Raw genomic sequence first — 60948 nt, forward strand, 5'->3', positions numbered from 1 at the left:
CCGGCCAGTCTCCAAGGTGACACCGGTGGCTGCAGCCGGCCCAACCTGCAATTACACTGCTTCCCTGGGCGATTGCTGCTGGGTTGCAAGAGTCCTTTTATTTAACCTCTTTTTAAACCAATGCCTTCCTTCACCTCTCTGCCCACACGGGTTGTGTGGGGGAGAGTGGGAGACACCTCATGCTGCCTCTTACTGAGATGCCCAGGGATGCCTGCAGGAGGGTGCAGCACCATCGCGCCAGCGTTGAGCATGGCTATGTTTTGATACCATGTTTCTCTGCTCCACAGCTGATAGGGTTGAAAAAACTTGCTGGTTCAATCCTTTACTCAAAACACAATAGGAGAAAATAAGTAAAAGCCCATCAATTGTGTTTCACAAAAAACCAAGTTGTCGGCTTATTTTTTTCCTGATGTTTAATTGCCATGCCCTGGTTTCGGCAGGGATAGAGTTAATTTCCTTCCTAGTAGCTGGTACAATGCTGTGTTTTGGATTTAGGATGAGAACAAAGTTGATAACACACCGATGTTTTAGTTGTTGCTAGGTAATGCTTACACTAGCCAAGGACTTTTCAGCTTCCCATGCTCTACCGACTGAGAAGGCTGCAGGTGCACAAGAAGCTGGGAGGGGGCGCAGCCAGGACAGCTGACCCAAGTTGGCCAAAGGGATATTCCATACCATGTGACGTCATGCTCAGTACATAAACTGGGGAAAGCTGGCCGGGGGGGCCGCTGCTCAGGGACTGGCTGGGCATTGGTCGGTGGGTGGTGAGCAATTGCACTGTGCATCACTTGCTTTGTGTATTATTATTATTATTATTATTATTATATTTTATTTCAATTATTAAACTGTTTTTATCTCAACCCATGAGTTTTCTCACTTTTACCCTTCCAATTCTCTCCCCCATCCCACCGGGGGGTGGGGAGAGTGAGTGAGCGGCTGTGTAGTGCTCAGTTGCCGACTGAGGTTAAACCACGACATGCCATTTTGAAGACATGCCATTTTGAAGACATGCCGATGGCAAGAACCTCTGGGGAGATGCTGAGATTGTGTTCATTTGCAGCAAGAAGAAAACTGAAAAGGTTAAACACCCATATGATGAAGAAAAATTGCTCTCTATCTAGACACAGCTATTAACAACTCTGCAGAAGGTCACAAACGTTATCAGTGACATAGTGTAACACTTGGAGAAGGAATCAGTGTATCCTTAGGGGTAAAAAATAGCCTGTGTTATGCTTCCTGGCCCTCTCCGGCAGCAGCAAGCTGAACACACAAGATCAGGGCTAATGGCAAGGGCAGCTCGCACAAGTCAGCGCAAGAACACGTGGGAAATGGGGAAAGAGCCTGGTTCTGCACATGGATAAAACACTGAGTAAGAATGAATAAGTGCATCATTTCCTGACAAGAGCAGAAAATGATTTTAGGCAATTACTAAAGTAATATATGCATCCTGGCAGGCTGCTTATCTTTCATTGACAGGTACTTCCTGGTACTAAACTGTAGCTTGTGCAAGACTTCATATATGCTTTATATCTCCCATATGGCAACTGATCGTACATTAATGCACAACCAGGAAACAATGCTTATTTAGTCATTCATTGATTCAAAAATATTGACTTTGTGACAATGTAACATCCCCCCGTCTGCTATCTTTGTTTTGTGAATTGATCTCCAGAGGCCTCCTGGGAATACAGAAGAGATAAGGGGCTCCAAATATGACCTGGGCTGCTAGCACAGGAGGAGCAGCCCCTGTTGTCTGCCAAGCACACACTGCAAAGGCAAAATGGAGACACTAAGACTGCAGAAATAACTTTCACTGAACAACTCAGTCCTTGAAATTCAGCATCCCACCTGAGTAAAGCAATTCTTTAGATGCAGAATTTGCATTGACGTTCAGAGGGGTGCATGTAGATTAAAACAGCAAGGACAGGCTATTGAAAGCAAAAGAATAAGTTAATTTAACATCTGGATACTCAGCTGCCTTCTGCTACCTTTCCTGCCCTCTGCCAATGAGCCCAGGCATACACCTACAGATGTTCAGTCTACCGTCAGCACACTCCTCTGAGAACTGGACTGTGCCATGTCCAAGCTGGTTAATGAGTTATGAATCTGAAAAATTATTAATGTGCTTTCAGGTGTCTCAGATTGCATCAGGCTGTGATTAAGTTTATTTGATTGTACCTGCTCTATTACTGTGCACAAAAAGCAGAGCTGAGTGAATTCAGAATTTATCAGAAAGGAGATAGAGATTTCACAAAAACTCTGGAATTTTTCCTCCTCGTTTTCTAACTAGCTCTGAATACATACCTGTTTGATTTTTAGTTTAGTTCAGTCTGAACTGTCTGTTCAGTTTGTGGTTCAGCACTTGACTGAATCTACTAAGAAAAAAATCTATGAGATCTAACATAATCTATACGCTCATGACAGAGAAGACTGAGATCTTCTTGATTTCTGTTTTCAAAAATTCAGATTTCTTGTTGAATTTAGGCAGGAGGGAAGGTATAAGAAATGCACAGTGTCTCAAAGAAAAGAGAGAAGCCATTGGGTATTTTGCCATAGTTAATTTACATGCACTAGTATTGTTTCTTAATGTGCTACCTGTGACCATCACTGCTGAGAAGTTCTTCAGCAGTGAGAAGTGCAGTTATGAACACGTCCACTCACACTTGGAGAGGAATCATCATGGTGTTTAATTTTCAATACAACTAAATTAGCAGGTTCAAAAAAAAAAAGCATGAAGTATCAGAACACTATACACCGAAGATGACTAATTTTATGGGATAAACCTTTGGGTTTTTTCGTGCCATTAAAATTGAGAAAGTTTCACATACACCAAAAACAGAAACCTCCATGGTAGATAATATTGTCAAGGGAAAAGTATTCCCATTTTAAACCAAGCTATAATCCAATTAAATTGAACTCCCAATCCTAATAAAATGTTTTTACAACCAAAAATGTTATTTCCCTGTGTGGTTCATAGTTATCCAGCTGAAATTAACTGTGCTCATGATTGTTCTGCAGAGCTGAGACCAACTGGCATAGGGCAGACCATGCCCATGCTACTAAACTCCTTCCAAAGAGGGTGGTCACATCCACACTGCCTGCTGGGAACGGTTCCCTGCCCGTCCTTACTCCTGGCGTTGGTAGGGAGGGTATCAGTCAGCCTGGATCAAGCAGTACCAAGGCACGATTTGGCACCTGAGCCGCACAGGCCCCGTGTTCGAGCTCCAGTGCCCAGGGTTGCTCCCTGACACTATTAAATCCTCTAACAGAGACATAGCCCAGTCTCTCCACGTGGGTCTAACCCCACAGCAGTGACCCTCAGCTCAACCCTCTGGGCTGAGGAGCCTTGCGAGCCCAGAGAGTGCACAGTGCTGGCAGCGCCTGCTCGACGGATTGTTCTTCCCGGCTACGCATCTTTGGCATGTCTTACCTTTACCTTTTCTTACCTTACCTTTACCCCTCTGTCGTGGTTTAACCTCAGTCGGCAACTAAGCACCACGCAGCCGCTCGCTCACTCCCCCTGCCCCCGGTGGGATGGGGGAGAGAATTGGAAAAGCACAAGTGAGAAAAACTCGTGGGTTGAGATAAAAACAGTTTAATAATTGAAATAAAATGATAATAATAATAATAATATGATAATAATAACAATAATAATACACAAAGCAAGTGATGCACAGTACAATTGCTCACCACCCGCCGACCCATGCCCAGCCAGTCCCCGAGCAGCGGCCCCCCCAGGACAGCTTTCCCCAGTTTATGTACTGAGCATGACGTCACATGGTATGGAATGTTTCTTTGGCCAGTTTGGCTGTGCCCCCTCCCAGCTTCTTGTGCACCTCCAGCGTTCTCAGTCGGTAGAGCATGGAAAACTAAAAAGTCCTTGGATAGTGTAAACACTACCTAGCAACAACTAAAACATCGGTGCATTATCAACTTTGTTCTCCTCCTCAATCCAAAACACAGCATTGTACCAGCTACTAGGAAGGAAATTAACTCTATCCCTGCCGAAACCAGGACAATATCCACCCCTTATTCTATACCATCTGCATCATGCTCGTCTCATATTTTCCAGTACATTTTCATTAATCACCACCCCCCCTTTTTTTTTATATATATATACACACACACACACACACACACAGAGGTATCATTCCCTTAGTCTGTGGGCCATCCCTCTAAAACGTTCGGTGAGTTCATTTAGTCCATGACTTCGGGCTCCATCTGTTGTAATAATCTTCCAGGGCAGGAAAGATGGAGATGGTATGTGGTGTTGGATTGTTTCATGTTGAAGTCAGTTCTGGTACCATCATCACTGTGCTTTGCTTGGTTTCACTGAAGTTATTCTTCATTAGTCTGGGTGATTCTTATTGTAATAACATTAGTATGGCATATAATATTATTAGTATTATAACTATAATTAGTACTTAACATCACATAATTCAGATCATTGGCTATTCTCACCCAAAATCAAATCCCCTTGAGGTACACATCGGACTTCCCCATCCTTCCGCATTATCCACCAAGTGCACCCAGGTCCTTGAGCAAAAGCAATCCCACGGATGGGTTTGCCTTTGCCCGAGGCAGGAATAACCCAAACTGTCTTCCCCAGCATATTTTTTATGTGCACTACAGGGACTTTATTCCCGTCTACAGTACGTAAAAGTTCTGACTGGGCAGGGCCTGCTCGATTGGCAGATCCCCTCGTGTTGACTAACTAGGTGGCCTTTGCTAAATGTGTATCCCAATGTTTGAATGTCCCGCCACCCATTGCTCTCAGCGTAGTCTTTAACAGTCCATTGTATCGTTCAATTTTCCCGGAGGCTGGTGCATGATAGGGGATGTGATATACCCACTCAAGGCCGTGCTCTTTGGCCCAGGGGTCTATGAGGTTGTTTCGGAAATGAGTCCCGTTGTCTGACTCAATTCTTTCTGGGGTGCCATGTCGCCATAGGACTTGCTTTTCAAGGCCCAGGATAGTGTTCCAGGCGGTGGCATGGGGCATGGGATATGTTTCCAGCCATCCGGTGGTTGCCTCCACCATTGTAAGCACGTGGCGCTTGCCTTGGCGGGTTTGTGGGAGTGTGATATAATCGATCTGCCAGGCCTCCCCATATTTATATTTCAGCCATCGTCCTCCATAGCAGAGAGGCTTTAACCGCTTGGCTTGCTTGATTGCAGCGCATGTTTCCCATTCATGGATAACCTGCGCAATAGTGTCCATGGTCAAGTCCACCCCTCGATCACGAGCCCATCTGTATGTTGCATCTCTTCCTTGGTGGCCTGAGGTGTCATGGGCCCACCGAGCTAGAAATAATTCACCCTTATGTTGCCAGTCCAGATCCACCTGAGCCACTTCAATCTTAGCAGCCTGATCCACCTGCTGGTTGTTTTGATGTTCTTCAGTAGCCCGACTCTCAGGTATGTGAGCATCTACATGACGGACTTTTACAACCAGGTTCTCCACCCGGGCAGCAATATCTTGCCACAATGCGGCAGCCCAGATGGGTTTGCCTCTGCGCTGCCAGTTGCTCCGCTTCCATTGCTGCAACCACCCCCACAGGGCATTTGCCACCATCCATGAGTCAGTCTAGAGAGAGAGCACTGGCCACTTTTCTCGGTCAGCAATGTCTAAAGCCAGCTGGATGGCCTTTACTTCTGCAAATTGGCTCGATTCACCTTCTCCTTCAGCAGTTTCTACAACTTGTCGCATAGGACTCCATACAGCAGCTTTCCACCTCCGATGCTTTCCCACAAGACGACAGGACCCATCAGTGAACAGGGCATATTGCTTCTCATTTTCTGGTAGTTCATTATACATTGGGGCCTCCTCAGCACGCGCCACCTCCTCCTCTGGCGATATTCCAAAATCTTTGCCCTCTGGCCAATCCATGATCACTTCCAGGATCCCTGGGCGACTGGGGTTTCCTATTTGAGCCCATTGTGTGATCAGTGCGACCCACTTACTCCATGTAGCATCAGTTGCATGATGTGTACAGGGGACCCTCCCTCTGAACATCCAGCCCAGCACCGGCAGTCGGGGTGCCAGGAGGAGCTGTGCTTCAGTGCCGATCACTTCCGAAGCAGCTCGAACCCCTTCATATGCTGCTAATATCTCTTTTTCAGTTGGAGTATAGCGGGCCTCGGATCCTCTGTATCCCCGACTCCAAAACCCTAGGGGTCGACCTCGAGTCTCCCCTGGTGCTTTCTGCCAGAGGCTCCAGGTAGGGCCGTTCTCCCCGGCTGCGGTGTAGAGCACATTTCTTACATCTTGTCCTGCCCAGACTGGCCCCAGGGCTACTGCATGAACTATCTCCCGTTTAATTTGTTCAAAAGCTTGTCGTTGCTCAGGGCCCCATTTGAAATCGTTCTTCTTCCGGGTCACTTGATAGAGAGGGCTTACGATCAGACTGTAATTTGGAATATGCATTCTCCAAAAACCCATGACGCCTAAGAAAGCTTGTGTTTCCTTTTTGCTAGTTGGTGGAGACATGGCTGTTATTTTGTTGATCACATCCATTGGGATCTGACGACGTCCATCTTGCCATTTTATTCCTAAAAACTGGATCTCCTGTGCAGGTCCCTTGACCTTACTTTGTTTTATGGCAAAACCGGCCTTCAGCAGGATTTGGACTATTTCCTTCCCTTTTTCAAAAACTTCTCCTGCTGTGTTGCCCCACACGATGATGTCATCAATGTATTGCAGGTGTTCTGGAGCCTCACCCTGTTCCAGTGCAGCCTGGATCAGTCTATGGCAAATGGTGGGGCTGTGTTTCCACCCCTGGGGCAGTCGGTTCCAGGTGTACTGAACGCCCCTCCAAGTGAAAGCAAACTGTGGCCTGCACTCCGCTGCCAAAGGGATTGAGAAAAACGCATTAGCAATATCAATTGTGGCATACCACTTGGCTGCCTTTGACTCCAGTTCGTATTGAAGTTCTAGCATGTCCGGCATGGCAGCACTCAGCGGTGGCGTGACTTCATTTAGGCCACGATAGTCTACTGTCAGTCTCCACTCTCCATTAGACTTCCGCACTGGCCATATGGGACTGTTAAAGGGTGAACGAGTCTTGCTGATCACTCCTTGGCTCTCCAGTCGACGAATCAGCTCATGAATGGGAATCAGGGAGTCTCGGTTGGTGCGATATTGCCGCCGGTGCACCGTGGTGGTAGCGATTGGCACCTGTTGGTCTTCGACCTTCAGCAACCCCACAACAGAGGGGTCCTCCGAGAGACCAGGCAAGGTGGACAGCTGTTTAATTTCTTCCGTCTCCAAGGCAGCTATACCAAAAGCCCACCGGTACCCTTTTGGGTCCTTGAAATACCCTCTCCTGAGGTAGTCTATGCCAAGGATGCACGGAGCATCTGGGCCAGTCACAATGGGGTGCTTCTGCCACCCATTCCCAGTTAGACTGACTTCGGCTTCCAATACAGTTAGCTGTTGGGATCCCCCCGTCACCCCAGAAATACAGATGGGTTCTGCCCCTATATAGCTTGATGGCATTAGGGTACACTGTGCACCGGTGTCTACTAGAGCCTTCTACTTCTGTGGGTCCGATGTGCCAGGCGACCGAATCCACACAGTCCAGTAAACCCGGTTGTCCCTTTCCTCCCCCTGGCTGGAGGCAGGGCCCCTCTAATCCTCATCACAGTACTCATTTCTCACTTCTTGTACGTACGAGTCAGAAGTTTCTTCATTAAGATCAGGAGTAAGATCAGCCCTTCTACTCTGTCTGGGGAACTGCCCGCTGGAAACTGGAGCAGCAATTTTCCTGGAAGAACCTCTTTCTGTGATTGTTTTCCCTTGCAATTCACGTACCCGTGCCCCTAGGGCTGCAGTAGGTTTCCCATCCCACTTCCTCATGTCCTCTCCGTGGTCACGCAGGTAAAACCATAGGGTGCCCCGTGGTGTGTACCCTTTATATCCTCTCTCTTGAGCAAAATAACGCTGACTCCTAATAGCCAAGAAACTGGTCCGTACAGGTGAGGAGTAGGACCTATCCTCTCTGAGTCGCTGGACCTCCCCGGACAGTTTCTCCACAGCCGAGACGAGGGAGGAAGAGAGACTTTCCTCATATTGCCAGAGTTGACTAGCCAATTCATCCACCGTTTGTTCCTCTCCATCTTTCCAGGTCATCACTGCCAATGAATTGGCGTATGACGATGGTGAGCTCTTTATAAACTTCCGCCACATGGGTCGTGTGCACTTGACTTCGTCTGGATCTTTGGATAGTTGTTCATTGTTCAGGTCATCATAAATCACCTCCAGCACAGCTAATTCTCTCAGGAACTGGATACCCTTCTCCATGGTGGTCCACTTGCTTGGGCGACATATGACATCTTCCTTAAAGGGATACCTTTCCTTCACGCTTGACAAGAGTCGCCTCCAAAGGCTGAGGACTCGTGTCCCTTTTCCAATTGCTTTGTCAATGCCCCCTTCCCTAGAAAGGGATCCCAGCTGCTTGGCTTCCCTACCCTCTAATTCTAGGCTACTGGCTCCATTATCCCAGCATCGGAGCAGCCAGGTGACAATATGCTCGCCTGGACGACGGCTGAAATCTTTTCGTATATCTCGCAGCTCACTCAGGGATAGAGATCGGGTGGTCACTGCCTCGTTTATGAGTTCTTCCTCTTCTTCCTCCCCGATCAGCGGCCGGCTCTCCTCCTCCCGTTCTCGTGATGGCCCTTCTCCAGGGTAGCCTGCCTCGTACACTTCTTCCTCCGGTTCCCTTTTAGAAGAAGCTTCTTCCTCCCTTACTAAACGAGCCGACTTCCGCTTCCAAGATTTCTTCTTGTGTACAGGGGTGACTGATACCGGCACAGGCTGGTTCTTTGGTTCAGCCACAGGGCGTGTCGCCAGGGTCTGAGTGGCCGCAGGGCCTGTCACTGGGGTTGGAGTGGCCGCAGAGCATGTCGCCGGGGTCTGAGTGGCCGCGGGGCCTTTTGCTATAGTTGGAGTGGCCGCAGGGCCTGTTGCCGGAGTCTGAGTAGCCGCAGAGCATGTCACCGGGGTCTGAGTGGCCGCAGGGCCTGTCGCTGGGGTCTGAGTAGCTGCAGAGCATGTTGCTGGGGTCGGAGTGGTCGCAGAGCATATCGCTGGGGTCTGAGTGGCCGCAGGGCACGTCATTTTACCGTCAGATCCAGAGACCTTCTCTTCCCTTTCAGGGTACTGAATGGTGTTGAACAGGGCTCGGTAGGCATGGGCCAGGCCCCAGCACGTTGCAATGATCTGCATCTCTCTGGAGTTGCCAGGGTGACAGCATACTTTGTCCAAATGTTCTACTAACTTTTCAGGATTCTGCACTTGCTCAGCGGTGAAGTTCCAAAACACTGGGGATGCCCATTGGCCTAGGTACTTGCCCATCTTATCCCACACACCCTGCCACTCATAACTATTCAGCCTTGGGGCAGATCTCTGGATGATATTCTTAAATTGCTTATCAACTTTAGACAAAACTGAAACAATATTCCCAAGAAGTACCAATACAAGTATGTTAACTACCCAAGGATGTTCAAGATACTGAAAAGTTACTGTAATGAAGGAGGAAACATCATAGAAGAAGGTAGTGACACTGCCATTCTGTATTTCCTCCGTAAAAAACCTCTCAGAAAAGTCACTGTAATTGCTAGTTGTCTCCACGAAATGGTATCCGTGGTACAGTAACGGCTTCATTGCGAAACTTACATACCACACTAACGTCAAGGTCAATGTTCTAAAAACAAACCTCACAAGCGAGACATTACTGTTCACTGCAGACCACAGCAAACTGCAAAAACCAACACCAATCTCTAACATGTACAGCAAAAAAAGGAGCACGATGCAGATTATACAAATCAATATCGAGAACAGAGAGAAACCAACATTGTGACCCACAACTATTAACAGATATAAGTTCCTTAATACACTCCGGTTAATCTGTTATTATCTCAATCCCTTCGAGCCCCACGTTGGGCGCCAAAAAGGACTGTCGTGGTTTAACCTCAGTCGGCAACTGAGCACCACGCAGCCGCTCGCTCACTCCCCCCACCCCCGGTGGGATGGGGGAGAGAATTGGAAGAGCACAAGTGACAAAAACTCGTGGGTTGAGATAAAAAACAGTTTAATAATTGAAATAAAATGATGATAATAATAATAATATGATAATAATACTACTACACAAAGCAAGTGATGCACAGTACAATTGCTCACCGCCCGCTGACCGATGCCCAGCCAGTCCCTGAGCAGCAGCCCCCCCCGGCCAGCTTTCCCCAGTTTATGTACTGAGCATGACGTCACATGGTATGGAATGTTTCTTTGGCCAGTTTGGCTGTGCCCCCTCCCAGCTTCTTGTGCACCTCCAGCCTTCTCAGTCGGTAGAGCATGGGAAGCTGAAAAGTCCTTGGCTAGTGTAAGCATTACCTAGCAACAACTAAAACATCGGTGCTTTATCAACTTTCTTCTCATCCTAAATCCAAAACACAGCACTATACCAGCTACTAGGAAGGAAATTAACTCTATCCCTGCCGAAACCAGGACACCCTTACTCTGGGGAAGCACAAACAGATTTTTTTTTAACACTGTGTCTGCTGTTAAAGGCATGTGTTTCTTGACAAGTTTTTTAAGGTGATTTGAGATCAGGAGCATTCCAGAACAGGGGGCAGTTATTTTGAAATCTTTTTTTCTTGCAAATCTACCACAAGTCTGTTTTCAATTGGAGAATGAAAAATGAAAATACTATATACTTAAGCTTTTAAAGAAGTTCAGCAACAAATATTTACCAAAAATCAGTTCTTTCCATCCTGCACCTTGAAATAATGAAAGTTTATAAGTTTTAAAGGTTTTACACAAAGTGGAAAAAACTTAATGTTTTTCAAATATTGACAAGCTTTTGTCAGCCACAGTCAAACAATGTAATGAAGGTCTGGCATGAATGAGAAACTTCTGTGCTCAACTCTCTCTCTCTCTTTCCTCCAGATAAGAAAACAGTTAAATGAACCCAGCATTTAGTAGGATCAACTATTTTTTGATGCTGAAAAGCTGTGCTTGATCTTTGCAGAGGGGAGAAGGTAAGGAAGAATAGGAAAGCAGTCTGCAGCTTGCTGCAACAAAAACCAGAACAATCTGTCCTCAGTGAAGAGGGCAAAGAAAAGGGAGCCAAAACCAGAGAGGAGAAGATTTAGGTTAGCTGCTCCTCAAAGAGGCCTCCCTAAAGACTATCATAAGAAAGCGCTGGAATAGACTTGGGGGGACAGCTGGGAAAGAATAGTGGTTGTCAATTCTCTTCTATTGGCACAGGCACATGCCGAAGAGGGGGATTCTTGATAATTTTTTGACGTTCCTCCCACTCTGCTGAAATGTGGATTTTTACAGGTATACGGGATTGTGCAGGCACAATTTGGCAGGAGGGAAAAAGGTGCTAAGGAAGCAATTTCCCTTCTCTCCATGGCCTCCTCACTTCAGAAGTGACTTTTGTCACCGAGAAGGATTAGCTGTTGTCAGGCTCCTCTGCACGTGTTGAGCCCTGAGATGGTGCCACCTTTGCATATGAGCTGCTGTTGCTTCAGCGAAGATCTTGTTTCTCCGGCTGTGAAGAGCAGATTCATACAGGGATGAGTCAGCAGACTAAAAACCCAGGGCCAGATATCAAAACAGATTAATGCAAAGTACTGGCATTTACCATCTCTCAATGCTGCAGTGCCCAAAACCTTGTGGCTTGTGAGCACCAGAACCTGAACATTCAACTCCTTCAAAAGTACCTCTGTTCAAAGAGGCCCCCCCCACGACCAAATTCTGACCTGGTCCCAGAAACAGTGAGAGCCCAACCATATGTACTTAGGGCCATTTTAACCACCAAGGACACCCCAGGTATCTGCATAGAGCTACACAGAACTTACCTGAGCTCTCCTGGGAGAACAGCTGAAGGGATGGCAGGACACCTTAATGGTACCAGATGCTGACATTTAGGCATCTGAATCACCCTCTAGCTGTCCCTCCTATAGATTTTACAGCATCATAAGAACATTTAAAGTTAAAAACCAGTTTGTTTGGGTCAGCCCAAAGGTCTGCTGGCCCAATCTCTTAATCCCCACAGTGGCCAGCAGCCACCGTTGGGGTATAAGCACAGGGGATGCCTGTAGAGTTCTTCCCCATCCGCCCTCCAGCAACCAGCCATTTCCATTTCCAGATGGAAGTCATAGAATCATTTAGGTTGGAAAAGACCCTTAAGATCATCGAGTCCAACCATTAACCTAACACTACCAAGTCCACCACTAAACCATGTCCCTAAGCACCACATCTACACATCTTTTGAATACTTCCAGGGATGGGGACTCAACCACTTCCCTGGGCAGCCTGTTCCAATGCTTGACAACCCTTTCAGTGAAGAAATTTTTCCTAATATCCAACCTAAATCTCCCCTGGCGCAACTTGAGGCCGCTTCCTCTCATCCTATCACTTGTTACTTGGGAGAAGAGACCGACACCCACCTCGCTACAACCTCCTTTCAGGTAGTTGTAGAGAGGGATAAGGTTTCCCCTCAGCCTCCTTTTCTCCAGGCTAAACAGCCCCATTTCCCTCAGCCGCTCCTCATAAGACTTGTTCTCTAGACCCTTCACCAGCTTCATTGCCCTTCTCTGGACACGCTCCAGCACCTCAATGTCTTTCTTGTAGTGAGGGGCCCAAAACTGAACACAGTATTCGAGGTGCGGCCTCACCAGGGCCGAGTACAAAGGGACAATCACTTCCCTAGTCCTGGCTGGCCACACTATTTCTGATACAGGCCAGGATGCCATTGGCCTTCTTGGCCACCTGGGCACACTGCTGGCTCATATTCAGCTGGCTGTCAACCAACAGCCCCAAGTCCTTTTCTGCGGGGCAGCTTTCCAGCCACTCTTCCCCAAGCCTGTAGCGCTGCATGGGGTTGTTGTGGCCGAAGTGCAGGACCCGGCACTTGGCCTCGTTGAATCTCATACAGTTGGCCTTGGCCCATCGATCCAGCCTGTCTGGGTCCCTCTGCAGAGCCTTCCTACCCTCGAGCAGATCAACACTCCCGCCCAACTTGGTGTCGTCTGCAAACTTCCTGAGGGTGCACTCGATCCCCTCGTCCAGATCATTGATAAAGATACTGAACAAAACTGGCCCCAGTACTGAGCCCTGAGGAACACCACTTGTGACCGGCCGCCAACTGGATTTAACTCCATTCACCACAACTCTTTGGGCCTGGCCATCCAGCCAGTTTTTCACCCAGCACAGAGTACACCTGTCCAAGCCATGAGCAGCCAGTTTCTCCAGGAGAATGCTGTGGGAAACAGTTGCACCTATAGAGCTATTCTCCACGAGTTTCTCTAGCCCATCTTTGAACCCTCTAACATATTTGGCCCTCATGGAAACCTCACAGCAACAAATACCACAGGCACTGAGTTGTCATATCTTGAGGGTCACATCTGGTGTTACAAGCAGCTGTTCAGATTTTGGGGCATCCTCATTGAGGAATGAGGACTGGAAGGCAAGAGGTGACACTGTTGACAAAGTCCAGCAAGAATGTCTCTGCCAACAGGCTTGCCAATCTAGTGACGAGGGCTTTAACCCAGGTTTGTTGGGACTGGTGACCAAAGCCTGAGGAGAAGGAGAGGCATGGGGTGCTCCTAACACTTTCCAGCTGAAAGCAGCATTGCTGGCAGCCAACTCAAGTGCCCGCATATGTGATGGATATACTTGACTCCTAGCCGTACTTTGGTTCAGGCTGACTAAGAAGCAACAGGCCTCACGTCCTTGGGGTGAACTTGCGAGCTGGAAAGCCCCTGGCTCATGTACAAGGGAGTGAAGGTGTCTTGAAAAATATTTCGAAAAGGTGGTTTTGAAACCCAGAAGTACAAGATAACCAAAGTACAGAACAAGATACCAGAGCTAAAATGAAGACATCTATCTTGTCTATACTATTGACTAGCAGCCAACTACTTCACCCTATAAATATTACAGTCAGGATGGGCCAAATTTGAGCTCTCCCTGAATGGCAGCTGGACTGCACACCAGGTGACTCTCCCCTTGAGCAGGGACACCTCTCAAGGTTAGAGATTCCTTATCTGAGACTAAGAGATCCTTCCTTACTCAAGGCGGAGAGATCCCTTACCCGTGACAGATCCTCGGTAAGTGACTGATAGCATGCTGAATTAATACTATGAAACTAATCCATGTAGCTACTCAATATTATTATAAACATTGTATGGATAATTCCATTAGACATAAATCGTTGACCAAGTCTGAGACTAAGATTGGATCCAGCCACACCTAGATTCCAAAAAGAAGTTTAGAAAGCAAGGGGGTCCACTCTGAACCTCGTGACTCAACAGGAGGGTCCTCTTTACTCTTTGCGTCTCCGGTCTCTTTATGAGTCATTCTAACTCAATTTTCCTTTGTATGTTTCTTCCATGCAGTAATTAACAAGGTGAACCTTGCCATCAAACTTACTGAACCTTGTCAAACCACTGTTAAAACTTTGTTAAATGCCATCGAACTTATTGAACCCTGTCAAATTATTATTGTACCTCAATAAAACATATTGCTGCTTCTCTCTTTTGAGTGAGGTGCATTCTGCTCATCCGCAACAGCATAGCACAGATGCACACGCACGAGAAGAACAGAAGGAATTAAAAGCCTAAGCACACTCCTCCTTTACTAGTTTCTTCCTGTTTGCCTGGTATAGGAGTCAGACTTACAGGTTTGTAATTCTAGGCTAGGTCATCAGACATGACTTTCTAAGGATGCTACTTTTTAGCCTTGGTGGAATTAAATCTGCTTAATGTAAGCACCTTCATAAGCCTCTAAATTTTAGGTCCCCAGGAAAGTGTGTCTCTTAAAATAAGTGCCTGCATTCCCTACCAGAGCAATGGACATGTGTAGGTGCCTTTGACACCCTCCAGGCAAGTCCAAGTGAGTTTGGTGTCTGGTTCCCTCGAAGCTCCCAAGGGAGTGAGGCTCTCACAGACATTCATAACACTCAGCAGAAATATGGGGGATCTGCCATCACAGCCTGGAGTCCTGATCTGAGCCCACAGCTCTCACAGGGCATGTACGTGGGATAAAGATGAAGACAGATTCCTTCTCCACTATCTCCTGGCTTTTGGATTGTTTTTTCCAGTATCATCCTCCAGCATCCAGTTTGGGCATGCTCTCCATGTACTGCAGGAAGCAGACCACTGAAATAGGAGATTCCAGCTACAGCTTGTGAACTTCTGTGACTTTGTAAATGATGACTAGGAAAAACTGCCAAATCCCACTTTCTCTGGGGTTTGGCAGCAAAACTAGTGCTTTTCGGATATCAGCGAAACCTGAATAACAGGCTTAGATGCTGCAGCCCTTGTAGCTCTGAGCCCATTTCCATTTTGGCAAAAATCACATCCTTATGACTCTCTCACTTTGAGGTGACTGGGGGAGCAAGTACGCTGGCAGGTGAGAAGGAGAAACATATCATGGACTTTCCCTTTCAAAGGGAATCCTGTGTTTGCTTTTCACTGTAAATTAAGACAAAAACACATTTGAAATTTCTGGTGAAAAAGCTTTCTGCAACACAGTTTCAGGTAAATCATAATGTTCAGTTCTGATAAACTCAAAGTGCTTTGGCTCTGGTATGGATCTTACTGCACATCGCCAGCCAGCCATCATTGAACCGATGAAACACAAAGATACTTCTCTTTCCCCTCTAGCTGCTGGATCGTGTCCAGCCAGGGTCAACCCACCACAAGCGTATAATAAAGAACAATTTTAAATAGAGGTGAAAACACGTGTTGGTTATGTCCAGCAGATTTGGCATCAGTTATTCGGATCTTCCAGCAAAGATCCTCCTATCCAGCTTGTGAGGAAATATGCCCCAGGTATGACATGCTCTTTCCTTCATACCAGCAAGCTTTGTTCTCTCTCTGTCTGCCCTCTAGTTTAACAACTGCTGGGAAAAAAAAAAAAATCTATGTTAACCTCCCCCAAAGTGCACACAAGCTTTTCTTCCATAACCCAGGTGCTCTTGTCCAGCTGCAGGTTAGGTGAGAGTACCACCAGGAGTAGGAGACCACAGCTCCCAGGCAATCATTCATGACCCCACCTTGCACAGTGCAGTAGACATCTATGTGGCTTGTGCGGGAAGAAACTGGGGGGCATTGTACGGTGGCACAGTTCTGAGGGCATGTGCTGGAGAGCATGTCTGACAGGGAAATGCAGAGGAGTAGGCACACCCAGTGCTGCAGAAATGGTAGCAGGATTCCCAATACTTTTCTAGCTCCACAGACCAAGTTACAATGTGTTACAGCCCCTCCTTTGTTTCGAGACCTTCTTCACTAGTCAAGTCGTAATTTCATTCCCTAGCAAAGTTCCTGCTGATTTTAGAAGTGTGGCATCTAACGTGTAGTTAGGCCTGATGCAATAGGGATGAAGCGTTCAGTATCCATACTTCTCCCTGAAGTTAGTCACCTGGGCCATGACTACTAGCTAATGTTCTCACTCTGTGTCTCACTGTGTATCTCCATTATGGACACTGATGTTGACAGGGATCCTACCACAGTACAAACTACTAGCAGGAACCAGAAAGCAGTCATTTACACAGCATCAAGCCTAGGATACTGGCACGTGTCAGCATTTAAATGTTTGTAAACTAGTTTTTCTGCCTGAAGACATGTCCTTTTTAAAAACAAGTTGGTCAAATTTTCTCAAATGGATTTATGCTAGTGAAAAATGTAGTTCAGCCATATGAACAAGCAACCAGACTACAAATACTGCTGTTTCTGATACACCGTGCCTGCATTTGAGGCCAGATAATGCTAACAAGAATTTGTTAACATTATCTACCCAGAAATTGCATAATCTGGCATGTTTGTTAACTACAGGAGGAAGTCACTATCTTCTGATGGATGAAACCTCACAAGTTTTTGCACAGTCGTATGACCCGTATGTCACCAAAGATGGCTGTTTTGATGATGCCAAGCAAAAAACCCCCACCCCAAAACCAACCCACGTAGCAACAACAAAAAGTAACTAAACATTTCTCAGAATAGAATATTACAAGAATAATATGAATCCTAATTATACTACTACTGTAAATATTATGTAAGCTCTAGTAACAGTGCATTAAGTCCACCACCAGTTGCCTCTGCCAAGGACAGAGGCCACAGTGCTACGCTTCAGTCCATGGTGTGTTACTCACCACAGCTTCCTTGAGCGTAAGAGGCTCTGCTGAGTGGCACCTTCGTTGTACGGAGTTCAGCTCTTCCTCTGATGTCACCTGGTGTTGCTCCCTGCCTGCACTGCCTGACCTGACACAGCCCTGTCCAGCCATCACCAACATAGCATGTAGCATCAAGAAAGAAGGTAGGAGCTGTAGTAGTCCTGAGACTACTTCATCTGCCTTCAGCAATGTTTTGACACAAACGTCAAGTAAACGCTCGTAACTGCACTATCACACCAGTGCCTGGTTGCCTATAAAGAACCAGACCTCCTCCTCTAGCCAAATTAAAACAGGGGACCCTGGACCTTTGGAAAATTTGGGGCTCCAAGCTTATCTTGGAGGATTTGTGATTACATGGCAGAAATCAGGGCTTTTTTCTTAGCTAGGGACAAAGTGGGTAAATTGGGAGGATAAGGACACAAAGACTTACCCCTTGCCAGTGGATCTCTCCGAGACGTTTGGTGCCTGAAATCTAGCTGTTCTCTGACTGTCATTGTCACAACTTGGATCCAAATCAGAATAAACAGTGAACTCTTTGCCTCCTTTTGCCCCAGAGCTATAAAAAAGCAAGTGTTACTCATTCCTCACTAGGGCTCATTTTTGAAAAAAAAAAAAGGTTAATTTTAGCCTCCAAAGAGTCCAAAGGAAAAAAGAAACAGAGGCTGTGTTAAAGGCAATATGTTAAAAATGTCTTCCCTTTGAAAAAAATTTGTGAATATCATGTTGGTTAAAATAGGAATAGTCCAATCCCTACCAAGGTACCAAGTACTCTGGTGGCCAGGACTGCACTGATGAATATAAAAAAGGATTTTCCAGCTACACTGACAAGTTTGTGAAGGGCAGGTACAGTCTTGGTGATTTCTATGTACAGTCCATTAAGCAGCTAGGATTATCTGCAAAGCCCATCAGCATCCCTCATGGTCCCAGATAGTGGCTTCTTAAATACTAGGCTTTAAATAATGAAGTAAGGCTGCAAAAGTCATTCAGTGGAAGTTCTCTCTCCCTTCCCCATGCACGTACAGTTCTTTACCACGTTATTCCTAGGCAAAGATAATGCTGCAAGATAAAACAGACTTTAGATAAACAGATTCATAGATTTAAGTCCTGCAGTTTCAAGTCCAGGGATTTCCCTGGTAGATCTTGTTCTTTGAATAAAATACAAAACAAAAAGAAACAAAAGGAAGCACAAAATGCAATGCATCTCTTATTTAGATGGTGTGACATTTTCTCTCAAGGTTTTGGATTTTTGGTTGGAACATCCCTGGTCATCAGTGTCAGAAATCTTCTGTAGGTGGTGTGGGTAAGGCATCAATCCCTTACCTTAATGTTCAACTCAGAAGTCAGAGTGTGCACTGGAGGAACTCTTAGGTGGTGTGAGGTTTCCTTTGCAAAGTTTACAAAGCACTTAAATTCATTGACTCTCTAGCCCTTCCCCAGGGACTTTCCCAGTACAGAAGTTTCCTGGAAAGAGACGATGTGCTGGGTTAGGGGTTCCTGACATCTGGCTGTTCTGAACCGTCACAACTTGGATCCAAACCAGAACAAACACTGAACTCTTTCTGCCCAGTGCTGAGCGCTCAGTCCAGTCCTTCATTATTGCAAGGTAAGGAGAGAAGGGGGAGGGGGAATCCTCTTGATGAATTCTGCTCTAGTCTTCCCCAAATCTTGATCCAGAGTCAGTGTAAAACCTGGGAGAGTACTCTGGGGACAGGCTCTTCAATTGCTGAGGAAGATGAAAGGATTGTTATACTGAGCTCAGGGATTTGATGAGTTTGGAGCTATGATGAAGAACAAGCTTCTCATTAAGTGCTTTGGCTGGTGTGGATAGATAGATAGGTAGATTTTGCCTACAGGCATAATCTGTTGTCTAGAATTTTTGAAGACTGCCCATGATTTCCTGGGAGGCAGGACTTTGCCTTGAATGCTGAGGCTATTTCAGGCACTGCGATGCTTATCTTAACTCTGGTCTCTTGAAAAGCAACCCATGGTTTCCTGTTGTCACAAACAAAGCGGCAAGTAGTCCAGAAGAGCGTGCTGTGGTGTGGGATAGGAAGCAGCAGCTTTTGAGTAGGCCAGTCATATATATAGCTGACAAGGAGGCTGCTGAAACAAGGTACATGCTCCTTCTATTTAAGGATGCTCTGAAAGTAAGTCAATCTTACAAGTATGGATTTCAGTGGTAACAAGCATCAAAGATTCATTTTTTTTTTTAATCCAGAAATATTAGTTGTGTGGTTACTTTTAAATACACTTTGTTCTTTTCAACAGGACTCATTGAAAAGTTAACCAAAGTTGTCAACTTCTAAACCATTAAAATTTAGAGAATTCACAATTTGTAGATTTGACAAGGAAGTAGCAATCAAAATGCTCAAAAACAATAGCACCCAGTTAAACAGTCTTGCTTTTCCTCCCATCCAAATAGATGTTCAACCTTTACTTGAGTTTTATGAATCAACTGGCATACCAATATTATACTCAAAGACCTCAATTCCTTGAAGAAGTTTGGCATAACATGGTTCATGCTTTTAATCCTTCCTGCTCTGCTGTAGAAAAATTAAGCCTGTGTTCTGTAGCAGAGTTCCCTATTGCTAACAGGCCACAAGCTGGAATGGCCAGTCTTATGTCTTGTGTCTCAGTATTTCACTCCCACTTAGCTGTGGACTTCTGGAGCCATGTGAAGAAGTTTTGTGCTTCTCTGATCACTAATACCAGAAGTCAGGAACAGACCAAATTTGAAAATAATCAGCAGAGAAGGAAAAATCAAACCCAATGCAAATCTGACTCTCTGTATAGAATCTGTTTGGTTTTGTTTGGGTTTTGTTTTTTTTTTTAAAGACATTAACAATTCTTTGAATCTAAGTAGGATAACAGTTGCTACCCTGTCCTTCCTGATTGTGTGGCAGAAGTCAAAGTGGCAGATAGCAGAGACTTTTGGAGCTCTTGATTTCAAAGTAATAGAGATATGAAAAAATATCCTAAGAGTGTAAGCGTCCAAGGAAATAACTGCTTGAATCCAACATTGGTACTGTTAGAACTGAAGAATCATTTCACTGACTGTCATGTTTTATTGTTCTCTGCAAGTGCTAAAAGACTTTATAGCAAAAATCAAAAGCTCCATTTTTTTAATTGTGACATTGTGCCAGTTACTCTCAGCCTTGTTGCTGAACATGCTCTTCTGGAGAAATACTGGTTTTGCCTATCTACCCTAAAGTAACTGGAAGTGTCACCTTGCCCTATGGTTGATGAGCTCAAATTGCCACACTGTGAATATTACAGCTTGGATCCCTCAGGATTATCGACTAGCTAAGGAATCCAGTAGCTAGAATATATAGCTAATCTAAAGACTGGTTTCATATTTGTTCTTTATTCAAATATGCTTAGTGCATTCAGACAATCTCTGCAACAGTTCCCAGAGAAATAGCCACATAAGACATGGTCTGGTACTGCTAGTGACAAAGGTCTTGTTCATTTTGATGAGAGTAGAATCGAGCTCCTAAGGCTCAACAGTAATTATTGTTCCTGATAAATGGTGACTGAACGTCCGATTATATTGCTGCAGCATTTCAACAGATGTCTGCTTAAACAGGAAGCAAGTCCATCCCATTTTCTGGAAGTGTTTTTAAGGTTTTATTTATTTCTAGCTCTAAATTTGTTCCAAATCACTCAGAACTGACAAGAGTGGGACACTGACCAAAGCTCATGCTGTTGCCTCCCTTTAGCAGGGGGCTCCCGCCTCTGTGGGACAAACCATGCCTACCCACCCGCTCCCCTGAGCCTGCAGATTCCAGGCCCATTGTTCTGCATGGGCTTGTCTATCCCTTTACAACACATCAGCATTCAAACCTGCAGCCATTAGTCTCTGCAATGTTTATCGCTCAGAGCTGACAAGTTTCTGGTGATTTATAAAGATGTTTTAAGCATTAGTCCAGAAAGTCTGACTCCAACTGTCTATGTCTTCCCAACCCACCACTGAACATCTCAGGAAATAATGCAAGATATGTCAGGTATTTTATTTTGGTGCTCTGAACTGCACCACACTCACTCATTCTCTCAGTCTCTCCCTCAACTCACTCCCTCCTTTTCCCTGTGTGTGTGTGACAACTTCAAACTGTGAATTGTACTTAGGTTAGATGTCTGAAGTAAGAGAGACAAAAGCTACAGGGTGTTTGCACAGTACTGAGCCCAACACAGGCTTTTATACCTGCTCTGCAGTCAAAGCTATGTATTCTTAGACCTCGGGGGCCAGCTGTCAGCATGTTGCTATCAGATTTCCTACAGAAAATTCTAGGTGAGGCTGTGAGCAGCAAAAAGTGTAAACTTACCCCAGGAGTAGGCAGAGCTCACAACTTCCTTGTCACCACCACTCAAATACTCTCCCACGCTTTGCTTTGCCTCTCAACTCACTTCCTTTGTCCCGTCTCTCTCTGCCCTTGGTTCACTTTGCCTCATTCCTTTCCACAGGACACGTGTGACACATGCAAGCCACCTATGCGCACTCTGAAGGGGAGTCATGCTGTGTCACACTGACTGCCACAGGTGCTAGCCTCTTGCAATAGACTTGCTAGTTATTTGTAAAACCTGGGCTTGAAAGCTGTTGCTTGCTCATTGAAACGTGCCAGAGTAGTACACTGCTTTTGCATCATCTTCTCTATTCCCATAGATTTAAAAACAACAAAATCCTCCAAAATAAAAAGCATGTTGTTTTTACAGGAGTACTAGTGCTTATGAAAGGAGCCAGCCTCTGGGGGACAAGAGGAACACAGAACACACAAGAAAAATTCCCAGCAGCATCCGGCCTTTGTGAAGTTTACTTAGAACAGATGACCTTTCCTAAACTTTGGAAACTTTTGGATTTCGTTTGACAGTGAACTGTTCAACTATAAGTATTCACTTGGATTTCAAAGGCTTAGCAGGCTTCCACAGAGCATATCTAGACATTACCTTAGCTACACATTTGCTTTGATGTTGACTGAGTGTCGTGGTTTAATTTCAGTCGGCAACTAAGCACCACGCAGCCGCTCGCTCACTCCCCCCACCCCCGGTGGGATGGGGGAGAGAATTGGAAGAGCACAAGTTAGAAAAACTCGTGGGTTGAGATAAAAAGTTTAATAATTGAAATAAAATGATAATAATAATATGATAATAATAATAATAATACTACACAAAACAAGTGATGCACAGTACAATTGCTCACCACCTGCCGACCGATGCCCAGCCAGTCCCCGAGCAGCGGCCCCCCCCGGCCAGCTTTCCCCAGTTTATGTACTGAGCATGACGTCACATGGTATGGAATGTTCCTTTGGCCAGTTTGGCTGTGCCCCCTCCCAGCTTCTTGTGCACCTCCAGCCTTCTCAGTCGGTAGAGCATGGAAAACTAAAAAGTCCTTGGCTGGTGTAAGCATTACCTAGCAACAACTAAAACATTAGTGTGTTATCAACTTTGTTCTCATCCTAAATCCAAAACACTGTACCAGCTACTAGAAAGGAAATTAACTCTATCCCTGCCGAAACCAGGACAATATCCACCCCTTATTCTATACCATCTGCGTCATGCTCAAGTCTCATATTTTCCAGTACATTTTCATTAATCACCACCCCCTTTTTTTTTATATATATATATACACACACACACACAGAGATATCATTCCCTTCGTCTGTGGGCCATCCCTCTAAAATGTTCAGTGAGTTCATTTAGTCCATGACTTCGGGCTCCATCTGTCGTAATAATCTTTCAGGGCAGGAAAAATGGAGATGGTATGTGGTGTTGGATTGTTTCATGTTGAAGTCAGTTCTGGTACCATCATCACTGTGCTTTGCTTGGTTTCATTGAAGCTATTCTTCATTAGTCTGGGTGATTCTTATTGTAATAACATTAGTATGGCATATAATATTATTAGTATGGTTAGTATATCTGTGTATTATTAGTATAACTATTATAACTATAATTAGTACTTAACATCACAGAATTCAGATCATTGGCTATTCTCACCCAAAATCAAATCCCCTTGAGGTACACATCGGACTTCCCCATCCTTCCGCATTATCCACCAAGTGCACCCAGGTCCTTGAGCAAAAGCAATCCCATGGATGGGTCTGCCTCTGCCTGAGGCAGGAATAACCCAGAATGTCTTCCCCAGCATATTTTTTATGTGCACTACAGGAACTTTATTCCCATCTACAGTACGTAAAAGTTCTGACTGGGCAGGGCCTGCTCGATTGGCAGATCCCCTCGTGTTGACTAACCAGGTGGCCTTTGCTAAATGCGTATCCCAATGTTTGAACGTCCCGCCACCCATTGCTCTCAGTGTAGTCTTTAACAGTCCATTGTATCGTTCAATTTTCCCGGAGGCTGTGCATGATAGGGGATGTGATACACCCACTCAATGCCATGCTCTTTGGCCCAGGGGTCTATGAGGTTGTTTCGGAAATGAGTCCCGTTGTCTGACTCAATTCTTTCTGGGGTGCCATGTCGCCATAGGACTTGCTTTTCAAGGCCCAGGATAGTGTTCCGGGCGGTGGCATGGGGCACGGGATATGTTTCCAGCCATCTGGTGGTTGCCTCCACCATTGTAAGCACGTGGCGCTTGCCTTGGCGGGTTTGTGGGAGTGTGATATAATCGATCTGCCAGGCCTCCCCATATTTATATTTCAGCCATCGTCCTCCATAGCAGAGAGGCTTTAACCGCTTGGCTTGCTTGATTGCAGCGCATGTTTCCCATTCATGGATAACCTGTGCAATAGTGTCCATGGTCAAGTCCACCCCTCGATCACGAGCCCATCTATATGTTGCATCTCTTCCTTGGTGGCCTGAGGTGTCATGGGCCCACCGAGCTAGAAATAATTCACCCTTATGTTGCCAGTCCAGATCCACCTGAGCCACTTCAATCTTAGCAGCCTGATCCACCTGCTGGTTGTTTTGATGTTCTTCAGTGGCCCGACTCTCGGGTACGTGAGCATCTACGTGACGGACTTTTACAACCAGGTTCTCCACCCGGGCAGCAATATCTTGCCACAATGCAGCAGCCCAGATGGGTTTGCCTCTGCGCTGCCAGTTGCTCCGCTTCCATTGCTGCAACCACCCCCACAGGGCATTTGCCACCATCCATGAGTCAGTCTAGAGAGAGAGCACTGGCCACTTTTCTCGGTCAGCAATGTCTAAAGCCAGCTGGATGGCCTTTACTTCTGCAAATTGGCTCGATTCACCTTCTCCTTCAGCAGTTTCTACAACTTGTCGCATAGGACTCCATACAGCAGCTTTCCACCTCCGATGCTTTCCCACAAGACGACAGGACCCATCAGTGAACAGGGCATATTGCTTCTCATTTTCTGGTAGTTCATTATACATTGGGGCCTCCTCAGCACGCGTCACCTCCTCCTCTGGCAATATTCCAAAATCTTTGCCCTCTGGCCAATCCATGATCACTTCCAGGATCCCTGGGCGACTGGGGTTTCCTATTCGAGCCCGTTGTGTGATCAGTGCGACCCACTTACTCCATGTAGCATCAGTTGCATGATGTGTACAGGGGACCCTCCCTCTGAACATCCAGCCCAGCACCGGCAGTCGGGGTGCCAGGAGGAGCTGTGCTTCAGTGCCGATCACTTCTGAAGCAGCTCGAACCCCTTCATATGCTGCCAATATCTCTTTTTCAGTTGGAGTATAGCGGGCCTCGGATCCTCTGTATCCCCGACTCCAAAACCCTAGGGGTCGACCTCGAGTCTCCCCTGGTGCTTTCTGCCAGAGGCTCCAGGTAGGGCCGTTCTCCCCGCCTGCGGTGTAGAGCACATTTCTTACATCTTGTCCTGCCCAGACTGGCCCCAGGGCTACTGCATGAACTATCTCCTGTTTAATTTGTTCAAAAGCTTGTCGTTGCTCAGGGCCCCATTTGAAATCGTTCTTCTTCCGGGTCACTTGATAGAGAGGGCTTACGATCAGACTGTAATTTGGAATATGCATTCTCCAAAAGCCCACGACGCCTAAGAAAGCTTGTGTTTCCTTTTTGCTAGTTGGTGGAGACATGGCTGTTATTTTGTTGATCACATCCATTGGGATCTGACGACGTCCATCTTGCCATTTTATTCCTAAAAATTGGATCTCCTGTGCGGGTCCCTTGTCCTTACTTTGTTTTATGGCAAAACCGGCCTTCAGCAGGATTTGGACTATTTCCTTCCCTTTTTCAAAAACTTCTCCTGCTGTGTTGCCCCACACGATGATATCATCAATGTATTGCAGGTGTTCTGGAGCTCCACCCTGTTCCAGTGCAGTCTGGATTAGTCCATGGCAAATGGTAGGGCTGTGTTTCCACCCCTGGGGCAGTCGGTTCCAGGTGTACTGGACGCCCCTCCAAGTGAAAGCAAACTGTGGCCTGCACTCCGCTGCCAAAGGGATTGAGAAAAACGCATTAGCAATATCAATTGTGGCATACCACTTGGCTGCCTTTGATTCCAATTCGTATTGAAGTTCTAGCATGTCTGGTACAGCAGCACTCAGCGGTGGCGTGACTTCATTTAGGCCACGATAGTCTACTGTTAGTCTCCACTCTCCATTAGACTTCCGCACTGGCCATATGGGACTGTTAAAGGGTGAGCGGGTCTTGCTGATCACTCCTTGGCTCTCCAGTTTACGAATCAGCTAACGAATGGGAATCAGGGAGTCTCGGTTGGTGCGATATTGCCGCCGGTGCACTGTGGTGGTAGCGATTGACACTTGTTGGTCTTCGACCTTCAGCAACCCCACAACAGAGGGGTCCTCCGAGAGACCAGGCAAGGTGGACAGCTGTTTAATTTCCTCCATCTCCAAGGCAGCTATACCAAAAGCCCACCGGTACCCTTTTGGGTCCTTGAAATACCCTCTCCTGAGGTAGTCTATGCCAAGGATGCACGGAGCCTCTGGGCCGGTCACAATGGGGTGCTTCTGCCACCCATTCCCAGTTAGACTGACTTCGGCTTCCAATACAGTTAGCTGTTGGGATCCCCCCGTCACCCCAGAAATGCAGATGGGTTCTGCCCCTCTATAGCTTGATGGCATTAGGGTACACTGTGCACCGGTGTCTACCAGAGCCTTATACTTCTGTGGGTCTGACGTGCCAGGCGACCGAATCCACACAGTCCAGTAAACCCGGTTGTCCCTTTCCTCCCCCTGGCTGGAGGCAGGGCCCCTCTAAGCCTCATCACAGTACTCATTTCTCATTTCTTGTACATACGAGTCAGAAGTTTCTTCATTAAGATCAGGAGTAAGATCAGCCCTTCTACTCTCTCTGGGGAACTGCCCGCTGGAAACTGGAGCAGCAATTTTCCTGGAAGAACCTCTTTCTGTGATTGTTTTCCCTTGCAATTCGCGTACCCGTGCCCCTAGGGCTGCGGTAGGTTTCCCATCCCACTTCCTCATGTCCTCTCCGTGGTCACGCAGATAAAACCATAGGGTGCCCCGTGGTGTGTACCCTTTATATTCTCTCTCTTGAGCAAAAGAACGCTTACTTCTAATAGCCGCGATACTGGTCCGTACAGGTGAGGAGTAGGACCTATCCTCTCTGAGTTGCTGGATCTCCCGGGACAGTTTTTCGGACAGTTTCTCCACAGCTGAGACGAGGGAAGAAGAAAGACTTTCCTCGTATTGCCGGAGTTGACTAGCCAATTCATCCACTGTTTGTTCCTCTCCATCTTTCCAGGTTATCACTGCCAATGAGTTGGCGTATGACGATGGTGAGCTCCTTATAAACTTCCGCCACATGGGTCGTGTGCACTTGACTTCGTCTGGATCTTTGGATAGTTGTTCATTGTTCAGGTCATCATAAATCACCTCCAGCACAGCTAATTCTCTCAGGAACTGGATACCCTTCTCCATGGTGGCCCACTTGCTTGGGCGACATATGACATCTTCCTTGAAGGGATACCTTTCCTTCACGCTTGACAAGAGTCGCCTCCAAAGGCTGAGGATATGTGTCCCTTTTCCAATTGCTTTATCAATGCCCCCTTCCCTAGAAAGGGATCCCAGCTGTTTGGCTTCCCTACCCTCTAATTCCAGGCTACTGGCCCCATTATCCCAGCATCGGAGCAGCCAGGTGACAATATGCTCGCCTGGACGACGGCTGAAATCTTTTCGTATATCTCGCAGCTCACTCAGGGATAGAGATCGGGTGGTCACTGCCTCGTTTATGAGTTCTTCCTCTTCTTCCTCCCCGATCAGCGGCCGGCTCTCCTCCTCCCGTTCTCGTGATGGCCCTTCTCCAGGGTAGTCGAACAGTTCTTCCTCCGGTTCCCTTTTAGAAGAAGCTTCTTCCTCCCTTACTAACCGAGCCGACTTCCGCTTCCAAAATTTCTTCTTGTGTACAGGGGCGACTGATACCGGCACAGGCTGGTTCTTTGGTTCAGCCACAGGGCCTGTTGCCGGGGTTGGAGTGGTCGCAGTGCATGTCGCCGGGGTTGGAGTGGCCGCAGTGCAAGTGCATGTCACCGGAGTCTGAGTAGCCGCAGGGCCTGTTGCCGGGGTTGGAGTGGCCGCAGTGCATGTCGCCGGGGTCTGAGTGGCTGTAGTGCATGTCACCGGGGTTGGAGTGGCCGTAGTGCGTGTTGCCCGGCTTTGAGTGGCCGCAGGGCCTGTTGCCGGCGTCTGAGTAGCTGCAGTGCATGTTGCTGGGGTCGGAGTGGCTGCAGGGCCTGTCGCCGGGGTCTGAGTGGCTGCACGGCCTGTCGCTGGGGTCGGAGTGGCCGCAGGGCGCGTTGCCCGGGTCTGAGTGGCCGCAGTGCGTGTCGTTTTACTGTCAGAGCCAGAGACCTTCTCTTCCCTTTGAGGGCACTGAATGGTGTTTAACAGGGCTCGGTAGGCATGGGCCAGGCCCCAGCACGTTGCAATGATCTGCATCTCTCTGGAGTTGCCAGGGTGACAGCATACTTTGTCCAAATGTTCTACTAACTTTTCAGGATTCTGCACTTGCTCAGGGGTGAAGTTCCAAAACACTGGGGGTGCCCATTGGCCTAGGTACTTGCCCATCTTGTCCCACACACCCTGCCACTCATAACTATTCAGCCTTGGGGCAGATCTCTGGATGATATTCTTAAATTGCTTACCAACTTTAGACAAAACCGAAACAATATTCCCAAGAAGTATTAATAGAAGTATCTTAACTGCCCAAGGATATTCAAAATACTGAAAAGTTACTGTAATGAAGGAGGAAACATTATAGAAGAAGGTAGTGACACTGCCATTCTGTATTTCCTCCGTAGAAAAACTCTCAGAAAAGTTACTGCAATTGCTAGTTGTCTCCACGAAATGGTATCCGTGGTACAGTAACGGCTTCATTGCGAAGTTTACATACCACACTAACGTCAAGGTCAATGTTCTAAAAACAAACCTCACAAGCGAGACATTACTATTCACTGCAGACCACAGCAAACTGCAAAACCCAACACCAATCTTTAACATGTACAGCAGGAAAAAGAGCGCGATGCAGATTATACAAATCAATATCGAGAACAGAGAAACCAACATTGTGACCCACAACTACTAACAGATATAAGTTCTTTAATACACTCCGGTTAACCTGTTATTATCTCAAACCCTTCGTGCCCCACGTTGGGCGCCAAAAAGGACTGTTGTGGTTTAATTTCAGTCGGCAACTGAGCACCACGCAGCCGCTCGCTCACTCCCCCCACCCCCGGTGGGATGGGGGAGAGAATTGGAAGAGCACAAGTTAGAAAAACTCGTGGGTTGAGATAAAAACAGTTTAATAATTGAAATAAAATGATAATAATAATATGATAATAATAATAATACACAAAACAAGTGATGCACAGTACAATTGCTCACCACCCGCCGACCGATGCCCAGCCAGTCCCCGAGCAGCGCCCCCCCCGGCCAGCTTTCCCCAGTTTATGTACTGAGCATGACGTCACATGGTATGGAATGTTCCTTTGGCCAGTTTGGCTGTGCCCCCTCCCAGCTTCTTGTGCACCTCCAGCCTTCTCAGTCGGTAGAGCATGGGAAGGGGCACAGCCAAGGATGTTCAGCCAGGACACTGAGCTACTCAAGCACACACCTTTAACCAGATAAGCTGTTTCTGTGGAAGGAACCCGAGAGATTTCTTGCATTTGTGCATAACCCACATTCATACAACCACTCCAATACCTGACCTCTGTTTCTGAGCTGAATCTTTCTTTGCAGCTCAGGTTACGCTCCCTGAGAAGGGAAGAAAAATTGTGTCTTCTGTCCGAGTCGGGCCCTAACCAACTTTGGCTTCTTGATAAAGCTCTCAAAAAAACCCCTGAAGGCAATGGTGTGTAATGAACCAACGCATAACAAGATGATGCGAGAGATAGGATGTTTATGAAGAGAAAGGGTTAAGATCTTTATCACAGTATGCAGAGCAGAGACTAGGATGAACAAGCAACACACTGTGGCAGGCACACCATGGCACTGTGCAGGCAAAGGTGAAGTGAGAAGGGCAGAGCAAGGTCAATTCACAACACAGATAATTCACAGCCAGTCAAATGCTATTTCAGAAGATTAAAATTCACTGAGCATGCAAGATAGTTGCATTAGCAACCACTGACAATTAAACAACAGAATTTATATTGCTTTCTAAGCAAATAAAAATCTGACAATGAATAATGAAAAGTTAATATTTAATACAGGACAACTTCCATCCTCTGAAGTCTATACTGTTAGGCTTACAGTAGCTACTTATCACAGTAAGTCTGGAGGAAGAGTGTGGCTGGTTAACTATGCTGAGAGTGATTCACTTCAATATCCAAACCATTTCTGGAAAAAAAATTAAAAACCATACACAGAAGATCATTCTGCTACTCCTATCTCTTCTCCCGTCAACAGAGAAAATGCCAATCGCTGGATTATAATAGATGAGATGGCTCAGTTTGGTCCACTGAACTTTCTGTTACTAATCTTTCTTAACATCTGCATGCATCATTCATTTATTACATTATTCTGAACCCACATATATTAAAAATGCCTAACAAAAAGATCCAGAAAAGACACTTGCTAGTGCAGCAGAACAGGGAGTGGTGACAGTCCTAGAAGGGGTCTGACAGAAGTCTTTACTAACAGTTCTGAGACATTCCTACTGCAGCGATGGCACAGACTGGTCTTGAGTGTGCAAAATGTTTCCTACAACTCACTTAAAATAGCAGTTGCAGATTAAGTATAGAAGACAACAAATAATCAAATACAGGAGGCACCTAGTCTTAGTTGTTATAAATATTCTGATGTGCTAAAAAGATGAATTATTACTTGTTCCAGGGTATGGCTTTTCAATTTACGACATCCAGAAGATACTTCTGTAGCTCTCAAGAGAAATACCACTTTATCAGAATGAAAAAAGAAACCTAAAAACATACCCTGCCACTGTAGCTGTATAGAGACAATAAAATATTTGAATTTCTTTAAAAATTCTTTCTCTTCTTCCTTCACCTTTTTTTTTTCTTTTTTAGGTAGGGAAGACAAAAGTGATAAATATGCAAGCGTGAAAGAAGAGATAAGAGTTAACTCCTTCTTCACTTTGCCTGTCTCCTCATAGCTGTAGTGGAAACAGTCTCTTGCCTCTATTCTCACCAATGGCCAGGGACATCTAGAAGGAATTATGTCCTAGTTTGACTGCTTAAGAAAGGAGGGGAGGCGTGTAGGAGCCCTATCGTCTGCCCCACCTTATCCCCCGCAAAAATACCAAGGGCCCAGTCAGCCCCAGGAGCATAGAGTCTTACAGGCTTCCTCCAGGCACTGTGGGAAGCTTACATCTTCAGCTAGCCTGGCTGCACTTCTCCGTCTCCCTGCATTCGCAGAAGCTGCTTGTGCTTCCGCAGTTGGGGTGAGCTGTCAGTGAAGGTACTGTCCCAAAGTGCAGGTCCAAGTCTCATTCCCGGACTCTGACAACGACACATCCAGGTATGCAGGCTTCTTCTCAATTTCCCTTTTTAATCTGCTTTAAAGAAGATGCAAAAAGATGACCAAAACAAGGTTGGATTGTCTTCTAAAGTAAACTTAATTTCTACCTGGAAAAAAGAAATAGGTCTAATTTCTCTGAAAGATCACTATCAAAAACACTTCAGAGAAGTACGAATACCTAAAATACACCCAGGAAAAATGTATAGCAGAAATTATTTATTTCATGCCAACTTAAATCTTTGACTAGATATTTCTCTTCTTCTAAAGAAATACTCTACAATTTTAAGCCGTGCCTGAAGTGTGTGCAAATTATAATGTTTCAGCATTTAACTCAATTTTCACATTATATTTCTTTTATAGTAACAAAACCATTAGTGTGCCAAGATTTTCAAGTTACAACTGTAAAAATCTTAAGCAGACATCATATCTTCAATAATGTATTCTTGCTATTGCACATATGCTCATATGACAGTGAAACTCTGGTCCTTATTCAATTTCAACTATTTACACATGCTAAAATCATTTATCTGCATATAATGTTGGAAAAGAAAAAAAAATAGCCTTTCTTGACCAACACACATTGCTCCAAAATTTATGCCAGCAAATTTTAGGAAGAACAGCCTGCCATTCAATCTTTCTGCTTATACAGGGTCTGATTCAAAGACCACTGAAGCCAAAAGAAGCCTTAATTTAATTCAGTAGATTTTGGACTAAGCATAAAATTTAAAATAGAAAAATTTTAGAAAGTGTTTACTATAGTAATTGATATAACTGCACTTTGGATGCATTAAGATGCTTTCACAGCAACTGTTAATATACAAAAAAATTCCTTCCAAAATATCCTCTTCCTAAAACTTACAATGTTACAGTTCAAGTTGAGCCCTAGGTATATTTATGAAGTTTACCCTCTATTAACTTAATAGTTTTTCTCCTTTTGGTCATGTGTCCTGGTTTTGGCAGGGATAGAGTTAATTTCCTTCCTAGTAGCTGGTACAGTGCTGTGTTTTGGATTGAGGAGGAGAACAATGTTGATAACACACTGATGTTTTAGTTGTTGCTAGGTAGTGTTTACACTAGTCAAGGACTTTTCAGCTTCCCATGCTCTACCGACTGAGAAGGCTGGAGGTGCACAAGAAGCTGGGAGGGGGCACAGCCAGGACAGCTGACCCAAACTGGCCAAAGGGATATTCCATACTATGGGACGTCATGCTCAGTATATAAAGCTGGGGGAAGAAGAAGGAAGGGGGGGACGTTTGGAGTGATGGCGTTTGTCTTCCCAAGTAACCGTTACGCGTGATGGAGTCCTGCTTTCCTGGAGATGGCTGAACACCTGCCTGCCCATGGGAAGTAGTGAATGAATTCCTTGTTTTGCTTTGCTTGCGTGCGCGGCTTTTGCTTTACCTATTAAACTGTCTTTATCTCAACCCACGAGTTTTCTCACTTTTACCCTTCCAATTCTCTCCCCCATCCCACTGGGGGGGAGTGAGCGAGCGGCTGCATGGTGCTCAGTTGCCGACTGAGGTTAAACCACGACATCATGACACAAAAGCCCACGCTGATGCACGACAATATCTACAACAGAAGCAGCATATTCTTGTCATTCTTGTCATAAGTAGTAAAGTTATCTTACAGCATTTCCAAAATATAGTTGTTCCTTCATATTCTTTTATTTTTATTTTTTTTTAACAAAAATGATCTTTTCTGGTTCGGTGATATATCATAAATACAGTCTCTTCCAAGCAATGAGTAGGAAATAGATTTCCACTGAATTTTCTTTAGCTTTGAGGAGTTCAGACATCATCAAATATTCTGCTAAAAGACATTGACAGGTATCTTCCACCAGGCTGGTACCTGCAGAATCAATTTTCAATATGAAAAAGTATCACAGGAATCAGAAAAATAAAGACCTATGAAATCATATAACCCTCGCTGCACTCTTTACTCCTTAAGTCTCCATGAATTACAGGATCTGAAGTTCTACTGAATTGCTGTTTCCATGAGAATTTGGTAGGCAGTCATTAAATTAAATCTCATGTGACCAAGAAAAACAGTGATATGAATACAGGGAGTCTTAAAGAACTTTGTTTCCTGTTACAAAGGAAAGAAGTTGAATGTTTTTGTTTAATAGAACTTTTTTTTAAACCAGCATCCAAAAGTTGTTTGGGTGACTAAAAGAACATCTCATTGGGTATTCCTAGGAGAAATCATAGAATCATAGAATAGTTTGGGTTGGAAGGGACCTTTAAAGGTCATCTAGTCCAACCCCCCTGCCGTGGCCAGGGACATCTTCAACTAGATCAGGTTGCTCAGAGCCCCGTCCAGCCTGACCTTGAACGTTTCCAGGGATGGGGCATCCACCACCTCTCTGGGCAACCTGTTCCAGTGTTTCACCACCCTCAGCGGAAAAAATGTCTTCCTTATATCTAGTCTAAATCTACCCCCCTTTAGTTTAAAGCCATTCCCCCTTGTCCTGTCACAACAGGCCCTGCTAAAAAGTCTGTCCCCATCTTTCTTATAAGCTCCCTTTAAGTATTGAAAGGCTGTAATAAGATCTTCCCGGAGCCTTCTCTTCTCCAGGCTGAACAACCCCAACTCTCTCAGCCTTTCTTCATAGGAGAGGTGTTCCATCCCCCTGATCATTTTTGTGGCCCTCTTCTGGACCCGCTCCAACAGGTCTGTGTCTTTCTTATGCTGAGGACCCCAGAGCTGGACACAGTGCTCCAGGTGGGGTCTCACCAGAGCAGAGTAGAGGGGCAGAATCACCTCCCTCGACCTGCTGGCCACGCTTCTTTTGATGCAGCCCAGGATACGGTTGGCCTTCTGGGCTGCGAGTGCACATTGCTGGCTCATGTCCAGCTTTTCCTCCACCAGTACCCCCAAGTCCTTCTCGGCAGGGTTGCTCTCAATCCCTTCATCCCCCAGCCTGTATTGATACCAGGGGTTGCCCCGACCCAGGTGCAGGACCTTGCACTTGGCCTTGTTGAACCTCATGAGGTTCACACGGGCCCACTTCTCGAGCTTGTCCACATCCCTCTGGATGGCATCCCGTCCCTCTGGCGTGACAACCGCACCACTCAGCTTGGTGTCATCTGCAAACTTGCTGAGGGTGCATTCGATCCCACTGTCCATGTCATTGATGAAGATATTAAACAGTAGCGGTCCCAATACAGACCCCTGCAGGATGCCACTCATCACCAACCTCCATCTGGACATTGAGCCGTTGACCACTACCCTCTGGATGCGACCATCCAACCAATTCCTCACCCACCGGACATTCCACCCATCAAATCCATACGTCTCCAGTTTAGAGAGAAGGATGTTGGGGGGGACCGTGTCAAAGGCCTTACAGAGGTCCAGACAGACGACATCTGTAGCCCTTCCCGTGTCCACTGATGTAGTCGCTCCATCCTAGAAGGCCACTAGGTTAGTCAGGCAGGACTTGCCCTTGGTGAAGCCATGCTGGCTGTCTCAAATCACCTCCCTGTCCTCCACGTGCCTTAGCATAGCTTCCAGGAGGATCTGTTCCATGATCTTCCCAGGCAGAGAGGTGAGACTGACTGGCCTGTAGTTCCCCGGGTCTTCCTTTTTTCCCTTTTTAAAAATGGGGGTTATGTTTCCCCTTTTCCAGTCAGTGGGAACTTCACCGGACTGCCACGACTTCTCAAATACGATGGATAGTGGCTTAGCAACTTCATCCGCCAGTTCCCTCAGGACCCACGGATAGATCTCATTGGGTCCCATGGACTTGTGCACCTTCAGGTGCCTTAGATGGTCTCGAACCTGATCTTCTCCCACAGTGGGCGGCTCTTCATTCTCCCAGTCCCCGCCTTTGCCTTCTGCGGCTTGGGCGGTGAGGCTTGAGCGCTTGCCAGTGAAGACCAAGGCAAAAAAGTCATTGAGTACCTCTGCCTTCTCCATATCCCGGGTAACCAGGTCTCCCGTTTCATTCCAGAGAGGGCCCACATTTTCCCTAGTCTTCCTTTTATCCCCGACGTACCTATAGAATCTTTTCTTGTTGCCCTTGACGTCCCTGGCCAGATTTAATTCTATCAGGGCTTTAGCTTTCCTAACCTGATCCCTGGCTGCTCGGACAATTTCTCTGTATTCCTCCCAGGCTACCTGTCCTTGCTTCCACCCTCTGTAGGCTTCCTTTTTGTGTTGGAGTTTGCCCAGGAGCTCCTTGTTCATCCATGCAGGCCTCCTGGCGTTTTTGCCTGACTTCCTCTTTGTTGGGATGCATCGCTCCTGAGCTTGGAGGAGGTGATCCTTGACTATTACCCAGCTTTCTTGGGCCCCTCTTCCCTCCAGGGCTTTGTCCCATGGCACTCTGTCAAGCAGATCCCTGAAGAGGCCAAAGCCTGCTCTCCTGAAGTCCAGGGTAGTGAGCTTGCTGTGTGCCCTCCTCGGTGCCCTCAGGATCTTGAACTCCACCATTTCATGGTCACTGCAGCCCAGGCTGCCCTTGAGCTTCACATTCCCCACCAGCCCCTCCTTGTTGGTGAGAACAAGGTCCAGCATAGCACCTCTCCTCGTTGGCTCCTCTACCACTTGGAGAAGGAAGTTATCATCGACGCATTCCAGGAACCTCCCGGATTGCTTATGCCCTGCCACGTTGTCCCTCCATCAGATGTCGGGGTGGTTGAAGTCCCCCATGAGGACCAGGGCTTGTGAGCATGAGGCTGCTCCTATCTGTCTATAGAGGGCCTCATCCGCTCGGTCTTCCTGGTCAGGTGGCCTATAGCAGACCCCTACTGTAATGTCACCTGTCCCTGCCTTCCCTTTAATCCTGACCCACAAGCTCTCAGTTGGCTCCTCATCCATCCTCAGGCAGGAAACATCTGCTGGAAAAGCAGCACAGCGAACTGCAAGCAGTCCAGGAAACTACTGGAGTGCCTTGAGGACAACTTCCTAGTACAGGTAATGGAGAGCCCAACCAGAGGAGAGGCTCTGCTGGACCTGTTGCTCACTAATGCGAAATAACTTATCGAAGAGGTCAAGATTGGAGGTAGCCTGGGCTGCAGTGATCATGCCCTGGTGGAATTCTCAGTCTTGAGGGGTACAGGATGGGTAAAAAGTAGAGTCAGGACCCTAAACCTCAGAAAGGCAAACTTTCAACTGTTTAGGGCATTAGTGCGTGGGATCCCTTGGGAAACTGCCCTCAGAGGCAAAGGAGTGAATGAGAGCTGGGAGATATTTAAAGACACTTTTCTTAGGGAGCAAGAGATCTCAATCCCAACGTGCAAGAAGTCGGGCGGGGGGGCAGGAGGCCAGCTTGGCTAAGTCAAGACCTCTTAGCCAAACTAAAACACAAAACCAAAATGCATAGGCAGTGGAGGCAGGAATACACATCCTGGGGAGATTATTAGGGATATGGCCTGGGAGTGCAGGGAGGGGATCAGGAAAGTCAAAGCACAGCTGGAGCTGAACTTGGCTAGGGATGTAAAAAATAACAAGAAGGGTTTCTTCAGGTACATAGGGCAACAAAGGAAGATGAAAGAAACTGTACCCCCCTGATGAGCGAAACGGGAGACCTGGCTACAACCGACATGTTGAGTACCTCAGCCTTCTCCAACTTTTTTGCCTCGGTCTTCACTGGCAAGTGCTCTAGCCACACCGCCCAATTCACAGAATCCAAAGGCAGGGACTGGGAGAATGAAGTACTGCCCACCGTAGGAGAAGATCAGGTTCGAGACCATCTAAGGCACCTGAAGGTGCACAAGTCCATGGGACCCGATGAGATCCATCTGCGGGTCCTGAGGGAACTGGCGGATGAAGTTGCTAAGCCACTATCCATCGTATTTGAGAAGTCATGGCAGACTGGTGAAGTTCCCACTGACTGGAAAAGGGGAAACATAACCCCCATTTTTAAAAAGGGGAAAAAGGAAGACCCGGGGAACTACAGGCCAGTCAGTCTCACCTCTGTGCCTGGCAAGATCATGGAGAAGATCCTCCTGGAAGCTATGCTAAAGGCACATGGAAAACAGAGAGGTGATTGGTGACAGCCAACATGGCTTCACTAAGGGCAAATCGTGCCTGACAAATTTGGTGGCCTTCCACGACGGGATTACAGCATTGGTGGATAAGGGAAGAGCAACTGACGTCATCTACCTGGACTTGTGCAAAGCATTTGACACTGTTCCACACAACATCCTTGTCTCTAAAATGGAGAGACATGGATTCGATGGGTGGACCACTCGGTGGATAAGGAATTGGCTGGATGGTCGCACTCAAAGAGTTGCCGTCAACGGCTCGATGTCCGGGTGGAGACCAGTGACGAGTGGGGTCCCTCAGGGGTCCGTATTGGGACAGTATTATTTAACATATTTGTTGGGGACATGGACAGTGGGATTGAGTGCACCCTCAGCAAGTTTGCTGACAACACCAAGCTGTGTGGTGTGGTTTGTACTCTAGAGGGACGGGATGCCATCCAGAGGGACCTTGACAGGCTAGAGAGGTGGGCCTGTGCGAACCTCATGAAGTTCAGCAAAGCCAAACACAAGGTCCTGCACCTGGGTCGGGACAACCCCAAGCATAAATACAGGCTGGGTGGAGAATGGATTGAAAGCAGCCCTGAGGAGAAGGACTTGGGGGTACTGGTGGATGAAAAACTGAATATGAGCCAGCAATGTGCGCTCGCAGCCCAGAAAGCCAATCGTATCCTGGGCTGCATCAAAAGAAGTGTGGCCAGCAGGTCGAGGGAGGTGATTCTCCCCCTCCACTCCGCTCTCGTGAGACCCCACCTGGAGTACTGTGTTCAGCTCTGGGGCCCCCAACATAAGAAAGACATGGACCTGCTCGAGTGGGTCCAGAGGAGGGCCACGAAGATGATCAGGGGGATGGAACACCTCTCCTATGAAGAAAGGCTGAGAGAGTTGGGGTTATTTAGCCTGGAGAAGAGAAGGCTCCAGGGACACCTTATAGCAGCCTTCCAGTACTTAAAGGGGGCCTACAGGAAAGATGGGGAGGGACTCTCTATCAGGGAGTGTAGTGATAGGACGAGGGGTAATGGTTTTAAACTGAAAGAGGGTAGATTTAGATTAGATATTAGGAAGAAATTCTTTACTGTGAGAGTGGTGAGACACTGGAACAGGTTGCCCAGAGAAGTTGTGGATGCCCCCTCCCTGGAAGCGTTCAAGGCCAGGTTGGACGGGGCTTTGAGCAACCGGATCTAGTGGAAGGTATCCCTGCCCATGGCAGGGGGGTTGGAACTAGATGATCTTTAAGGTCCCTTCCAACCCAAACCATTCTATATCCTAAATAAAGTCTCTTTGTTGACAACTGCTAGTCTAATTGCAATCATTATATGTCCCATAAGAAGACCAAGTAATTGAGGCTAGCCAGAATCTCCAATCTCAGCTAGTTGAAGTGTTGAAGATGGGAAGAAATACACCACTCTTTTCAGGTGTCTTTAATGGGCAAGATGGCACTGTGGCACAGAAGGGAATATATCATCACATCATCTAAGACAAAAAGGAATCTATTTACAGTACTCACACAGCCAGTGTTGTGCAGAAAAGATATTAAAAAAACCCCAAACAAACAACCCCCCCCAAAAAAAAATCCCCAAAAAACCCACAAAGCTTACGTCTATTAGTATTGGTCCCTGAGAAGCTGAATTCTTTTTGGTCTGTGTGAACAACTCTGTTTCTAGTGGCATCATCTCTATTTCCATACTGCTCTTTCCATTCCTGGAAAAAGACAAAAAAGAAAACGTAAGCTGTGAGGAAAAAGTACCACAACTAAAGCATACCTAGGATCAAGACGTAGTCCAGACCCACAATTTAGAGCTAACTGGTCAATCACATCAGACTATGAAAGTAATACTTTGAAAACGTTCCTGTTCAGTATCTTGATACAGGAAGAATTTTTGTGGGGTTTTTCTTTAAAACTCAAGATATGTCCCTTCACTAAACCGGTTTCAATAACTGTTCTTTAGAAGAAAGACTCACAGAAAACAAACTACATATCCACACACAAAGTTCACTCAGCTGCTCTAAGTTATGGTGAGCAGACAGACATTGCTTTTTTGGTTTCTATTTCCATCTAGTGGTAGAATGGTAAAATACCCAGATGCTGATAGCACAAAAAAAACCCCAAAACATTTGGACAGGCCATGTTTACTAAGCTGCTTGTTCTGTTGTGTTTTCATTCCATCATATAATGTTTTAGCATGTAAACATTTTAATATGAAGTATAATGAAATATTAAATAAGAAAATGTCTCATGCTCTTATTAGAAGACAACTTCATGTCTCAATAGAAACTTTTCCAATTGCTCCAATAACTTTAATATATTTCAGATTCGTATCTGGATCCCAGATTACGGACTGGTAGGAACTGGTATACTCAAAGTTACTGTGCTAATTTATGTCATCATATCTTACAGTTCTAAGCTGCAGAAGGATCAAGCATTTAATCATGATCCAGTAAAAGGTAACACTCTCAAAAGCCCAAAAAGTTTCAAGAATGAATGTGCTATAGTATTTAATGCAAACTCAAAAAACAGGTAACATCTGAAATTGAGTTTGCTATTGAACTAAAATTGTTGCTTAAAGTCAGATCATTTCAGTGTATACTAAATGCATCTTACATTTGCTACTATTTAGTTTCACAATAAGTTCAAGTTCTAAAATTATGAGATGGGGAGAGGATCAGAAGAAAGGTCTATGCAGTATTTGCTGTCATCAAGAATTGAAGTCAAGTATCCCTGAGTTTGAAAAGCCCAGAGTTTTTAGCCCCAGTATTATCTTATCTTGCCTTTCTGCAGATAATATTTTTCCCTTCCTTTAGTCAGGTCATTTTTTGCATGCATGCTTTTGATTTATCTCTTTGATTGTGACTTTCTATACTAAATTCCAAATGCTATAAATTAATGAAAAACTAAAGCTACAGTTAACTGAAGCTGCTTAAAATGAAGCTGCCTGAATTATTGTTTATTCAGATTGACTACCTTCACCAATCTTTCAATTCAGTATGTACTCAAAATATTATTTGAATCAAACATTCTGTTTGTTACTCGGTGGTAACAGTATTCATTCTGTCTTAAATGTAATTACCTTCTCTGAAAAAAAAAATAATCTGTGCCAATTACTTTCCAATGAGCACACAAAGCAACAGGTAAGTTTGGGAGGAGCATACAGTCCCCATTTCAGTGAATATGACAACACTGCAACTGCAGTTATTTCAAGCAGAGCAGTATCAACAGAAGAGACTGATAATAAGCCATTTCAGATTATTCTGCATCCTAGAATTCAGGACACTTTTTAACGCTTGTTAAACCTATAGGCATAGGCTGTTCTCACAGCACACGGAGTAACAAGAGTGTCCAAGTAGTGTGACCGCAATCATCCTCTTATCTTTTAAAGTTAAAATGTAAATTATCTTCCCCCCCCCAGCCAAGACTATTCTGCAAGATTAAACTGATTCCATCAATTATTGGGGGACTTATTTTTTTGCAAAATAGATCATGCTGAATTAAATAGCAATGACAAATCCTATCAGATATTGCAGTATATTAATATTATAAATAGCTAAAACAATCTCACACCCTTCTGTTTTCACCTTCTTCCTGCCTTTGTCGTTTTCTTTTCTCTATAAATAAAAATAAAAAAATTTGTCTGAGCTACATACAAGAAAAATCATTACCAACATTTTTTTTAAACAAACAATGAAAATCCAAAGTTAACTAGCAAAGATTCTTATCGAAATAGATGGCTCATACAATTAAATAAAAACGAAAGACAAAGCTGCTTGTCTATCATTATGGAGTTTCCCATTAAAATCAATTCAAGGCATAACATTTGGATACCAGTTGGCAAAGCAAAAAGAAACTCTTAGAAATAGTAGGGAAAAGTATGATGTTAAGAACAAACTTGAGCATTATTGAATCAAAACCTTGCTGAAGTTCTAGGAGGCCCAAAGTATGACCCAAATAGTTTGTGTCAGTATCTGCTATTAAGCTGGAAGTATAACATCACAGTATCAAAGAAATAGTAACCTCTTGTTTAAGGGAATGAGACACTCCCCTTTCTCCAAAAAAGAAATACTACTATAAGTAAATCTAGCTGGTTTTGTTTTTCATAAACTATGAAAGGAGAATAAAAGTACTGCATAATATAACATTGTATCCAGAGATTTTAATTTCTAAACCTTCATTCAAGAACCACAACAGCTTTTAACAACTTTCAAGGAACACTTTCAATAAAAATTAACATTAAAAAAATTAAAAAGCTCTCCAAAACAGCAGATAATTACAGCTCTACAGAACAACATGCTTTCTGTGATAAAGCACAGTAGTTGAAACAGCAAAAAATCCTAAAGGAAATGACAGAATTTGGACAGCTCAATGAACATACTTACACAAAGAAAGATTAAAATGAGGTTGTTGATGATAAAGACAATTTAAGTGCTAACTATCCTTTATGACAGATTACACAAGATCTCAGCATCTGCTCAGGTATTATTAGATCAGTAATGACTTCAGAGGAGCATCACTTAACTGAATTGTAAAATATTTAGAAATATCTCAATTTCAGATACTGGATGAGTAAAGCTGATACTTTACTTCAGATGTCAATGAAGTCCAGCACTGTTTATATAGCAACCACAGTGCTGTAAGCCTATTGAATTTTGTGCAGTAGACTGCCTCAGTACCATTTTCAAAATATTGACAAGCTATATGCTTTTGGGGGGGGGGGCAACTTTTCAGAGAAGTTTAATGCAACAATATATTATATTTTGTGGGAAGAATAGGATAGAGGATCTAACTTACCTCTTCTGATTAGCTCTTTTCCTTCATCAATCAAATCGGAGGTCATTTCGCTGTCCCCCATGAACTGCTGGAATCCCAAAAGATTCAAACGACGAGATCCTAAACTGGTAAAAGCAGAAGGATAAGCAATTTCCTTTGTTAATATACAATGAATAGTTTAGATATATTACATTGCAAAATGTAAAACAAATTATTCAGAAATTTATGGACAATTCAAAGAAAAAAAGCAACATAGAAGAAAAGACAGATTATTAACCCCCATTTTTAAAAAGGGAAAAAAGGAAGACCCGGGGAACTACAGGCCAGTCAGTCTCACGTCTGTGAGATTCAGTTTTTAACCTGATTTAGTTGAAGATGTCCCTGCCCATGGCAGGGGGGTTGGACTAGATGACCTTTAGAGGTCCCTTCCAACCCAAACGATTCTATGATTCTATGATTCTATTATACTAGCTGAGAAATCAGAAAATTCAGAACAGTGACATGTTCCTAAATCCAATTGAAAGTGATGAAATAATCTTATTCAAGCAGTGAGATAAAACTGTTTATAGTCTGAGAGTAGTGCAAATGATTTAAGACAATTGCTTGAAATGTTCTCAGATATAACAGAATTTATACCGATGATATCTCATTGACTCTTCTTTGCCAGAAAAAAATGACTACAAAGATTCTGCCTATTATGATTTCTGTGTTTTTGAAACAGTAATAACATAGGAAAACCACCTTCATCTCAGGTTTTACTCAGGAGAAATGTGTGGCATACTCTTAAGCTGCAGGGATGCTGGCTGCCATTTTGGGTACCCATTAGACAGCAATCAGATAATAAGCTTGCTCCATCTTTTGCCCAGGATTAAGTTAGTCCTGGAACTGGATAGCATGAAACCACTTTCACCTTTTCAACTTCCCACCAGAGAATACAGCTGCTGGTTTTCTTATTGTTTTCCTCTCTCCAAACTGGAACATCAATTTCATGTTCAAAGTTGGCTTCATTGTATATTTATGCTGAAAAGTTTTTTCCTATACTATCTGAACTTTAAGACTGCTGGATTAAACAAGGGAGACAGATTTCCTTGACAGATTTTAATTAAACATTGTTTCACATGTATCTGAATTTTAGAGGGCATTAAAGTTCATGCAAAGCAGCTTCCTCTCCTTTAGTTTCTTTTCTTCCTTTTCACCATGGCATTCAAGACCCAGGATCATCACAGACAAGAAGTCACACAAAGTGTTTTCTTGTCATTGGCTTTCCTGTTTGCTTTTTGTGGGTTCCCCCCAGCACCACCACCACTCTTGTCACCTAGCCTAAAGGTAAGCAGGAAAAAGCTAGGATTAGATCCTTGTTGTCTTACTACCTGTGGATGCACATAGGATATTAATGGACATTCAAGGCATTTAACTACATTCTACATGACTCAAAACCTATATGTTGCTTCTGACTGAATGGTAATGCAAAATTGAAGAAGTGAACATAAATGTAGCCAAGCAGGGTCAGACCAAAGGTATCTCATCCCTTACAGTGGTCAAAAGCAGACATTTTGAAATAATATAAGGATAAAGCAAGCATATAACAGTGCTTTTTTGCAATTACCCTTCCAGCCTCCAACAAATTGTGCCTTAGGGAAGCGAGATCAAATGATTTAAACCACTACGCTTTCAAACTGAAGTCTGGCAACTGATCAGAAATTTGTTATGAGTCTGTTAGAAAGTTCATTACCTAAAGTTTCTGCTAATGCTTCTTAGTTTATTAGAAAACCTTGCTGAAAACATAGCTTCCTCGTGGTAATCTTAATCTCAAATAGCAGAATCTAAATGCTTGTGGGCTCCAAAGTTTGAACAGAACAGACTCCAAAATCTAGGAATTAATTTTAATGCAACCCCCCCCCCAACCCAGTTATGAATTAATACAATGGTTATTCTTAAAATGTACACATTTCACATATATAAATAGCGATCTATTGTTTTAGTTTTTGCATTTTTATTAATATGTCACAACTCAACTGCTGGAAGAGAAGTGAATCTCTTCCTGATTGCTGAAACTAATATTATTAATGTGAAGAAATGTGGAGGATCAGTCTTGCAAATTACTTACCTTAAGTATGTGGCAATACAGAGAATGACAAGCATTGGGTAATATATATAGAATCCATCTGCAATGAAGGACAGCACTCTCATGGATCCCATTATCTGGAAAAAAAATCCACAAGAACAAGCTCTGATCAGATATATTCTACATACACCCAGAAAGATTGTGCCATCTCACTGTTTTCAGTCCACAACACACAAACACACAATCCTTTACAGTTACTGAAACATAGGTAAGTATTATCATCACAGATCTGATTCAGACAGCTGACTCAGAATGCCCAGATATAAAGGCCACCTCTAACAGTGTATTCACTTTGAGGTGTCTAAGACACTAGATCTTGTTGTCTCACCTGATCCAGAATCAGTTCAAATCTAGTGGATCTTTTCATCTGCTGTGAAAGGAGTCTCTGGACAACACTAAAAATCTACTTGCTAACAACAAAGGGAGATGTGACTTGCTGTCCTACAGAAATTGGTTGTTCAGTAAAACCAAACTCACTGGTATTCCGTGGCAAGTTAGGTTTGCTCCCAATCCATAAAGATGCCCCATACGCTAAAGCCAGTGGAAGCTAAAGCTATTAGTAAGTGAAGAACAGTCTGCACTCTTCAGCATATTACTGTAATTTCTTAGGATAGAGATCAAAACAGAAAAATTAAGCTATTGATGACTCCTGTGTAGCTAGCAATCATTACCAAACTCCTGGTCTAGAAGTATTTCTACCCTGTTTAATATTAGTGAAAAGATTTGAATATCTGAATCTTACTATAAGAAGTATATAAAAATATTTTTCCTATTCTCCAAACCAAGAAGCCTCAAAACCACATTTTCTGTACTTACTGACGTATAAGCAGTTGGCTGAGTGTTTTTGTGAGAGATTATTGCATCTATATGGGTCAGGCCCAAAAAGTTCAAGCATAATGGCGGAGTAAGATGGCAAAATAATCTTCACAAATGTAAGGGGCAACAGCATTTAAAACAATTTCTTGTATTAAAAATATTAAGAAATCATAACTGGATATATCACAGAATAATGATGTACAGATCATTAGGATTTATATCCATATGATTATAAATGAAAAAATATAAATGAAAGCTTAATGGACATTTTCAATTGACTATTTGACAGAAAATCTGCAAAATATATGCCACATACTCACATGCCACTGAAAAGGAGACTGTACTCATCTGTCTGATGATGTGAAGCTAAGTAATAATAGTTAAATATGCGGATCCTGAAGACAGTAAACAGATACTTAGGAAAAAGATGGTAAGAAAATAAGCCATCTGAAAACAAAACAAAAAAAAAAGAAAAAAGTTGTTTGAATGTAGAATTCTACTAAAGGTTTTAATGCATTCAGCACATAGTCTGTGTATGCAACAGGTTGACTGCAGTCTAATTTTTTATTTTGAGATGGGACAATAACACCAGCTCTGAGAAGAATTTCAGGAGGGTTTTTTTTTACTTGAGAACGATACTTGAGAATGATACTTGTAACATTCTGCACTTCATATAAGCTAACATAACTGACCCTAGAAACATTTATTGTACTTGTTTTTGTTATGTAAGTGAAATTAGCATAATTGCCTCGATAATTACTATGACTGATTTGACATTTTCTTCCCACAAAAAGTGATCAAAACAAGTGGTTTCAATTCAACCTATTTTGTCAGTATACTAGAATTTTTCAGCTCAGCTCCTTTACTGATAAATTTGTGCACTCGTATACTAGCCACACCTCCTGGGACTGGATTTCTGGTCAGCAGCAAATTCCTATTTAGGAAAGAGGTGTCACACACATTGCTGATTAGACACAAAGTCTAAACACCTAAGCTCCAAGCTAATGTTTCACAAATTACTCTACACATGGTATTCAGCTCAACTGGGTCACACCTTCACGCTGTAAAGGAGAGGTGTAAGAAGTAGCAAAAGGCAGACTCCCACCACAGAAACAAAGTTTGGTATTATGTATTTCAGAGACCTTCTGAAAGTTGACAGATTATTTAGAGACTTATTTTAAAATCAGTCTGGTCTACTATTATTATAATAACAATCTATCTAAAAAGATTTTTGTTGATTACCTCAGGAGAGGGTACTTCAAAGACCCAAAAGGGTACCTGTGGGCTTTTGGTAGAGCTGCCTTGAGTACAGAGATGATTAAGCAGCTATCTAGCTTGCTTGTTCTCTCAGAGGATCCTACCGCTGTGGGGTTGCTGCGGGTTAAAGAACAGCAGGTGCCAATTGCTACCATGACAGTGCACCGGTGACAATATCACACCAAGCGAGACTCCCTGATTCCCATCCATAAGCTGTTCTGGCGACTGGAGAGCCAAGGAGTGATCAGCAAGACTCGCTCACCCTTTAACAGTCCCATATGGCCAGTGCAAAGGTCCAACGGAGAGTGGAGACTGACAGTAGACTATCGTGGCCTGAACGAAGTCACGCCACCGCTGAGTGCTGCCGTACCAAACATGCTAGAACTCCAATACGAACCATAGTCAAAGGCCGCCAAATGGTATGCAACAAAATGCTAACGCATTTTTCTCGATCCCTTTGGCAGCAGAGTGCAGGCCACAGTTTGCTTTCACTTGGAGGGGGGTTCAGTACACCTGGAACCAACTGCCCCAGGGGTGGAAACACAGCCCTACCATTTGCCATGGACTGATCCAGACTGCACTGGAGCAGGGTGGAGCTCCAGAACACCTGCAATACATTGATGACATCATCGTGTGGGGCAACACAGCAGAAGTTTTTGAAAAAGGGAAGGAAATAGTCCAAATCCTGCTGAAGGCCGGTTTTGCCATAAAACAAAGTAAGGTCAAGGGACCTGCACAGGAGATCCAGTTTTTAGGAATAAAATGGCAAGATGGACGTCGTCAGATCCCAATGGATGTGATCAACAAAATAACAGCCATGTCTCCACCAAGTAGCAAAAAGGAAACACAAGCTTTCTTAGGCGTCGTGGGTTTTTGGCGAATGCATATTCCAAATTACAGTCTGATTGTAAACCCTCTCTATCAAGTGACCCGGAAGAAGAACGATTTCAAATGGGGCCCTGAGCAACGACAAGCTTTTGAACAAATTAAACAGGAGATAGTTCATGCAGTAGCCCTGGGGCCAGTCTGGGCAGGACAAGATGCAAAAAATGTGCTCTACACCGCAGCCGGGGAGAACGGCCCTGCCTGGAGCCTCTGGCAGAAAGCACCAGGGGAGACTCGAGGTCGACCCCTAGGGTTTTGGAGTCGGGGATACAGAGGATCCGAGGCCCGCTATACTCCAACTGAAAAAAAGATATTAGCAGCATATGAAGGTGTTTGAGCTGCTTCGGAAGTGATCGGCACTGAAGCACAGCTCCTCCTGGCACCCCGACTGCCGGTGCTAGGCTGGATGTTCAGAGGGAGGGTCCCCTGTCCACATCATGCAACTGATGCTACATGGAGTAAGCGGGTCGCACTAATCACACAACGGGCTCGAATAGGAAACGCCAGTCGCCCAGGAATCCTGGAAGTGATCATGGATTGGCCAGAGGGCAAAGATTTTGGAATATCGCCAGAGGAGGAGGTAACGCGTGCTGAGGAGGCCCCAATGTATAATGAACTACCAGAAAATGAGAAGTAATATGCCCTGTTCACTGATGGGTCCTGCCGTCTTGTGGGAAAGCATCGGAGGTGGAAAGCTGCTGTATGGAGTCCTATGCGACAAGTTGTAGAAACGGCTGAAGGAGAAGGTGAATCGAGCCAATTTGCAGAAGTAAAGGCCATCCAGCTGGCTTTAGACATTGCTGACCGAGAAAAGTGGCCAGTGCTCTCTCTCTAGACTGACTCATGGATGGTGGCAAATGCCCTGTGGGGGTGGTTGCAGCAATGGAAGCGGAGCAACTGGCAGCGCAGAGGCAAACCCATCTGGGCTGCCGCATTGTGGCAAGATATTGCTGCCCGGGTGGAGAACCTGGTTGTAAAAGTCCATCACGTAGATGCTCACGTACCCAAGAGTCGGGTGTGAGAGACTGAACTGTAAATCATTTGTCTCAAAGATTGTTTGTCTAAGCGAAGAATCCTCTGGCTGCTACAAGGCCACAGAGATAACGGCTACAAGTGGGAGACTGAACTGTAAAACATTTGAAGACATCCTGCCAAGTCAGGCGCCAGTCGTGTGAAGAGTGGGGCTGGGGTCCTGGGGTCTCGTGAAACGTGCGCATATGCAGGAATGCGGAGATATGCAGGTATGTGCCGTTGTCATGGAAATTGCAGCCCTGGAATGAGGATAAAAGGGACTGCCAAGACAAGCCCGGTGCGATCGCCCACCACCGAAACATCAAAAGACTTGGACCCTCAGGACGCCGCGGATCCATGGTGGTGACTATCCTTGCAACTCTGTCCCAAATGCTTGCTTAACTTCTGTCTTTTTATTCCATTCTATCCTGTCGCTACTAACTTCTCTTTTCTACTTTTGATAATAAAAAGCTGTCTTGGGTATACAGCATTTGACCTTGTTTGTGTCTTAATCTCGCTCTCGGGATCATATCGAAACCTCTCCCGACATTGGATTGGGACATCGGGCCACTGAAGAACATCAAAACAACCAGCAGGTGGATCAGGCTGCTAAGATTGAGGTGGCTCAGGTGGATCTGGACTAGCAACATAAGGGTGAATTATTTATAGCTCAGTGAGCCCATGACACCTCAGGACATTTAGGAAGGGATGCAACATACAAATGGGCTCATGATCAAGGGGTGGACTTGACTATTGATGCCATTGCACAGGTTATCCATGAATGTAAAACGTGTGCCATAATCAAACAAGCCAAGTGGCTAAAGCCTTTTTGGTATAGAGGATGATGGCTGAAATATCAATATGGGGAAGCCTGGCAGATTGATTATATCACACTCCCACAAACCCACCATGGAAAGCACCATGTGCTTACAATGGTGGAAGCAACCACCAGATGGCTGGAAACATATCCCGTGCCCCATGCCACCGCCCGGAACACTATCCTGGGCCTTGAAAAGCAAGTCCTATGGCAACATGGCACCCCAGAAAGAATTGAGTCAGACAACGGGACTCATTTCCGAAACAACCTCATAGACCCCTGGGCCAAAGAGCACAGCATTGACTGGGTATATCACATCCCCTATCATGCACCAGCCTCCGGGAAAATTGAACGATACAATGGACTGTTAAAGACTACGCTGAGAGCAATGGGTGGCAGGACATTCAAACATTGGGATACGCATTTAGCAAAGGCCACCTGGTTAGTCAACACGAGGGGGTCTGCCAATCGAGCTGGCCCTGCCCAGTCAGAACTTTTACGTACTGTAGACGGGAATAAAGTCCCTGTAGTGCACATAAAAAATATGCTGGGTGCTGGGGAAGACAGTCTGGGTTATTCTTGACTCGGGCAAAGGCAAACCCATTCATGGGATTGTTTTCACTCAAGGACCTGGGTGCACTGTAGGTAATGCAGAAGGATGGCGAGTCCAATGTGTACCTCAAGGTGATTTAATCCTGGGTGAAAAGAATCCATGATTTGAGTTGTATGATGGCAGTATTACATGATGCTGTATGTCACCACTGCTGTGACTGCCATATATCAACAGTATTATAGCAGGAACCTCTTGCTGCTAGTCAAGCTAGAGGCAAGAGGAAGAATTCATTGCAATGTTAAAACTTAAGGCCTAGTCCAAAGGGACCAGAGGTGGGGAATATAATGGATATACCTTTAAATTGTTGTAACCCATGATTTGAGTTGCATGTTATAGGAATTACTATAGCAGGAACCACCTGAACCAATGGAGGACAAGCCTTACAAGAAGCAGTGCAAGTGCAGCAGTGACCCGACCTGAGCTGGCTTTGGTGCCCAGTAACTCCACGCAACACACCACCTCTCCTATCCTGAGTGACCACCATAACAGATGGAGCCCAAACTCACGGACTAAATGAACTCAATGGACATTTTGTGGACATTTTATGGACATTTCACAGGGGTGGTCCATAGACTAAGGGAATGATATCTGTGTATTATATCAAAGGATGGGAAGGGGGGTGGTGGTTAATGAGGATGTATTGGATAGTGTGGGACCTGAGCATGATGTAAATGGTATGGAATAAGGGGTGGAGAATGTGCTGGTTTTGGCTGGGATAGAGTTAATTTCCTTCCTAGTAGCTTGTATGGGGCTATGTTTTGGATTTGTGCTGGAAACAGCGTTGATAATACAGGGATGTTTTCATTATTGCTAAGCAGGGCTTACACAGAATCAAGGCCTTTTCTGCTTTTTGTTTGTTCATCTGTTACTCTCTCAGAAACAAAGCTTAGGCTGTAAAATTATATTGTCCTACCCTGGAAATAACTCATTGCTAGTGCACAACAAATTAGAAATTAAAATATTATTAGGAGAAGACACTTTCTAAAAAGATGCACAAGGAGCTGCATCTCCTAATGTTCGGTACATGACAGATGAAGAGTCCTTTCCTTTTATCTTTACTAGAAGAGCTATGCCACCCCAACAACATCCCACAAATGTAGAAGGTAGCCATGATGCAATTTAAAGTTTCTATTTTTCTTTCTTCTTTTAAGGCTTCAAAGTTTGCTATTACAACATGTAACCTGCTATTACATTTGTAAAAAAATTTAAGCTTATGGTCAAGAGCATAAATCAATACCTGACAGCTATTCCATTACATAAATGCATTAAGATGCACATTTGCTTCCCTCTACTGTAACTGAACTTTTTACATAAAACAATCTGTTGTTCTTACAAAATGGTACCAGTTACTCCTTTACATATTAAAAATCTGCATGACAGCATTTACCAACAGTTGGTGTGTAGAAATACTGAATAATTTTATTCTCTGGTTCCTGGGAATGAAAGGTATGAACAAACTGTTGAGTTGCACTGGTTTCATTTTTTGCCACATCTTCTAGGTAAAATACTTGTTCTAAAAGAATTTGGCACTGGACCTGCGTACAACTATGTCTCTGTACTGAATAAATTACCTATAATAAATTCCAAGAAATTATGGTTACAACATACTTGTTTCAAGAAACAATAGAAAAGCCTTGCAAAATCCCCTAAAAATTTCTACATTACAGAACTGCAAAGATTAATTACTCACAAAAGTAGGCAGTTAATTCTCTTAATATAAAAATCATGAGGAACACATGATTCCTGAGTTTTGCAGTTCTTTCATCATAATCTATCTGTAGCGATAACAGCCTACTTTTTCCAACATATCACTTTATTTTTGCATCTCAGTGAATACCAAGCTTTTACTACAATTTCTTTTTTAGAATGCACTGTCAATCAATCATTACAAGGCTTACTCGCAGCCAGTTAAAACACTGTCAAGATATAACACAAGAACAGTTTTTACACATCCAGAAATTAGATCTGGACATCACTTGGGATATTAAACTTCTATGTTTTCTTTCATTGATAAAAGTTTCTGTTAAGTACCAATCCCAAAACCCACTATACTTAGCAATTCAGGTAAAGTACACTGAAAATCTTTGTTTGACTAGCATTTATTCTTATTACATTAGCATAAATGGGGCATTCTCTCATGTATTAATATACCTGCTTGTGAAGTTTGACCAAACATTTTTCACTTGGATAACTATTCTCTTTCATCAAAATCTTCATAATCATCCACGTTCCTACCCATTCTTTCCTGGTACTCAGTAGGACACTGGAAGGAAAGGGAAAATTGACTGGAAGATGAAGAAGGGGTAGCAAGTCCTCTTTGTTAATTATTTGTAAATGTTTGGGGCATTTCATGCAACTGAAAAGCTCACTCTAAGCGTAGATTTTTCCTTTTGATACCAGCATCTGTCTTCTAGTAGTAGAAGAAAAAGTCATATTTTCCTGTTCAAGAATGATCAACTTGACATTCTTTATTAATAAGATATGGCACTTTGAATTATTTACAGTGGCAGGTTGACCCAGGCTGGATGCCAGGTGCACACCAAAGCTGCTCTATCACTCCCCCTCCTCAGCTGGACAGGGGAGAGAAAATATAACGAAAGGCTCATGAGTTGAGATAAGGACAGGGAGAGATCATTCACTAGTTACTGTCACAGGCAAAACAGACTTGACATAGGGAAATTAGTTTATTGCCAAGCAAATCAGAGTAGGATAATGAGAAAATAAAAACTAAATCTTAAAACACCTTCCCCCCACCCCTCCCTTCTTCCAGGGCTCAACTTCACTCCCGATTTTCCATACCTCCTCCCCCCAAGCAGCACAGGGGGATGGGGAATGGGGGTTGCAGTCAGTTCATCACACATTGTCTCTGCCACTCCTTCCTCCTCAGGGAGAGGACTCCTCACACTCTTCCCCTGCTCCAGTGTGGGGTCCCTCCCACAGGAGACAGTTCTCCACAAACTTCTCCAACGTTGAGTCCTTCCCATGGGCTGCAGTTCTTCACAAACTGCTCCAGCGTGGGTTCCTTCCACAGGGTGCAGTCCTTCAGGAACAGACTGCTCCAGCATGGGTCACCCACGGGGTCACAAGTCCTGCCAGCAAACCTGCTCCAGTGTGGGCTCCTCTCTCCATGGGTGCACAGGTCCTGCCAGGAGCCTGCTCTAGCACGGGCTTCCCATGGGGTCACAGCCTCCTTTGGGTGCATCCACCTGCTCCAGCGTGGGGTCCTCCACGGGCTGCAGGTGGATATCTGCTCCACCGTTAACCTCCATGGGCTGCAGGGGGACAGCCTGCCTCACCATGGTCTTCACCACAGGCTGCAGGGGAATCTCTGCTCCGGCGCCTGGAGCACCTCCTCCCCCTCCTTCTTCACTGACCTTGGTGCCTGCATAGCTGTTTCTATCACATATTCTCACTCCTCTCTCCACTGCTGTTCCTGTTGTTGCGCAGCAGGTTTTTTTCCCCCTTCTTAAATATGTTATCACAGAGGTGCTACCACTGTCACTGATTGGCTCAGCCTTGGCCAGCGGTGGGTCCATCTTGGGGCCAGCTGGCATTGGCTCTATCAGACATAGGGGAAGCTTCTAGCAGCTTCTCACAGAAGCCACCCCTGTAGCCTCCCCGCTACCAATACCTTGCCATGCAAACCCAATACATTTACCAAAAACATACTTTGTGTTTTGCATGAATTCAGAATAAGGTATATAGCAGAAAAACAGATGGTATTTTCTACAGACCTCATTATGCTTTAGAAAAAAGTATTATTAACAGTTACAAACTGTTATAACTTCTGTTTCTAAAATACTATGTATATCAAAATATGACGGATAATTACATACATCATAAGAAAGCACTCTACAAAGAATTTCAACTCAAAGTCTGGTCAGAAACTCACACAATGCCAATTAGAGATTTTATGTTAAGGGGAAAAGAAAATAACGTATAAGTATTCAGTAGGTGCAGGAAGCACCCCCTCCCCATTGAACATTTATGGCTGAAGATGAGCAATTTTGTTACCTTTTTCAGTATTGTATCAACACATTTTTTCAAAGGATGATTATACTTGATACTCTCACTTACTTTATGGACTTCCTGTTGAGGGGAAAAAAAAAAAGAAGAGTTGTTTCATTATGTTAAATGGATAAAAAAATTTTACAGGGTCAGATAAGAGTTCCATCCCTCCCAGTGGAAACGATAACCATCAGAGCTTAAAAACAACAGAATTTCCTAAAAGCCACAGCTTTATTAGACATCTAATAAGATAATTGAAGGAGTATTTATAAAGAAGATACGTATTTAAAAAAAAAAACAAACCACAACACAATGTCAGTGTGGAAACATTACTCTGTGAATGTGTGGAGGATTGGTTTCTATGCGTGAATACTGAAATGGAAAATACTTTCTTGTTTTAGTTCTAGGTAAAGAGGAGGAGTTTCTTTCTTAGCTGGTTTAATTTCACTTTTATTACTTTAAGCAGCTTGATGGGTATCATTTTACACTACTTCATTTTATATCTTCCTCACATTTATCTCCACATAGCTCACTTCTGAGACCATTTGGCATTTATCAGTAATGAAAAGATGCTACCTAACAGCTAGATAAGTTGTTTCAGAACTGCTTATCAGTTCATCAGGCTTAGTGAGAACTAGATTTTATTCTTCATCCTATTGGCAATCCAGAGATAACCTTTTGATACTTTTTTGTTGAAAATTTGTTGTTGTTACAAACAGCACTTTAAAAAAAAGATGTAAGTTCTAGAGTCTGGAGGACAGAAATAATTGTAAAGGCTTAGAAATCTTGTCAAATAGGATGATTAGGCAGACAGAAGAATTACATTTGTTTAGTATGACAAGGGAAACTAAATTGATATAGGCAGTCCTTCGACATATAAAAGGCTGTTCTAACAGATGACTGGTAGTAATTCTGGTTTCCCTCTGAATCTCCTGAGGGAATGATCACAAGAAATCTGATTAGTCTGTGGCAAAGAATTTATCATTATATAGTGAGATTAGGAAAAACAAACAAACAAAACCCCACAAGAATGTCTGTAAGGGTCAACCCTAAACATATTCAGCCCTGTCAAATAGTGCGTTGGACTAAAAAACAATAATTAAAAAAAATGTGAAGTGTTCTCTAGTACTACAATTTCTTGTGTTTTCAGAATCTCTCTCTGATAAAGGAAGAAAACAAAAGCCTAAACTAAAGTTTGAGAGTGCTCAAATTTAGTGATTAATTTGACACAGTAGCAATTTATAATATTTACAATCAAGTTCTCAGAATCAGCACTGGCATTCTTAAGAATTTTTAAATATTTTCATGCACTGCAGTGTTCCTACGAAGGTTGAAAATAAAATATTGGCCAAGATTAAGATATAGTGTAATTTTTTTTTCTTTCAATCTAGAAACAAAGTGAAGTGCCAAATCTTAATATTTGAAACAAGGTTTTATAATGCATTAACAATATAATATATTTTACATTGTGTATGACATAACCTCAGAATTTTTCAGTCCCCCTACCTGACTTAAAGAACAGTCTAGTACAAGACAGGAAGTGCTAGCCTGGTAAACAAAGTTTTTGTTGCTCATTTTCTAGTAAGTTTTGTAGTTATGTCCCACTTAGATGTTTGTAGCAATTTCTTCAAAATGCTATTACTGAAGAATAAAGATTCTACTATTATTTTATGTTGACCTATCACAGAAGAAGTTACCAGCCTACCCTACAATTCTTCAGAAGTATTATTTCCAAGCCATGGTATTAGAGCAGTAGAGCAGGCAATAGCTATTCAATGGGTTGCACTTCCATTCTATTCTTGAACTAAATTAGAGCCTATTGCTCACTCACAAATAACAATAAACACAGTACCATCTCTCTCAACAGAAACTCTTTGAAAAACCAATGATCTATATATTCTCTTCTCAAAAGGCACATAGCGTGATCCTGCAAATCCAACTTGGAAACTCTTCTTAAGATTCCAGAAATATACTGGGAGCAGAGCATAAAAGCAGACATACGCAATTTGCATGAACACTAGCAAAACATCTGTACACTATATTTTCAAGCATCACTCTGGAATGTTATTCATTAGTGACCAATATTACTCCAAAAGGGCCAATAAAAGAATAAAAACAACAAATAATGGCTATCAAGTTGCCAAGTTCTTCACATCAGGGACTATTTCTCATTTGATTTTTATACAAGATCTAGTGTCATCAAGTGGCACACTATGATGATTTTCTTAATTTACAGATATTTCACAGTAAGTTCATGCTACTTATGTTTTCTTGCCACAAGTGCCCAACACCAGGAAATTCAGAGATGACTAACAGCAGCCTTCACTTATTTCATAGCAAAAGCTAGTTACTTACCTCCATAATATCCTCTAAATTCTCCTCTGCATCTGCTTTTTCAGTCATCAGTTTGGCAGCTTTGAAATAGGTCTTCATGAGAAGATAACCCCTCTTAGCCCCATTCCAGTGAGAATGGGGAATTTCCACCAAACCATAACCCAAAAGCAACACAAGAAGAAAGAGACCCCATGTGTTTGCAGCAGCTATCCCAATAGTCTGAAGTTGGCTCCTAAGGAGGGGGGGAAACAAACAAAAAAGCCAAACAACCAAACAAAACCAAACAGATGGCAAAAACAAAAAAAAAAGAAAAAAACAAACAACATCCCCCTACCCCACCCGCAAGAAAGTGACCTTCAAGTATCTGTGCACCAATATGGCTTTCAAGTTTACAGGAACAAACTGTAATTCTTGCCAGTCTGCTACTTGGCTGTATTTAAAGCTGCCACGATTTTTCTGTATCTATCTCCCATGTTTCTGCCCTCTCTGGAGGGAAGACAAAAATGTTTGTTCTCAAAGGAATATGTTCCTTTAGGAAACAAAATGAACTTAGCAAACTTATTGAAAGTGAGGCAAAAACACCATAACAGGAGTCACTATAAGAAACAGCCTCAGAATTCAGGATTTGTATTCAGAAGTAGAAGTTGAAAGCAACTAGGCAAGTACACAATAGTGTTTACTACTGTATTGAGTATGGAAGACCATTAGCAATGTTATAAATATTATTTTAACTTACCTTATGGCCTTTAAATAGAATCTACAGTAGACAGAAGCGCTACACAGGAAATACTGACACAGACTTGAAAGATGCTATTTTGAAAACACTGAGAAAGTTTCTGCACTAGCTTCACAAATGCATTTGTAGGGAGAAAAAAACCCCACCGCAAATATAAGAGGATTCCTCTGCCCTACATATCAAAACCAGAAAACCAAAAGATAAGTTTCTACAAATAGTCAAAAAATCCCAATTCTACAAAAGTCATTAAAAAGTTAACAAAACTTTCCAACTGTCTAGCAAAAATCAGATCAACTAAAATTGTTTTTTAAAAAAGACCCATTTCATCTACAGAAGATATTATCCGTGACAATTTTTAAGAACTCATGCAAGTGCTTACAACTTTATTCTTATCACTGTAAATTGAAGTTTGGGTTTACAGCCACATATATTAAAAATGCTCCAAAAATCAGCAAGTAAGTGCCATAATAGATTGCATTCTCAATCAATGCAGTTTTAATCTTTCCAGTAATAGAGAACCCTCCTGATCTAGCATATGATTGCATGAAAGGTAGCAGAATCCTAGGAGGAAAGCAAACAAAACAAAACCAAACCAAATCAGCCAACCAAATAAAAAAAGACTCCCAAGCTTCTAACAAAATTAGCTAGTTATATGGTTTTATTCTAGATGTACTGGTCTGATAGCAAACCTTAAACAAGTTGTAGATAAAAACAACACAGTTGGCTTTACTATGAAAAATCTCTGTTAATCGAGAACTCACTACCAACCTTGATCTTCTTGACTGAGCTACAAAAATAATTATTTGATGATAGGCTGATCAGAAACCACACATCAATCTAACCCAAAAGCACAATCTGTTTGCTGTAGCTATATCTATAGTTTTATATAGTATATCCAATAAAACCAAATAATTTAAAATATTACTCAGAAATTACCCAACTTATTCATGGAATTATTTTGATACCCTGTTGCCTAAAACCCATTTTTTTCAGACATAAACACCTCTATGTGTAAATCGCTCAGTTTCAACTAGAAAAGTGAACCAAGGGCAAATGGCTGTCACCTGAAAAGGAGCCAAAAAAAAAAGTGTACTCAATTTAATACAGTAATTAGAGAAATTTTATTGCTAGCAAATAATATATATGATTAGATAGCTTTGTGGAATAGTGATATATATTCTTAAAGAGTACGCTATGACTGTTAAGATGTTGCACTTATAAATTATACCTGTATCACAGTCTTTGTCATATTCTTTTGCCTTACTTACCATGTTAAAAACTGTGATGTCCAGTATACAACACGCCAGAAAATTGGCATAATTCCATTAGGAATATAACTCCATGGTTTGAAACATTTTTGCTTGCTGTAACAATGTAAGGAAGCTTATTATTAGTTGTAGGGTCAAGAGTACAGACAAAATTTTCTATAAATTCCCATATCTAGAAAGGTCTTTGAAAATAGCATAGAAATAATACGTTACTATTTGAGTAAGTAGTCAACCATCAACCATCTCAGAAGAGAATAAACTGAATCACCATTTAAAAATATATATCATGATATACTCAAGTCATATACTGTAGTATAATACCCATTAGCATGTTCTGGAATTATAGGCAAATTAAAGGGCTATTGAATAGTTTTCAGATTGTGTATTTACCTAACTATGTTTAATTAACGTAAACTGAGTGGTCTTAAATAAAGAGTAAAATGTTGTATCACTAAGTCTGGCATTTTACAGTTCTTCCACAGATATACAACATCCAGATAGCCTCTGCTTTGGGGTAACAAAACTGGCAATACGTTGCATGCACGTATCAACTGATATCTCAAATGTTCTAATCATTTTACAGATAACTACACTGCACACATCTACAAGATGTGGAAATAGCCAAACGGAGACTAAAGAGTGAGCAACCACAGAAAGAGCCCATATTCGTCTATATTCCCCATGGCTTAGGGATTATTTCTTTCCTGCCGGAAGACAGCGAGCAGGCTATCACTACTTTGGTAGAATACAGTAAATTTCAGATAACTCTAATTACTATATATATGCAATTATAAGCAATTTGATATGCTGCTTGCATATAAGACAAGCCTACTAATTTCATTCATAAGGTATAAAATTAGATTTTCAGGTCTAAGGTCTTTAAGATTGAAACACAGTACACTCCTATAATTTAAAAAAAGAAAATCATAAAATACTTCTTTAAAAACAGTCTAATGAAGAAAACATACAGCTCATACCTTGGAGCAAGACTAACATAAGAGCCATTACTTTCTGCAGGGCTGGAGTTAACAGCAAGTTTGCATCAATTATAAATAGTCTAAAAGACAATTAATTTTATAAATCAGTGACCAGAAAAAAGGTACAACATTTATTTAAAAATAACAAGTCCCGTTTTTAAAGACATTTCCTGCACGCTAGGTTTACATTTGGGAGCAATTAAACTAATAAACCCTCAAAACAACATGCAATCTGCAGGACAAGTAAAAAACTGATAGGTTTTTATGTTGTCTAAACAGATAAAAAAATTGCTATAAACAAATAATGAAATTTTAAAACATTTGAACTAGATTTTTTATCTGATGAGATCAACAAAAATAAAATTAATTGTAAACAGAGACACTGTCATGCAAAAAGGTAACAAGTGTTTAGTTTAACAAGATACTATTTGGAAAATTTATTCCTGTTTAAGATATTGTCTTCTGAAATTATGATTTAAAAAAAATACCATACACATTTTACACAACTAAGTAGAAAAATCTTACAGGTTTCTTACTGTACTAACATCCAGAGGCAGTATAAATACAATAAGAAAGCAGAGATACCAAGCCAATAATGTTGCTATGATCACCAGCCTATGCTGTTTCTTGAAGTCTCCATACCGATGAAGTAGGAATAAGGCCAGAAAAAAGACAAATACTATCTCAAGGCCCAAATCTGCACCACTCATTATTGAAAGTTCACTCCAGCCACACGGTGCAGCTCACTTAAGAAAGCAGATCAGAACTGTAAGACAAAAGACATTTAATTACATTAAAATCTCTAGAAGATATTTACGCAGAAAAGAGTTAACAGACATTTTTAAACATACTAATAGACTTTTCTGATTTCACATGACAAGAATTCTGATCAGATGAAGAACAAGATTTTCAGCAAGGTGCTTTAAAGTCCTCTGCAGAAATCAAAATATCATGTCATTCCAATTTTGTAATTTCTAGCAACATGTTAAGACAACTCCTCTTCATCTTCTTGATATACAATAGATCCAGAAGTCAAATCTCTGTCCCTGAATAAGACTATAATCCTAACTTTTAAGGCTAGTATAAATTTCAAAAGAAAATATATTCTGCTCTTTTTTTCTTCTAGAAGAAATCAACTAATTTGGACAAAGGAAAGGTTTCAAATGAAATGTTTCCGGAAAGCTACTGAGCAACTTCTTTTAATGGACTGTTCCTCAACTACGTATTTAAATTCTCTACTCGGAGTTAACAGAGCATAAAAATACAGCAAAGTATATGGTAGTCTACTTGTGATGTACCTCTTTTTAAGTTTGAAATTTCATGTAATAAGCAGCAACATGCTAGCTAACTAATTCACCTTCCTATTCCTCTTCTGATCTTGTTCAGAGAATCACAGGTCTCAATTTATTCGTTATCAGTCTTGCTAGGATATATTTTTGCTTTGCTCATCCTTCTGGGTTTAGTTACTCTGTGTTACAGTCAAGACTACTAGAAAAGCCTAGAAAGTTCATTTTCTTACAGGCATGCTATTATGCAAAGGGCCAGTAAGCTGCACAAATCTATTAAAGAAAAATTCACTGACTTGTTACATGGTTAATTAAACTACTTCTGACCTTTTTAATAAGTATCATTTTACCACAGCCACATTTAAAAAAAAAAGTTTATTTCTCTGGTCAGACTGACTTGCTTCTCCATCAAGATTACCATTTTAGCTGGTTTGATTTAACTGAAATATTTTTTGCTATGGCTTCCCCACTGTTGTATTTTCAATGCTTTCACTTTTCACTGGAACTTTAGAGATTTAAAAGAAATGCTACTACTAAAATTTCCCTCAATTTACTTTTAAATCCCTTCAGAATTTGTTACAGTAAACCATTTCCTTTACTAATCTATCAGTACACTGCTTAAGCAGAGATCTGTTATATATGAGGGCACCAAGTGGTGAAAATAGTCTTATTCCCACTAAATAATTACAAAGTTTCTGATGCCAGTACTTCCTTGAGGATGCACAGGACAATTATTCTGTGATTTTCCCCTGAGGATTTATGTTTCCCCCTCATGTTGCTACTTTCACATTTAATTTCCAAATAACGAGAGCAGTCTGTTTACTCCATATCGGCTGTTATACACACACAGAATCCCAGATTCTGAAAATAGAATCATAGAATGGTTTGGATTGGAAGGGACCTTAAAGATCATCTAGTTCCAACCCCCCTGCCATGGGCAGGGATACCTTCCACTAGACCAGGCTGCTCAGAGCCCAGTCCAACCTGGCCTTG

General features: G+C 43.4%; 1 protein-coding gene across 1 annotated transcript; it reads right to left on the minus strand.

Annotated features, from left to right (window-relative positions):
• Positions 1-32729: 32729 nt before the first annotated feature.
• Positions 32730-58734, minus strand: LOC143172175 (G-protein coupled receptor-associated protein LMBRD2-like; the record flags this gene model as incomplete). The annotated part of the gene is given in 16 exon segments (XM_076361428.1): positions 32730-32924; positions 38659-38761; positions 40620-40663; positions 41844-41947; positions 43930-44024; positions 44764-44869; positions 45084-45171; positions 45174-45210; positions 50738-50917; positions 51498-51540; positions 51542-51609; positions 53361-53435; positions 55710-55921; positions 56819-56985; positions 57693-57788; positions 58670-58734. Coding segments are annotated over 16 exon segments (1617 nt in total), but the record flags the coding sequence as incomplete, so codon positions are not given.
• Between the last annotated feature and the right edge of the window lie 2214 nt (positions 58735-60948).

Source organism: Aptenodytes patagonicus, chromosome W, assembly GCF_965638725.1.
Source record: "Aptenodytes patagonicus chromosome W, bAptPat1.pri.cur, whole genome shotgun sequence".
Taxonomy (NCBI): domain Eukaryota; kingdom Metazoa; phylum Chordata; class Aves; order Sphenisciformes; family Spheniscidae; genus Aptenodytes; species Aptenodytes patagonicus.